The sequence below is a fragment of the Lontra canadensis genome, unplaced genomic scaffold (assembly GCF_010015895.1).
Source record: "Lontra canadensis isolate GAN:19392208 unplaced genomic scaffold, GSC_riverotter_1.0 scaffold75, whole genome shotgun sequence".
Taxonomy (NCBI): Eukaryota; Metazoa; Chordata; class Mammalia; order Carnivora; family Mustelidae; genus Lontra; species Lontra canadensis.
The window spans coordinates 8,329,710-8,401,798 of record NW_022631069.1 but is presented as its reverse complement, the minus strand read 5'-3'; the positions used below and the strand labels follow the sequence as shown (position 1 = coordinate 8,401,798).

At 36.3% G+C, this 72,089-nt stretch overlaps 2 protein-coding genes across 15 annotated transcripts; one reads left to right on the top strand and one right to left on the bottom strand.

The window, feature by feature from the left end:
* Nucleotides 1-13,790: 13,790 nt before the first annotated feature.
* DRAM2 (DNA damage regulated autophagy modulator 2) lies at nucleotides 13,791-34,832 on the bottom strand. Of its 12 annotated transcripts, none has more exons than XM_032881475.1 (11): nucleotides 34,785-34,832; nucleotides 33,545-33,669; nucleotides 32,395-32,464; nucleotides 29,487-29,581; nucleotides 28,068-28,212; nucleotides 23,838-23,905; nucleotides 22,415-22,554; nucleotides 16,656-16,833; nucleotides 16,057-16,139; nucleotides 14,618-14,710; nucleotides 13,791-14,101 (listed from the first exon to the last, which is right to left on the bottom strand). In XM_032881475.1, the coding sequence occupies exons 5-11, from the start codon at nucleotides 28,196-28,198 to the stop codon at nucleotides 13,994-13,996; spliced, it is 801 nt and encodes a 266-aa protein (XP_032737366.1). In that variant the 5' UTR covers nucleotides 28,199-28,212; nucleotides 29,487-29,581; nucleotides 32,395-32,464; nucleotides 33,545-33,669; nucleotides 34,785-34,832; the 3' UTR covers nucleotides 13,791-13,993. The 12 variants fall into 12 exon arrangements, 11 of the variants coding, with proteins under 11 accessions (XP_032737366.1, XP_032737368.1, XP_032737367.1 ...); XM_032881477.1 differs by having other exon boundaries at nucleotides 28,068-28,209; XM_032881476.1 differs by having other exon boundaries at nucleotides 33,545-33,666; nucleotides 34,785-34,811.
* A 178-nt stretch (nucleotides 34,833-35,010) lies between these two features.
* CEPT1 (choline/ethanolamine phosphotransferase 1) lies at nucleotides 35,011-71,448 on the top strand. Of its 3 annotated transcripts, none has more exons than XM_032881467.1 (9): nucleotides 35,011-35,064; nucleotides 41,136-41,544; nucleotides 47,265-47,412; nucleotides 48,766-48,907; nucleotides 61,744-61,828; nucleotides 68,461-68,592; nucleotides 69,274-69,432; nucleotides 69,949-70,074; nucleotides 70,674-71,448. In XM_032881467.1, the coding sequence occupies exons 2-9, from the start codon at nucleotides 41,206-41,208 to the stop codon at nucleotides 70,791-70,793; spliced, it is 1,251 nt and encodes a 416-aa protein (XP_032737358.1). In that variant the 5' UTR covers nucleotides 35,011-35,064; nucleotides 41,136-41,205; the 3' UTR covers nucleotides 70,794-71,448. The 3 variants fall into 3 exon arrangements, with proteins under 3 accessions (XP_032737358.1, XP_032737360.1, XP_032737359.1); XM_032881469.1 differs by lacking the exon at nucleotides 61,744-61,828 and adding an exon at nucleotides 54,758-54,842; XM_032881468.1 differs by lacking the exon at nucleotides 35,011-35,064 and adding an exon at nucleotides 35,074-35,185.
* The last annotated feature ends 641 nt before the right edge of the window (nucleotides 71,449-72,089 follow it).

The window sequence follows — 72,089 nt, the reverse complement described above, 5'->3', positions numbered from 1 at the left end:
ATATAAAACCAATGTACAGAAATCTGTTTCTTTTCTATACACTAATAATGAAGTAGCAAAAAGAGAAACCAAGGAATGATCCAATTTACAATTACACTAAAAACCATAAGATACCTATGAATAAACCTAACCAAATAGGTAAAGGATCTGTACTCTGAAAACTACAGAACACTTAGGAAAGAAATTGGGGAAGAAACAGAGAAATGCAAAAACATTCCATGCTCATGGATTGGAAGAAGAAATATTGTTAAAATGTCTTTAGTACCTAAAGCAAACTACACACTCAATGCAATCACTAACAAAACACCAGTACTTTGTACAGAGATGGAACAAACAGTTTTAAAATTTGCATGGAACCAGAAAAGACTCCAAATAGCCAAAGTAATGTTATAAAAGCAAAGCAAAGCTGAAGGGATCACAATTCTGGACTTTAAGCTGTATAACAAAGCTATAATCAATAAGACAGCATGATATTGATACAAAAATAGACATATAAATCAATGTACACAGAGTATAGAACCTTGAAAGGGTCCCTCAACTCATCTTCAACAAAGCAGGCAAGAATATCTAATGGAAAAAAGACAGTCTCTTCAACAATGGTGTTGGGAAAATTGGATGGCCACAGGCAGAAGAATGAAACTGGACCACTTTTTATACCATACACAAAACTAAATTCAAAATGGGTGAAAGACCTAACTGTGAGAGAGGAATCCACCAAAATCTGAGAGAACACATGCAGCACTCTCTATGACCTAGACCACAGCAACTTCTTACTAGACACGTCTTCAGAAGCAAGGAAATGAAAGCAAAAAACTACTGGGACTTCCTCAAGATAAAAAGTTGCACACAGCAAAAGAAACAATCAACAAAGCTAAAGGATGACCTACAAAATGGGAGAAGATATTTGTAAATGACATGCCAGATAAAGGGCTAGTATCCAAAGTCTGTAAAGAATTTACCAAATTCAACACCACACACACACACACACACACACACACACACACACACACGCACACACAAATCCAGTCAAGAAATGCAGACAACATGAATAAAATGACAATACAGACAAAGGGCTGATATCCAGGATCTATAAAGAACCCCTTAAACTCAACACACACAAAACAGATAATCATGTCAAAAAATGGGCAAAATACATGAACAGACACTTCTCCAAAGAAGACATACAAATGGCTAACAAACACATGAAAAAATGTCCATCATCACTAGCCATCAGGGAGATTCAGATCAAAACCACACTGAGATACCACCTTACACCAGTTAGAATGGCCAAAATTAACATGACAGTAAACAACAAGTGTTGGAGAGGATGTGGAGAAAGGGGAACCCTCTTACACTTTTGGTGGGAATGCAAGTTGGTGCACCCACTTTGAAAAACAGGGTGGAGATTCCTTTAGAAATTAAAAATAGAGCTACCCTATGACCTTGCAATTGCACTACTGGGTATTTACCCCAAATATACAGATGTAGTGAAAAGAAGGGCCATCTGAACCTCAATGATCATAGCAGCAATGGCCACAGTCACCAAACCGTGGAAAGAACCAAGATGCCCTTCAACAGACGAATGGATAAAGATGTGGTCCATATATACTATGGAGTATTATGCCTCCATCAGAAAGGATGAATACCCAACTTTTGTATCAACATGGACGAGACTGAAAGAGATTATGCTGAGTGAAATAAATCAAGCAGAGAGAGTCAATTATCATATGGTTTCGCTTATTTGTGGAGCATAAGAAATAACACGGAGGACATGGGGAGATGGAGAGGAGATGGGAGTTGGGGGAAATTGGAGGGGGAGATGAACCATGAGAGACTGTGGACTCTGAGGAACTAACTGAGGGTTTGGAGGCAGGGGGGTGGGAGGTTGGGTGAGCCTGGTGGTGGGTATTATGGAGGGCACGTATTGCATGGAGCACTGGGTGTGGTGCATAAACAATGAATTCTGGAACACTGAAAATAATTTTTTTTAATTGAAAAAAAAAAAAAAGAAATGCAGAAGACATGAGTGGACATTTCTCCAAACAAGACATACAAATGTCTAACAGACAAATGAAAAAATGCTCAACAGCACTCATCATCAGGGAAATACAAATGAAAACCACAATGAGATACCACCTCATACTGGTCAGAATCTCTAAAATTAACAGCTCGGGAAACAAGAGATGTTGATGAGGTTGCAAAGAAAGGGTAACCCTCTCACCCTGTTGGTAAGAATGTAAACTGGTGCAGACACTATGGAAAACAGTATGGAGGTTCCTCAAAAACTTAAAAATAGAGCTACCCAAAGACCCAGCAATTGCACTAGTAGATATTTACCCAAAGTGAACAAAAAATAGTGATTCAAAGGGGCACATGCACCCTGATGTTTATAGCAGCATTATCAACAATAGTGAAATTATGGAAAGAGGCCAGATGTCCATCAATAGATGGATAAAGAAGATGTGTTGTGGATACACACACACACATGCACACACACACACAGAGAGAGAGAGAGAGAGAGAATGGAATATTACTCAGCCATAAAAAGAATGAAATCTTGCTATTTGTGACAACGTGGATAGAGCAGGAGAATATTATGCCAAGTGAAATAAGTCAGTCAGAGAAAGACAAATACTGTATGATTTCACTCACATATGTATAATTTAAGAAACAAAACGGATGAACATTGATGGGGTGGGGGGGAAGAGAGAGAGAGAGGCATACCAGCAAACAGACTCTTGACTACAGAGAACAAACTGAGGGTTGCTGGAGGGGAGATTGGTGGGGAGACAGGTTAAGTAGGTGATGTGTACTGTGGAGGGCAGTTGTCATGATGAGCACCCAGTATTGTATGTGACTGATAAGTCACTAAATTGTACACCTGAAACTAATATTGCACTGTATTTAACCTAGCTGGAATTTAAATAAAACGCTGGGAAAAAAATCATTTGGCCATGTCTATCTTTATATAATAAAGATTTATTTCTGGATTCTCCATTCTATTTATAGATCTGTAATTCTGCATTTATGCCAACCCACACTATTTTGGTTCCTGTAGCTTTGTAGTAAGTTTTATAATCAGGAAGTATGATTCCTCCAGCTTTTTTATTTTTCAGAATTCTTTTGATTATGCAGGATCAAAAGATTCCACGTGAATTGTAAGATACGTTTTTCTGTTTCTGAAAAAAAGTCATTGCAGTTTTGATAAGGATCACATTAAATCTGTAGATAACGTTGTGTAGTACTGCTATTTTTACAATATCAAATCTTCCAATCCAGGAACATAGCACATGTTTCCGTTTATTCATGTTTCCTTTCAGCAGTGTTTTGTAGTTTTCATTGTACGAGTTGTCTACCACCTTGGTTAAGTTAATTCCCAATTTTTAAATTCTTTTTCATGCTATTTTAAATAAAATTGTTTTAATTTCCTTTTCAGATTGTTTACTGTTAGCATATTTTTTAAAGGGGTGGGGAGGATGGAGGGTGAGGGTGAGAGAGAGAGAGAGAGAGAGAGAGACAGAAAGAGAATCCCAGGCAGACTCCCACTGAGCATGGAGCCCGACCCCGGGCTTGATTTCATGACCCTGAGATCATGACCTGAGCTGAAATCAAGATCAGACACTTAACTGACTAAGCCACCCAGGTGCCCTGACATTGATCAATTTTGTATGTTGAACCATCTTTGCATTCCAAGAATAAATTTTAATATTCAGGTTGTCTAATCATTCAAATATGCTGCCAAATTCTGCTTCTTTGTATTTTGTTGAGAATTTTTGCATTGATGTTCATATAATGGATATTGGTTTATAGTTTTCTTTTAGTTTCTTTGGTGTTTAGGGTAATGCTGCCCTTTAGAATAAGTTAGGAAATGTACCCTTCACTTTTTGGAAAGGCTGGTATTAGATTTTCTTTAAGTGCTTGGCAGAATTCACTATGAATCCATCAGGTCCAGGGGTATTCTTTTTTGAAAATGTTTTTATTACTAGTACACTCTCCTTAGGAGTTTTGGTCCATTCAGATTTTCTATTTCTTCATGATTTAGTTTTGGTGAATTTTGAATTTCTAGGAACTTGTTCATTTTATATAGGTTATTTAATTTGTTGGCATTCAATTATTCATAGTACTCACAATCCTGTTTATTTCTTCCATCCAAGTTCTAGCTAAGCCTGACCCTGCTTAGCTTCGAGATTGAGTGCATTCAGGGTTGTATGGCTGTAGACTCAATCCTATTTTTTCTGTAGAATCAATTGGAATGTTCCCACTTCCATTTTTGATTTTAGTAATTTGAATCTTCTCCCCTTTTTCTTTGTCCATCTAGGTAATGGCTTATTAATTTTGCAGACTTTTTCAAAACACCAACTTTCTTTTTATTTTCTCTGTTATCTTCCTATTTTGCTAATCTCTAATCTCTATTATATCCTTTTTGCTACTTTTTTTTCTTTTTCTAGTTCATTAAATTATAAATTAGGTTGTTGAAGTACTTTGTAATAATGTACTTTATTACATTTTATAATGTAAGCATTTATGACTATAAATTTCCCCTTTAGCACTTCTTTTCCTGTGTCCCTCAAGTTTTGGTGTTTTTTTCATTTTCATTCATCCCTACATTTTTCAAATTGTCCTTGTGATTTCTTTTGACCCATTTTTTACAAAAATTATGCTGTTAAATTTCCAGAAATTTGTAAATTTTCTAGTTTTCCTTCTGTTATTAATTCCTAATGTCATCCCATTGTGGTCAAAGAAGATATTTTGCATGATGTCAGTCTGTGGTATTCTGTTAAGAAAGCCCTAACAAGATTATACAGGTTTTAATCCTAAAAAATGGGATGTTGCTATAACAAATATCTAAAGAAGTGACTTTGGAACTAATTAATGACTAGAGACTGGAAGACCTCTGAAGTGCATGTTAGAAAAACCCTACACTGTTTTGAAGACACAATTGGCAGTTATATGGATCTTAAAGGTGCTTCTAAGGAGGCCTTCAGTGGAAATGAGAAATGTGTTGTGCACTGGAGGAAAGGTGGTCATTGTTAAAAAGTGACAAAGAACTTGTCTAGATTGTTTTCTAGTGTTTTGTGGAAGGTAGAATTTGTAGGTGATGAAATTGAATATTTAACTAAGGGATCTCTCTCTCTCTCTCTTTTTTAAGTAGGCTGCATGCCCAGGGTAGCACCCAATGTGGAGCTCAAACTCACAACCCTGAGATCAAGACCTGAGCTGAGATCAAGAGTTGAATGTTTAACTAAGCCATCCAGGCACCCCTAAGTGAGATTTTTTTTAATATTTTATTTATTTATTTGACAGACAGAGATCACCAGTAGGCAGAGAGGCAGGCAAAGAGAGAGGAGGAAGCAGGCTCCCTGCTGAGCAGAGAGCCCGATGTGGGGCTCAATCCCAGGACCCCAAGATCATGACCTGAGCTGAAGGCAGAGGCTTAACCCACTGAGCCACCCAGGCACCCCCCTAAGTGAGATTTCTAAGCAAAGTGCTGCTAAAGTGGCCTGCTCCTACTTACTACTTATGGTAAAATATCAGGGAGAGATAATGGACGATGGAGTGGTCATATGTGGAATTTAAAGAAAACAAAAAGAAAAACAATGCAGAGGAGCATAGAGGAAGGGAGGGAAAAATAAAATGAAATCAGAGGGAGACAAACCATGAGACTCTTAACATTTGGAAACAAACAGGGCTGCCAGAGGGGAGGGAGGTGGGCTGATGGGGTAGGTAACTAGGTGACAGGCATTAATAAGTAAGGCACACATGATGTAATGAGCACTGGGTATTATATACAACTGATGAATCACTAAACTCTACCTCTGAAACTAATAATACATTATATGTTAATTCATTGAATTTATAAAATAAAATAGAGTAAAATAAAGTAATAAAATAAATAAATAAGTGGGAGAAAAAAGATGGAGTTGTCAGGCACCTGGGGGCTCAGTCAGTGAAGCTTCTGACTTGATTTCAGCTCGGATCATGATCTCAGTGTTTGTGACATCAAGCCCCACACAGGCTCTGTGCTGAGCATGGAGCCAGCTTGAAATTCTCTCTCTCCATTTCCTGCCCCTCCCCTAAACTTGATAATTTGGGTTATTTCCAGCCCAGTCATTTTACAAAAACCAAGAAACCATGTTTTGAGATAACACGAAGGGTATGGCTAAGTACTCATTTGATAAAGAGATTACAAGTGTTTGTATCCCTCAAAATTCAAATGTTGAACCTATTCTCCAATATGGTATTTAGTGGTAGGGCCTTTGAAAGGTGATTAGGTCATGAGGATAGAGCCCTCATAATGGGAGTAGTGCCCTTCTAAAAATGAAACCCAAGAGAGCTCCCTTTCTCCTTCCTCCACGTGAGAATACAGAAACAAAACAAAACCATTAACCAGGAAGAGGGCCCTCACCAGACACCAAAAACTGCTGGCACTTTGATTGATTGGGGCTGTCTGTAGAACTGTGAGATATAATGTGTTATTTATAAACCAAATTTATAGTATTGTTACAGCAGCCTGAATGGACTAAGATAGGATGTTACTCATAGATCCAATCAGCTGTCTCAGCAGTAGCTAGGAATAGAGGGATGGGGGTTATACTAGTAGAATATTGCTAGCTTGGACTGAAGGGGACAGAGATGGGAAAAATATAAATGCAGGCTATCAGACTTCTGGGATACTACAGAACTGGATCTCAGAACTATCCATCTGTGAACGTGTTTATACTTCAAGAAAAGGGAACAATGACCCTAAAGGTATTCATAGATCGGTAAGACTGTTAGCTACTATGGGATCATAAGGCACAGGTCCACAGGTCAAGGCTTTGTTTCCTTTGATTCCAGAGGTCAGAGCCATCTCCTGGTTTTCAGTAGGACAGACTGCTGCCCAGGGCTGTAAAGACTGTTCCAGGGCCTCAGGGAGAACACACTATTACCCTAGCAGGCTAAGAAGGTGGGATTACTCCTCAGTGGGTCTGGGAGATATAGCACTGAGCTAAAGAGGATTAGTCTCCAATCTTAAAATCTAGTCAAATGTTCCCTCCTAGGATTTGAACTTACATGGGACCATGACTCCTTTCTTCATTCTAATTTCTCCCTTTTGAAATGGAAATGTCTAACCTATGTCTCTTCCATCATTGTATTTTGGAAGTAGATAACTTATATGGCTTTCATAGTTTCACAACTGGAGAATTTTGCCTCAGGATGAATCATAACATACTTCAAGTCATTTGATTTAGATGATACTTAGTTGAGATTTGGGATTTAGAGTTGATGATGAAATTAGCAGGATGAAATTAGATGATGATGGGGTGTTTTGATGAGGATGAATGTATTTTGCATATAAGTACATGAATTTTGGTGGTCCAGAGGGCGGACTGTTAGGGATTATTGGGTTGTATATTCCCAAAATTCGTATGATGAAGTTTTAATCCCTAGTTCCTCAGAGTAAAACTGTCTCGGGAGACAGGGCTTTAAAGAGGTAACTGAGTTACAATGAAGCCATTAGGGTGGCCTCTAATCTAATCTGATTAGTATCCTTATAAGGAAATTTGGGCACATTAAGAGACACATGTGAATGCACACGAGGACATGTGTGAAGACACAGCAAGAAGGCAGTTATTTGGAAGCCAAACGGATGCCTCAGAGGAAACCAAAAATGCTGTCATTTTGATCATGGACCTGTAGCCTCCAAAACTGTAATAAAAATAAATTTGTTGTGTAAGTCACCAGTGGGTATGACATCTGATTCTGGCACTTATTTCTATTACTCCATGTTGTGTGTCTTTTCATATGCAGTTTGTCCATTCATATATCTTTTGTGAAGTATCTATTTAAGTCCTTTGCACATATGAAAAAATCTGGATGGTTCATTTTATTTTTTATATTCTGCAAAAACATTCTTTGTAAAATGTATATACTGTGAATATGTTCACCCAGTGCGTGGTTTGCCTGTTTAGATTCTTTTGAAAAACAGAAATCTTAAATTTGAAAAAGTCCTCTGTATCATTTTCTTTTATATTTCTAGGGAAATTTTGCCTTCCCCAGTGTCACAAATATATCCTCAAAGGTTTTCATCTAGAACCTTAATGGTTTGGGCTTTTTCTCTAAGTCCATGAAATACCTCAAAATGTCTATTTAGAACTAGGTAAAGGTTGAGGTCACTGTTTTCCATTTGGATGGTATAGTTTGTAAAATCACAAATCACTTGTTGAAGACTTTCCTTTGCTTTTTTTAAGATTTTATTTATTTGACAGAGATCACAAGTAGGCAGAGAGGCAGGTAGGGGGGTGTGTAGCAGGTAAGCAGGCTCCCTGCTGAGCAGAGAGCCCGATGCGATGGGGGCTCGGTCCCAGGACCCTGAGATCATGACCTGAGCCGAAGGCAGAGGCTTTAACCCACTGAACCACCCAGGCGCCCCGAAGACTTTCCTTTTCTTGTTTAATTTTCTTGACTCTGGTTGAAAACCAATTGATTATGTAATGTGTGGTCTATTTTAGGACTCCATTATGTTCCAAGGTATACTTACCTATCCATATGCCAATACTATATTGCCTTATTTTAATTAGAATACAATTTGAAGTTGGACAGTGTAATTAAGTCCTCCAATTTTTTTTTAAGATTGGTTTTGCTATTCTAGATGTTATAAATTTCCAAAATGTATAATCAGCTTGTCAATTTCCTCAAAATATCCTGCTGGGGTTTTTTAGGGGTTACACTGAATCCACAGATCAAGCAGAGATTAGCATCTTAACAATACTGAGTCTTCCAACATAGGAATGCGACATACCTTTCCATTTATTTAGGCATTTTTATATTCACAGCAACTTTTTTACCTTTCAGTATAAAGTTCTCATACATATGTAATTAGATTTGTTCCTAGATATGACTATTTTATGCTTAGATCATATTATTTCAGTTTTCAAGTTTCATTATTAATATAGAATTGCAGTTTATCATTAATGAACTTATACCCTGTAACTTTTCTAAATTCATTTATTCATCCAAAATTAGTAGTTTTGAAAATTTCATATAATTTTGTAAATACACAAATACTTTCCTTTTTTTTTCTTTTAATCTTTTTTATTTCTTTTTCTTACCTAGAAGGTAGGGTTTCTATTGCAATGTTGAATAGAAGGGGCAAGGAAAGATATTTTTGCCTCCTTTCCATTCCAGGGGGAAAGGATTTAATATAAAATCATTAAACATGATATTAGCTGTTAGATTTTCATTGATGTCCTTATCGAATGGTAAAAATTCTATTTTTGGTTTGCCAGGAGTTTTTGAACTTGAGTGTTTAATTTTGTCAAACTATTCTCATTACTGTCATTTCTCCTTTATGTTAAGTTGGTGAATTATATTGCTGGGATAAACCCACCTTGGTCATGCTATATCATTTTTTTTCATTGTTGTTTCCTACTATTTTGAATATTTTTGTATCTGTATTCATGAGGGATATTAATCTTTTCTCTTATATTTGTCAAGTTTTGTTACTAGACTTATGCTGGCCTCATAAAACAAGGTGAAAGTCTTCTTTATTTCTTTAAAGAGTTTATGTAGAATTCAGTTTGTTTTTTTAAAATTCAGTGTTATTTTTAACTGATATATTTAACAAAATTCACCAATGAATTAATCAGGGTTTGGAAGTTTTCTTATTGGAAAAATATGTAATTACAAATTCAATACTTTATTTTTAGATTTTTTTTCTTCTTGTATTTTTCACAAGCTATGGGTTAAAAGGCAATTTGTCCATTTCATCTGAGTAGTTGAACTTAATGGCATAAAGTTTTCCATAATATGCTCTTATCTTTAATGTCCAACAAGCTATGTAGTGATACCTTCCTTTTCGTTCTTTATATTAGTATTTGTATTTTCTCTTTTTCACTTGATCAGGTTTTTGTTTGTTTTGTTTCCTAGGCTGTCATAACAAATTACCATAAACTAAGTTGCTCGAAACCAGAGATTTCTCTCGGATTTCTGGAGGACTGAAATAGAAAATCAAGGCTCCTTTTAAAGGCTCTAGGAGAGGATAATTCCTTACCTCTTAATAGTTTCTGGTTGCTGGCATTCTTTGGTTTGAGGATGCATTATTCCAATCTCTGCCTTTGTTTTCACTTGGCCTTCTGTTTCTATGTCTCTATGGTCTTCTTATAGGGATACCAAATCACTGGATTTAATATGACCTCAGAACTAATTATTTCTGCAAATATCCTATTTCCAAATAAGGTCACATTCTAAAGTTTTGGATGGACACAACCTTTTGGGAAATATTACTCAAGCCAGTATATTAATCTTGATAGGTGTTTATCAATTTTTATCATTTTCAAAATCTCACTTTTGTTTTTCTGTGTTAATTTCCAACAACTTTGTGTAAGTTCTCAGTCAATACCATGCCTTCCAACATTTCTTCTGTATCATTCTTTATCTTCACCTTCAGAAACTCAGTTATGAGATTCAAGGCCATTTGATTTTGCCTACAAAACTCAAATACTCTATACATTTTATTTTCACTCCCTTTTTCATTTTCAATTGTCCTGTCTTCCAAGTTTAAAAAATCATTTCTTCTATGTGTAATCCTATCATATTCAATTCTAGAATTTTCTTTTTTTATTTCCCATAATTTACATGTCTCTGCTGAAATTCCCAATCTCTTCATGTTTACCACCCTTTTTACTACTTCCTTCAGCATTTTTATCATAATTAATCTACCTCTGATAACTGTAACATCTGGGCAATCTGAGTTTGCTTCTATCGACTGTTAGCTCTCTGGATCAAACTTTTTGCTCCTCTGCGGGTCTTATAATTTCTTGCTGTATGCTGGATATTTTCCATAAAAGAACAATAGAAAATAAAATGAAAATAAATAATAGTTACTGCCACAAAAGGGCATGGCTATTCCTTTGTCAGGCTCTTAGAGTGGGAAGCTGAGTTAATCTCATCTGTAGTTGACATAGAGATGAGCTCTGCAGCTGATTTAGTTTAACTTTAGCATTTGCTTCAAATATTTTAAATGAAAAGAGTTGCCTTTCAGTGGGGATTGGGATCTGAGCACTGATGAGATCCTAGTGGAATCTTTGTGCTTTTTAGCTAAACTGCCTGATATCCAAACACGGGGACTTCCTCTCTGCACTACATTTCAATAGCATATTTTAGATTTCCTGAAGTATTCTCTTTGTATTCTACTCAGGCTTCCTCAATAGGTGACTTCTCTCAAATTACCACGCGTTTTGGAGGACCCAGTTGCTTACACTTACAATGTCTCAGAAATATTTTTTTCTTTATTTTAGTTCTGTTCTATGTTCTTATTGTCCTAGTAAATGAATAGTTTACTAAAATTAGCAATCTGGCTGGTTGAAAAGAAGTAAGACATACATCATGGATTTACAAAGTTACTAGCAAGCCAATGTTTACTGAACTTCATTTCACAGTAAGTCTATACAGGACATTGAAGAGATGAGAAAAGTTCTCTTTCTCTTTCACAAATCCACTGAACACTTACAATATATGGCACTATTCTGGCAACATACAATATAATTTAAATAACTGGGATATGGATAAAAATGGAGCTCCTAAATTATAAAAGATCTCATTTGATTTCTAAAATCTAAAATTAGAAGTGGACTAGTTCAGGTTCATTTTATCATGTGATTTTTGCCATCTCCTAAAATCTTGTCATCAATATCCATTTAGTGTACGGAGAAAAAACTGGGTAAGAACATTACCATTTCTCAGAATCTTAATAAAATAATGAACATCCATTTAATTTACATTTCACCGCCTAAAATTCAGTCTCATGCTCATACTTAATTGAAAGGGAAGCCGGGAAATACAGTCTTGCTGTATATCCAGGTCAAAAAAGGAATAGATACACTCAGTTCATAGAACTTACTAATTTTGTCAGCTTAAGACCTTCTTTTTTTAAGGATAAACGTTCAATACAAAAGTGTTGATTGAATTGAAAAGGAATGTCTTATCTGTTTATCCAAGCTACTGTACTGATGGTGGAGGCAAGGCATATTTTGAGGGAGGGGGTAATTACCTTCCTGTTACTTCAGCCATAAGTGAAGGATAAACACACATTAAAAAATCTCTGCTTATAATCCCACTTTGAACTTTGTATTTTCAGCCTCTATTATGCCTAAGCGTTAAGGTTAAATGATGGGATTAAAATACTATCAAAGTAACATTTTGTTTTAAAATAATTTCTTTAATGTGTTAGTGCATATTTTTAAGCCCAATATTCTAGTATAGACCTGTAAATCCAAGTTTCTCCCTATGCCATCCTTCCCATATACAATTTGTAAACTTTGATTCTATCAATCCCTCTCTCACTACACTGTTGTCCTTCACAACTTGAATTTCAACTTCCTGATGTACAGGAGTCAGCACTGAATGCTGTTTCTCAGTTGAGGCTGCACCATAATTTTCAGAGGCATGACAGAAATTTTTCATGGTTTGTATCCACATTTTCTTCTAGTGATGCCAGATTTCAATGAATCACTATTTACTGAAATATCTCCCATGTTCACTGCTGCATGATATATGTAAACAGTATTTTATCCCATTTTGTCTTATTAGCCCAGAAGTCTTCAGAAATATTATTTACACAGTCCTATATCTAGCAACTTATTCCTAATTAAGATCTGGTTCCACCATATATCCATTTTTCCTTTAAAAGTGCTCCTTCTTTGTGCTTTAAACTTGTTCTCACCATTTTTTATTTTGGCTACAGAACCTTTTCTTCTAAAATGATAAACCTCGTTAATCTTCAAAGATCCTTTGAGAACCAGTCACTGAGCACCTCCTGGATGAATAATTTGAATATGAATTTTATATGGGATTTGTAAACCATCCTTTATCTGCCCAGATAGGGATCCAAGTAGAAGCTATATGATCATTTGCATAATGTACTGTTATTCACTAATTGCTCAGCCTTATGTATGAACACTAACCTTTGTTTTCTATAAAACAGAGAGAGAGGAAAAAAAAACAGCTTTGATGGATACAGGTATCCAAATTATTTTGTGCCTTGTTTTTTTTGGACTGATTTTGTCCTTTAGAATCTGGGTTCTACAGAGATCACACCCTGCTCAAAAGACTTAATATCTGCCCACTCAAGACTACTTTTATAAATAATTATAATTTGCTATAAATGAAAATCTAAGAAGCTCTTGACTACAGTTTGTGGTTACTTATATTAATCGTATGTACTGTTATTCACTAATTGCTCAGCCTTATGTATGAACACTAACCTTTGTTTTCTATAAAACACAATCGAAGTAAATCTGCCTACAGCTACTTCTCTCATGCAATAGTAATTAAAATCTCATTTCAGAGACTAAGCTTCATGAAACTGTGACAGACCACTTGGCATATATTTGGCCTTGTGGCAGGAATCAAGTCCATACATACAGAAGCACTTGTGCAAAACTTGAGCAATGAAAGCACTTACATGAATTCAGGTCTGCTCCCATTAATAAGTGGATTCCAAAAGAAAAAAAGTTTATAAAGACTGTAAGAAATCTATTTAGATAGTTAAACTATTACTTCAAAATCCAATTCTAAAGGAGCTGTTGAGTAATAATGATTATCCGGGGTCCTTGGAAAATGTCTCTTAGAAGAGCGTTCCAAGCAAAACATGGTTTACAATGATTTAGAAAATATGAAAGGCTGGATTTTGTAGACTGCTTGGTGCACATCTTGTTTCTCTTAAATAAATTAGAAAAAAATCTACAGTGTTGTTGTAGTCCTTTGGTTTTATTTTCTGGGATTAAAAAGAAAGTATAGGCATAAATGTATTTACATGGTCTTCTTGAAGACATCCTTGAAAATAACTTATCAAATGGCTTTATTCATGTCTCTTGATTATCAGTATTCATCAATATCACTGTCAGCCTTGATTAACTGGTTAAAATTTTCAGAGCAGAATAAGGAACTTTCATGAACATTTCCCCCAAATCCCTGAGAATCGCAATCATCACAGATATATTTTATCCCTTCATCATAAATCTCTGGAAAGTAGCCGTGTTCGTTCATTGTTAACAGGGCAAGGAGCAGTGTCATAGAGGGTTAATCCATGTAAATTGGCTTCCACTCGTAAAGAAATTTTCTGTAACAGAAAAGAAAATTATATATAGGCGTTTGTTCCTTAAAGACAACTTCAACGTCTTCAACTTTCCATCTTCAAAATGTTCTGAAGAATATTTTTGGGATTGGAGATGTAAATCAATTCTAATGAGTAAAAAGACTGAACAGATGTTGTACTGCCAAAGGTATCATCTGTAGTACCAACAGAGTTAGGAAAACCAAGCTTTTCTACTCAGAAGTTCTTCATTTTTCTTTGGTTTCTAAAAGGAATTGGTGAAACGAAATGTTGAGGTTGGCCTACATAAACATAGGCAGAGTTGATGAAATTGACTTGTTTTACAATCTGATTTTCAAGGCTGAACCCCTTCCTAACAACACACTGTTTTCCCAAACACAGAAATGACTTACCTGAGCAGCTCTTCTTATGGCATCGCTGCTTATGAAGTTAATTTTCAAAAATGTTGGAGACTTGACTATAGCATCTTCTTTTATTCCACCTGAGGGAAGTTTGCATAAATATAATGTTGTGTTTTCTTACCTGAAAATCACGGATGTAAGTCAGGAAAAAACCAAAGAAGGAGAAAGACATAGACCATTCTGCTGCAGTGGTGATCATGTGAAGCACATAACCCTTGAGTGACAATGGAAAAAAAGAATAATTCTTTGAAATTTCACTTGAATGATCTAGAATTTCTCTCAAATAAAAGAACCATAAAATCTGCAAACCAATCTGTCTTCTGAACTTCAAAGGACATGACATAAACACTAAGGACATATTAATATACTATGGCCTTTTGTCAAAAACTATATACATGTGAGTTTATTAATTGTAACCAACATGCCATACTAAAGATATTAATAAAAAGTGTGTGTACAGAATATATTGATAACACAGAACCCTCTGCACTGTTTCCACAATATTTCTGTAAATATAAACTGTCTAAAAAAACATTTGTTTAAAAACTTAATTCTATTTATCTTTTATAAATAATTCCATATCCAAACTTTCTAGGAAAAAACAAAAAACAAAACAAAACAATCCTAATTTATTGAACATATCTCAATGTGGTTTTGATTTGAATTTCCCTGATGGCTAATGATGATGAACATATCTCAAGGCATTAGGAAAGTCTTCCTAAATGATCTAGCTGTCGTACCTTCATCTAGATCAAATAAAATTTCCATTTGAAGAACTAAGAACAGGACTAAGAACAGGAGAACCTCTACTCTATAATTGGGAAGTTACTGCTTTTCCCGCAGCCATAAGATTCATTAAATGCCACTAAAAATGTTTCAGTAAAAAATACTCATGATAAACTTAGTGTTATTTTTACACTAAAAATAAAGCATTAAATAATATATAGATTATAACTGAGGAAAACTAGCAAACTATTTCATTCTTTCATTCTTACAAACATGTCCTATCCAGAGCTAATTCTTTAAAAATAATTCAAAATGAAATGCCACTGAGAGGTTTGTGAAAACAGATGAACTTAATTTTGTCATTTAGTTAGCATACATCCCTCCTCTTTTTTTCCTCAGGGTCAAAGATGTTATCTCCATTCAGATATCCATTATACTGGAACCTAAATAAAGAGTACGTAATAATAAACTTCTAGATGGTAATTCAGAAAACAAGTATTCCAATAATAAAAGAGTTCAGTTGGGTATGTTGTACATTACATCCATATTTGAAGGAGTCAATTTCTACATCCATATTTGAAGGAGTCAATTTCTGAGAAAACTCTTTGCCATCACAATTCTCCTTATGTCTTGAAAATGTTCATTGTTGAATTGAGACAGAAAATACTGGTAGTGCTACCTAAACTCAATCGGACATAGAAAATAATCCTAATTTAACAAAATGATTACTCTAGAAAATTATCATTTTTAGTGATGACATGAAAAATACATCAAAATCAACCAAAATAGTCATCTTTAATATAAAACTATGTTTTATAGATTCCAAGATCTTACTCTGTCCTCAGGGTTCCAATGGAGTTTCTGTACAATATCTGTGCCAAAATTCCCACTGTACAAAAGTGATGAGCAAGTCAGCACTATACAAAAAGTAAGTCAAGGAGAATCTCAGAGAAAACCTGTAAGTTTAAATTAGATTCAAAATAAAAATCACTTTAAAGTTCCACAAGGATTACTCATTCATTTGTTTCCAAGGTCCAAACCCATTTTCTTAAAGACTCGATATTATATAGTAGTAGTGAAAATTAAAATGTACCCAGAGGATTACTATGAAATGGTTTGCATAGTCAATCCCTCTTTGCTCAGTAAATCAGCAGTACTAGCCTAAGATTCTGCTACATAATTGTTTTCGGGAGGGCATTAACTCATCCTTCACATCTCTGAAGTGAGTATGATCAGGCTGAATTTTATCTTTGTTCCCAGCTCAATTACTGAGATCTTATGTCAAATTTGAATCTCGTCCTTTAATTTAGGGTTAGTAACCCAAGAATCTCCCCCACAAAATGCCTGCTCACAATATGCCAACAGTGTTCACTTATATTCTGTTATTTAATTCCAAGCTGCCAAGTACAGCTATGTTTTACAGCAAAGGATACTGCTAAATGCACTTACTCCACACCAGATAACCACCAGTAGTCTGATCCAGAAGACTTGTTTGCCATGAATTTTGGGCTGCATTTGGTAGGAAAGGATGGTCTGAACGAACATGTATAACGAGCCCATGCCAAAGGTGAGCACAGCTCCACATACATGTACAATAAAAAAGGCTGTTTTCTGAGAGGTAGAAAGAAGAAATAAATAAGAGAAACTCAAAACATATTGCCAACACAATATTTAAAAGCACAGGCTAGTGACCTCAAAAAAACAGTCGCTGAATGGAAAAGGACTATGAATTCCAGAGATTACGTCCTGAAGCAATTCTCTCCCAGAGTACTCAACAAAAGCCAGAAGATTGCAGTAAACCAGTAGTCACGACTGAAAACATGGCAAGAATTATTCATTTACTCACTGAATAATAGGTTTATTTGGGTACCTCTTCTATGTCAAGCACTGTTCTAAGTACTCAGATACATTAGTGGACAAAACAGACAAAAATCTGGCCCTCAGAATTTACATTCAAGTGAAGAAGCACAAACAGTAAGTGGCAAACTTTAGAAATAAGTAAAGTCCATCGTTTGTTAGATGGTAATAAGGGTTATAGAAAAAGGGTAGCGCATGGCAAAGGAAGATCAGGATGGTTGGGAAGCTGGAGGGAGGGTTTCAACTTAAATCTAATTTAAATCTGGGTGCAATTTAAAGGCTCAAAAAATTAAAGCATTCCCTCTTGGCTCTCATCGATTAGTTTTGGATAAATTATACACGAGATTACCGTAAATTCCAATATTTTCCTCCTTTTTATCAGTATCCATTTACATTTTACTTTTTACTACATGTACCCTCTGCTTAAAAGTGACAATGGTAGCTCTCCAAAAATTCTACAAATGTTTTTGGTTGAACTGCTCTAGTTTTCGAAGCTGATGCAGTCTGTATTTCGCTTGGTTGAGAAGGCACTGCAGAGCACCTGGCAGAGTGTAGGACGGGGTAACAAGAGGGGAGAGGTTAGGACTTGGGTCCCTTCTTTCACAACTGACTGTGCTAATTCACAAACATAGCACCCAGTTTTCTTAGTTGAAGATATAGTAAGTAAAAGGTAATAATGTTTTTGCCAAAGCCATTGGTTTTCTTTTGGACAGGAAGGGCTATTTTGATTCGGTTTGTGGTATTCTAACTGGCAATGAGTTACAAGTACTGGGAAGAGAAAAGAATGCATTGCTATTACAACTTTGGGTAACAATGAAGAAAAACTTCAGTACCATAAAACATAATACAAAATGGTATTATCTTCTTCGAGAATTTATCTATACATACAATTAAAGGCTAGAAAAATATAGGCAAAAACGAAATTAACGATTTTAGGGCTACAAGCAGGAATATGGATAAATTTTCGCCTTAAAAATATTCTCATATAGGGCACCTGGATGGTTCAGTGGGTTAAGCCTCTGCCTTCTGCTCAGGTCATGATCTCAGGGTCCTAGGATCAAGCCCCGAATCAGGCTCTCTGCTCAGCAGGGAGACTGCTTCTCCCTCTCTCTCTGCCTGACTCTCTGCTTACTTGTGATATCTCTCTCTCTGTCAAATAAATAAAATCTTTAAAAAAATTTTTTTCATATAAATTGATGAAGCTAAATACTGATATAGCCTGATTGATGCCCACCTGTGATCAGTACATAGTTCCAACAACAAAATCCTGTGAATTAAAAAGTAAAAACAGGGGCACCTAGGTGGCTCAGTGGGTTAAGCCTCTGTCTTCAGCTCAGGTCATGATCTCAGGGTCCTGGGATGGAGCCCCACGTCAGGCTCTCTGCTCAGCAGGGAGCCTGTTTCCTCCTCTCTCTCTGCCTGCCTCTCTGCCTACTTGTGATCTCTTGTCTGTCAAACAAATAAATAAAATCTTTTAAAACTAAAAAAAAAGTAAAAACAAAGAATGGAGGGCACTCATTACCGTATTTTTATAATTAAAAATAAAGGCATTTAAAACTGGTTTTAACTGGCAGTACTTCTGCTTGGACATTCAATTTTGTTAGACACCAGGGAAACAGCAAAAGATCTTGAAATAGGCCAGAGAGTACTCCAGTGGAATGTTAAAGCCTCTGGCACTGGTTCTACATGAATGTCAGTTTTACTTGGCTCTGAAAACTTCCGTAATGATAGAAGTTATGTGTAGAGACAGAAGTTAATTTGTAGAAAACTGACAGAAATGCAAATAATCCATATCTATACAAATGCAATTGTGTCTTTTTGAATGTTATTAATTATCACTCTGTGAATAATGACCAGTTTTACATCATAAATTTGTTTTAGCATTCCTTATTTGACTACAAACCTGTGGTACCTTGACTTCTCTTTTCAGTTGATTTGTACTACCTACTATTTCCCTCATTAATTAGTAAGTTAAATAACATGTACAAAAGTCATTATTTTATTCTCTTTAAAAATATATCTTTTCACAAAGCAAAGACAAAAACTTATCCTTTGACAAAGACAAAAAAAATTATAGTGATATGTGTGGTCAGGAGCAAATGTCTGATAAAGAACTTAAGAAGTATACAATGAATAGTCTGTAATCTTTACCTACAAGCAGTTAATGAAACTTAGGAACTGATCTTCTGCTTATTTAGCCTTATCCTCTCTCTGAAGTCTCCCTGAAGATAAATTTTATAGGAAGAAAGAATGGCATGTGACAACAGAGGCACACATTATGGAGTTTTCTTGCCACAAGCCACGCAATACCAAGGATGGCTGGTAACTATTGGAAACTAGAGAAGAGGCATGTGTCCCCAAAAGGGAACTATCCCTTCTAACACCTTAGTTTCAGACTTCTGGCCTCCTGAACTTTAAAAGAATAAATTTCTGTTACTGTAAGTCACTCAATTTATGGTATTTTGTTATGGCAGCCCTACAAAATTAATACAGATTTCTGCTTACTTATCCTTTCCAAGTTTCCTCAAAGATAAATGTCCTTCGAAGGGAAAAATACTCTAAGTATGCACTGAGGATGCTTAGCATGTGTTTGTGTTTGCTGAATATTATTATACAGCGTTGTTTTCAAAGAAATTAAATCTGCATTTTTCAAGTCAGAGTTTTCCAAATCACATTAGGTCTCTTTAAGCACCAACAACCACAGCAGTAGCAAAAGAATTTTTATCCATCCTGCTTAGTCCCTTTAGCCTCTTTAATAAGTCACTAAACAATGAGAACATCTTTGAAGTACTATGTTAGGTGATGAATATACAGCGATGAACACAACCATTGTGCTTGTAATTAATGGAGAAATAGATCAACTAGAAAATTTTAAAAACCACAGATAAAAAAGTAGACTATAGTAAGTCCTGTGAAGAATTTGTTTCCAGAGGCTAAGAGAACACAAAGAATACAAATAAAGAAAACTCTATATGGGAACAAGTCTATTCACAGAGATCTCCCTGAGGAAGAGGTTTGCATGGAAAACCTGAAGACACCGAGATCTATTTAGGTTTGGGGTAGTGAAATGTCCAACAAAAGAAACATGTGAAATGGAGTGAAATAAACTTGTCTTATTTAAGGAATAAGAAAGTCCAGTGTTATGTACAAGGGAGGATATTAAGAAGGGGAATGATGTAGAACGAGGCTGGAGAAGTAGATCATGCAAGACCTTTGAATTAATTAAGCAGCTTGGCAGTTCATCAAATTCCTTTTTCTCTCTTGATTACATCTCTTTTCATGGAAGCTTGGAGCTGTACAGCTTTAAACAGGGTACAGGGAAACAGAGTGTGATGTACATATAATAACAAAAGATTACACTGGCTACAATATTAGATGAAAGGGAGGTAAGAGTGAAGGCAGAGAAAGCATTTAGGCGGCTATGGTACTAGGCCAGGCTATGAAAGATATGAAATCTGAACTGGTTGAAGAGATGGTAGGGAGAGCAAGCAGAGATGGAAATGAAGAGAAGCAGATGTTTTCAAGAAATATTTAAGGGGTAAAACCAACAAGTCCCTACTTTAAAACACAGTGCTAGAGTCTCTTCCAAGTCAAACTCTGCAACACAGAAGTAGGAAGAGGGAGGGGCAATGCACTCACCACTTAAGCACTGAAAGTTTATACAAGGAAGGATATTGGGGTACTGTTACAGAATCTGCTTATAAATAGGGCCCAGCCATGAAGCCATCAGTGAAGGATGTGAAGGAAATTCAACAGGTCCAAAGCTGCATGAAAAGGGATGTGATCAAGAGAGAAAAAAGGAATTTGATTCAAAATTAAAAAGCCCAGGGACCCCTGTGGTGAAGGTTAATTAGAATTAAAGCTAAAAGGAACATAGCAATAAAAGTATATAAACCGTTTTTATACGTAAATGAGAAAAAGGCAGAAAGGCAGCATGCACAGGCCACAATTAGGAATTCCCTTGGAATTTACTGGATTGCATAAACAAGTATTAATTATTAACACAGGTAGCATCTTACGTGTGGAGGTCACTTTGGGATCCATTCTTACCACACAGGGATGAGAGATACTGTTAAATTGGTAAAGGGACAACTGGAACAAAGAATCACTATCCATATACTAAAATATCCCCAAAACATATTTTTAACACTGAGCTTCAGAAATTGGTTAGTGAAGGCAGAATCCTATTTGTGGCAAAGACAGCTAGCCACCAAAAGTCCTGTGTCCCTTCCACAGTATGGAGTTGTCCCAGGAACTGATGCTCAGCATGACTTCATTTCCCAGTCCCTCTTGTTGTGTCTAGCAAATGTTAGGATGATGTGAGTCACTGTCAGGTCAAGGTAGTTAAGAAGCAGGTGTGATTTCTGCATATTCTCTTTGACTGTTCCAGTTGGCTGGATGCAGGAGACAGTAAGGACTTAGGGAATGCGAGAGCTCAAAGATGGATAGTGTCTGTGCCTTAAATCACTGTGGGAGGAAAGCCATCTGTCAGGCAAAAATACCTGCAGTGGATGCATGAATATGCCTCTATCTGTGTATTTGTATGAGGGTGTATAAATAGTTATTAGATGTCTAAACTGAAACTCTGAAGACTGCAGAGCCATTAAGCAAAAAACACCCATATGCCCAGGACATAGCTGGTATTACCAAAGATTCATCTGAAAGAATGTCAGTTGAAAGGAATGTGAAGAGTTTGCAAATATTTGTGAAAATTAACCTGCTACTTTAACAATTCCCTGAGAAAAAGGTGAAAAGCTCCATATCCTCCCTTTACTTCCTCGTATGAGAGGCTGAGCATCTCTAGAAATAGAGGTGATCAATGGGAACATCTAAACAAGAATATAAAATAGGTAAATGAGTGTAGATTGTTAGCATATTTTTTTTCCCCAAAGAGCTTTACTTTTAAGTAATCTCTACACCACAACCCCGAGATCAAGAGTTGCACGCTCTACCAGATAAGCCAACCAGGTGCCCCTAAGCCATATATATTTTTTCAAAGTTCAAATCTCTAATTGTGTCACTTATAATTTATATCAATTCTCTCTGGTCTTGGAGTAATCGCCAACTAAGTAGTAATGAAGAGTCTAATAGAGCCCTGTGAATGATTAAAAGGTCAGAATAATTTATAGGTCTTCAGGAGTTTACTGAGAATGAATTTTTCCAATTGTGTATGTAGTGAACCCTAAGAAGGTCAAATGATTTAAAGGCAGGGGATTCTACTTTGTTAAGGCAAAGAAACAATAACAGTGTGTAACTGAATGTTTCAGGTTTCCTTTTGAACATGTATTAATTTATGTACCTCAGGAAAATACTTATGCTGGGCTAAAATACAAACCTGGAAGTTTGCCACAACAGAAAGTCCAAAACAACTCAGTAATCCAAGTACAAGGCCAGCCTTGTTTAATTTGATGATACGACTCTCTTCAGGATTCAAGGCATGAACTTGCTTGTAACGAACATAAATGGTTGCAATGCCTGGGAAGAGATAACCCAAAAGGCAGCAAAGTAATAAGTAACCAGGGAATAAAGTTGCCAACAAAGAGTTAACAAAAGTCACCTAACATAAATTAAAAGGTTAATTTGAGAGAAGAGAAAAACCAAAAAACAGAAACAGCTGTTGGTTTTAAGGTTGGGAACTAGTAATTTCTCTGTGGGACTGAAGGGCACTCTCATGGGCCTCACATTTACAAATATTTAGGACAAAATTTAAGAGATAAGTTTGACGTTTTCTGAAAATCTCTAATGATAAGTGTTATATAAAACAAAATATTCTAGATGATTAGCATTAAAATTTAAAGTAATTATTGCTAAAATATGGATAAAACGGGTACTGGCAAAAAACAAAACAAAACAAAAACCAACCAACCAAAAAAAGAAAAAAAAAAGAAAAAAGAAACACCAAAAGGTGATTTGCCTCACTCCCATTTCATTTTATTTCAAATTATTATAACTTGGTTCAATCAGATATAGCAGTCAATTACACAGAAAACAAAAACACTAATTTTACGATAGTTGTTATCAAGAAAGGGTCAAATCAAGTCAAATTTCCCATTGCAAAAGTATTGCCAAAGAACTTGGAAGTATAGAAAATGAAACAGAGATATGCTTTTGTAGATGTGTTTTTGAAAACTTTAGTCATAAGATGAACCTCTATGCACTGAATCATTCATTTCCTTGACTTCAATTTTTGATCCAAGGAGATAGTAAATACTATTTGGAAAAGTGCAAATATTTAAAACAATGACAATTGATGAAAAAAAATTTTAATCATTAATACAAGTTTGATTCGAAAAATAATGAACAGGAATGTAAGTTACAGTAGAATTCCATTCCTTTGGCATTAGAACATCATTCAAAAATCAAAACACAGTTCTACCACTACTCTTAAACTTCTAAATTGTTTATCCTAAATGAATTTAGTTGGTGTTAGTTGCAGTCAGTGTGTTTATAAGCTTTCTGTCCTCTACTGGTCACTTAAGAAATCCACTTAAGGTCTCAAAAACTATTTGGTTATACTTTACAACTTCTATTTGGATGAGTAGTCAAATAGCCTTATAGATATTTTTTAAGGTTTATTTCTATAATTTAGCATTTTTAGAAACTGCCTTTCTTTGAAAAGGAACATATCTGGGATCAATAATTCAGTGGTAACATTCCCTCAGGTATAACCAGAAAGTAAAACAAGTAACAAGTGTTTAAAGAAGGAAAGGGCAATTTTGGTATTAATTTTGATTTTTAAAACAATTCCCATTACTTACACAAAACTGCAGCAATATTTAACATTGCCCCAAACAAGCATTTTTCTGGAGCTACTGTACCAGTGTCACTGAAAGAAAAAAAAGAAGGTATATGGATTTCTCACACTAAATATATATGTGTATTTTTTTCTAAAGAGTAAGAAATAATGGATTACTTCAAATCCTGTATCTTTTTACACATTCCTAAGTTCAACTCATATAATTTTATGAGAACATGACAGTTTGAGCTCACAGTATTTATCTAGTTCACTTTTCTTTTTTTAAAAGATTTTATTTATTTGACAGAAAGCACAAGCAGGGGGAATGGCAGAGGGAGAAGGAGAAGCAGGCTCCCCGCTGAGCAGGAAGCCCGATGTGGGTCTCCATTCCAGGACCCTGAGATCATGACCTGAGCCAAAGGCAGACACTTAGCCAACTGAGCCACCCAGTGGCCCTAATTCACTTCTTTCTCATACCACTTGAAATTACTTTTTTTTTTTTTTAAGATTTTATTTATTTATTTGACAGAGAGGGAGAGAGAGATCACGAGTAGGCAGAGTGGCAGGCAGAGAGAGTGGGGGGAACAGGCTCTCCACTGAGCAGGGAGCCAGATTCGGGGCTTGATCTCAAGACCCTGCGATCATGACCTGAGCCAAAGGCAGCCGGTTAACTGACTAAGCCACCAAGGCACCCCAAGATTACTTCTTTTTCAGGTAACAGAAATCAACAGAAATTAATTAAAAACAAACAAACCTGGGCACCTGGTGGTTCAGGCAGTTAGGCAGCTGCTTTTGGCTCAGGTATGATTGCAGGGTCTAGGAATTGAGACCCACATCAGGCTCCTTGCTCAGTAGGGAGCCTGCTTCTCTCTCCCTCTGCTCCACCTCTCTGCTTGTTCTCTCTCTCTCAAATGAATTAATAAAAATCTTTTTAAAAAATAACAAAAAATACCTACCCTGGGTACATTAGGGCTGTGTTACTGATTTCCATCAATTGGTCTCAGGTGTGTTCCTTTGTCCCACCTGGATGTTCCCGAAACACTACAGATCCTTTCACAACTCTGCTTTTGTCATCTGTTGTTGACCCTGTCTATAACTCAATTAATACCTAATCATGTCCTGTTAATTTCAAAAACATTTATCAAGCACCTACCATGTGCCCGACAGTATTTTAGGGACAGGAGTACAGTGGTTAGTAAAAGAGACAAAGCCCTTCCCCTCTTGTAGCTTCCACATGAGACCAATTTTTCCCTGCCCTCCAGAGCCTTGGCCAACTCCTCTAGCAGAATGAGGAATCACAGAGCACCCTGTCCAGACTTCTGTTAAAATTGCTGATCACAATGTATTACAATGTATCAGCTTACATGCTTGTGTTTCAGGGCAAACACAGATCCAGATCAACACCTATCATTTACTGTGCAAATTTGGGTATGCTCTTTTATCTTTCTATGACTGTTCCTTGTCTGCAAAATGGGCTATTAATTTCCTCCAGCCTCATCAGCTCAACATGAGGAAATGAAAGTGACAATACATGTGAAGATCTAGCACAGCAGCAGACACAGGAGACACCCATTAAATGTTAGTTCCTTTCCCTTCTCTCAAACTACAGTAAAGATGAAAAAGATAAAGTCTTTGGCCACAAACTGAAGTACTAAAGGAAAGAGATAATAAGGATCTCAGCTAACACAATCTAATTGGAATCAAAAAGAGAGGGAAAGTCACATCTGGTAAGGAATCAATAGTGTTTGGTGAAATTTGGGTTAGGTTTATGAAAAGTAAAGTAACACATATAAATTCTAAGGATTGCTCCTTCCAACTCTAAGATGTATCTTTAGAAACAAAACATTCTGTTACTCTGATCATCTTCAGGAAGTGAGAATTATGGTTTAGCTGCTTGTTTTTTCTACCTTTCAATTTTTCAAAAATAATGTATATACATTCCTATAATCAAAAAATTTCTGATTTCCTAAAATTTTAATAGTTGTATTTCAAGAGATGCTACAGTTTAGAAACACCCTGTGAGGAAACAAAAGCATGCATTTCCAAGATGGCTGGCTAAGTGTGCTCCTGCTTCGGCTCTGAAACAGTCTGATACAAACTGTACTACAAGTAAAATCAGCCAAGTCCATCACCTCATCAACACAGCACTCCAACCCAGTGGTCATCAAACTATTTTGATCACACACCATCAAAAAGAAAAAAAAAATTAAAAAGTCTGATTGTGTAACTTCAAAATATATGTATTTATTAGATAAGTTCAAATATCGAGATTTTAAAATATACATAGAGATTCTAATTTGTTCTCTTCCCCCAGTACTCATCTCCTGCATTCTATGCAGGCATCCACTACTTGAACGAACTAAGAGAACACCTGAAACATACTTGCTGTGAAATTGTCTTTGGTGTGGAAATTTACATTTGGTTATATCTTTTGGGACTGTTAACAATTAAACCTTTTAGATGGTGTCTGTGAACTGAGAGGAACTTTGCAGAGCATCTAGTCTAATTTAATCATTCTTCAGATGAAGGCAATGAGCCCGAGAAGTAAAATTAAGTACTGAGTTTAAATGTATTAGAACATTGGAGAAAGGTCCCAGGGTAATAATACTAAGGTCAGTAGCAGAAAAATAAAAGGGCAGAACAGGGACAGAAAAGGAAGTGTCTAGGGTACTGTCAGAAAATCACATGCAGTACCATCAGAGAACTGAAACTCTGAAAAAGAACCCAAAGGCCTCTTAAATGATTAAAAGCTTTTTAAAGTGAAAGCAGACAAGTTCTTAAAGGGGAAATAAAAATGCTGAAAGGCACTCAGGAATAACTGATGTATGTTCTCTAAAAAGTTACTAAAGAATGAACTGTCTCCTTAAGCTACATGTTCCTGTAGCAGCGTGCTATGATCAGTGGTGATTATTCATCAAATTATTCCTAGAATCGGAACTTTCAATTCTAAAATATCTTTGGTTTTTGTACATCTTCCAAAAGCGTACCCAATTTGTTGCTATCTTTTGCTCCATACCATCCCACTGTGGGAACAAATGTAGATAGTAACATTCTGATCTCTTCTTGATACTTTTTTTTTTAAGATTTTATTTATTTATTTGACAGAGATCACAAGTAGGCAGAGAGGCAGGCAGAGAGAGAGGGGGAAGCAGGATCCCTGCTGAGCAGAGAGCCCCATGTGGGGCTCGATCCCAGGACCCTGAGATCATTACCCGAGCCGAAGGTGAGGCCCAACCCACTGAGCCACCCAGGCACCCCTCTTCTTGATACTTTTAAAAAGATAAATTTAGCCTTCTGGTTCATCACCCTTTAAAAATTCACTATTTTCTACATTGGAGAGGTCATTTTTTCAGAATGTAAACAAATAAATAAATGAAACAACTATAACAGCAAAACAAACTCTGGAAGGAAACCAACCAAACCATTAATTACCTCTGGACAGGCAGAAGCAGGAGAGGGGCTGAAACAGACTTTCACTTTTTACTTTTATAATCAGTCTAGTATTATTTAAAATGTTAGGATAAGTATATATTGTCTTTATAACTGGGAAAAGAGAGTTACAAACATAGCACAAGCAACTGAGTACCCATACTTATATCATTATTAGTTTTGAAATTTCAAAAATACTACTGATAAATTTTGATACTTAATGTGTCAGAAAGACCTAGACAATATGTCACAAAGATTAAAAGCAGGGTCTCTAGAGTCAAACTGCCCAAACTGCATTTTGGTTCCACCTCTTACTGAGTCATGAATCCTTGAACAAATAACTTATTTCCTTCTCTCTTAAATAGGGGTAACAATTTTTACTTCATAGGGTAGTTGTAAGGATTCAATTATTTATCATCTGAAGAATGTTTAGAACATTACCTTGTATATAGCAAGTAGATCAATAAATAGTTGTCATTACTATTATCTTTTAATACTACTACTGTTGTTTGCAGCATTTTTGAATTTTAAAGGGAGAGTTTTTCCACTTCTATCTTCTGAGACAACCTCAAATATTTATTTGGAAGACAAGACACTTAAAGTGTCTTAATTCACTAACTAATTTACTAAGTGAGTCATATCCCTGTCTCCACCTTTCTCTATCACATGGAAAGAACCAAATACAACTTCCTTTTTATACTCTGTGTTGTTATAATGTTGAACATAACCTGAATTTTAAAATGTTAACATGGAATGTTGGCTTCACTGTTAAAATGTGAATGATACATAAATGGCCTCCTATAAAAAAATACATTTCACTGACCTGATATAAGGCAGAGCAGGGTCAACATGGTGAAGCGTTATGGCCGTAATGTATGAAAATATAAAAGCAGCAGCTGTCCAAATTACTAGGGCAGATGGGAGGAAACTGAGACCTTGTTGAAACCACCACATCTCAAACAGGTCTTCTGAGGTAGAAAAAGCAAATTAGAGAAAATTATTCACAAGTATTTCATCTCTTCTACTTTAGCCATCCATTCCCACTATCTTATACTTATCAACCTGAGCTTTCCATTTCTGATATCACCCCCCACACCATCTACTAACACCTGCTTGCTTTCAGTTTCTCTGTAAATGGAACCAAACTTCACCCACTTGCCATATCCAGAAACGTTCTTCCTCCCTCAGGTTTCCACACATAATCAAGTAGTAAGCACTGTTTATTCAACCTTCTAAGTTTCTTTCAAATCTACCCTTTCTTTCCATCTTCACTGCCACTACTCTACCGAAAATACCATTATTTCTTGCCCAGATTATTATTATAATCTCCCAAATGGTTCTTCTGTAGTATGGACCATGACCAATCTAGACTCCACCCTAAAGCCAGAGCGATCATTCTAAAATTCTGAAATATCAATCTGACTACCTATTCTCCTATAAAGAATATTTCAGGGCCTCCCTGTGCCCTTATAAATTGTCTTTCCTCCTTAACTCTGTCTACAGAGTCTTTGCATTGTCTGATCTCTACTTAACTTTTGGTAATTCATCTCTGGCTACTTCTTTGTTCCCAATTCCTTGCTCTAGCTTTCATCATCAATACAAATGCAAACACAGTGTCTACTCTGTGTTAGCACATTACTAATCACCTTAAATAAATGATCTCATTTACTTCTCACAATAGAATTACAGAGATTAAGAGCATTGTCCAAGGTCACAGGGCTGGGACTTAGAATTAGAACTAAAGCAGTTCTGTTCCAGCACCAATCACTGTGCTACATGGCTATAGGAAATTTCTTTCCGATGTTCAAATCTGTTATGCTGTCTTGTACACTCGCAGACCTTCATGTACACTGTTCTGACTGGGTAACAGACCACCATGCTATCACCCTTCAGCCTCACTACCACCTGCTAACTCCTATATACTTTCTTTTTTTTCTAATTTATTTTATTTTATTTTATTTATTTGTCAGAAAGAGAGAGAAAGAGACAGCACAAGCAGAGGGCGCAGCAGACAGAGAGAAGCAGACTCCCTGCTGAGCAGGGAGCCTGATGTGGGACCTTATCACAGAACCGTGGGACCATGACTCCAGCCGAAGGCAGATGCCCAACTGACTGAGCCATCCAGACATCCCTACTCCTATATATTTTCAAGTACTAACTCTTACAGCTTTAGCTGAGTGTCCCTGCTTTGTTTCCAAGAACACCTTTGACTTCCCCGACCAAGACTTTCATCTCACTTAACTGTTGCTTGTTTGCTTGGTTTTATCTTCCTCACTAAACCTTAGCTTCTGACAGAGCAGGAACCAACCATTTTGTTCACCATTATATTTCCAGCTCCTGCATGAGGGGGAAAAGAAAAAGAGTACCTAAATACACACATATCACACATCACCACTTTCTCTTAAATTCCAGACTGAGGATGTTGTTTCCGAATTCACTAATGATTACTTGATATTAATGTATCTGAATGTATTTAATTTTTAAAAATAAATACAGAAATACCCTCAAGTTATAAGAAATTACTGCTATGCATATGAAATAATGTCATGTTTAGAGGAGTATCTTCTCATAGTTTGATGGACAGAAATTGAATATTTCCCATGAACTTTGTAAGAACAACTTTTTTTTTTAAGAGCTTATTTATTTATTTGACAGAGATCACAAGTGGGCAGAGAGGCAGGCAGAGAGAGAAGAGGAAGCAAGCTCTCTGCTGAGCAGAGAGCCTGATGTGGGACTGGATCCTAGGACCCTGGGATCATGACCTGAGCCGAAGGCAGAGGCTTAACCCACTGAGCCACCCAGGCGCTCCTGTAAGAACAACTCTTACCTGCATAATCCTCCAATGTGCTCAGCTTCTTCCAAATAATGAAATCTCAGCCACTTTTGACTTGTACTCGTCATTTACTCTGATCATCTGACTTGTTGCTAAATATATACATTTAAGTCTTGCTAAGTTTCTTTTCCTTTTTCCCTAAAGTCACCATTATAGACTCGATCTGAGTAATTTCCTGCTTGAATTATCAAAATCTCCTCCTTTCTGTTTATTTTTTCTTTTTAGTCTTTAACATTCTATCAATTTTCTTCATCAATCTAGTTAAACATGATAATTCCTTGCCACATTCCTATAGTGCTTTCCCCAGCATAAGTTTCTGGGACAATAATTCTCAATTTCTACAAATTTTGAATTATTTCTAAAATCTTTAATTCTTCTCCTTTATTCTCTTTGAAATAATTTTACTTTGGATAATTCTTACATAACATCCTTAGAAGAGTCTAGTTTCATATTTGTTGGTTCCACCAACGCTTGTACCTGTTTTACAGTTTTTGATATGAACTTATATTTGGATGATTTTAATTGGGAGTATTCTATAAAGCTTAGGTTAATGGTGAATCATTCCAGGGTGGGTCTATATCTATTTTTGCCAGACAGTCTGGCGCATTACCAACCTGGGCCAACTTTTTTCCAGGTTTTTTAGACCATGTAGATAAGTAAATTTGAACCTTGAATCTGAGTGTTGGCAAACCCCGTAGTTTCAAAAGTTCTCAAGAAGTAGCTTTACTCACCCACCTGGACCTGGGTGAAAATGAACAAATTTCTTTGTGATCCCCCTTGCCAGGAAGGAGATATTTTTCCTAGCCCACCTTTCACTGAGTAGTTTTTTGAGGATCCTGGCTGAATCTGGGGAAAGGTGGTTCTCCAAGGCCATGGGTTGTACAATTTCAAGTAGAAATATTTGCATTTTAACTTTTATGAATAAAATCATCCCCTGAAACACATTTATACAAACTACCATGTGAATGGTGCCTCTTGGAATTGTATACCTGAGAGGTCAAAGGGCTTTGAATTCTCTCTACCTTGGTGGGGAGCAAGAGGAGCCTATCACTAGTCCTTAATTGTGCTTTATTTCTGCTATCACCCAAACCAAAAGACACACTGCTAGTTTACTACTCTGGTTTCTATTCTCTCTTTGACCTTTTAGCCCTGGGGATTTCCCTTTCTGTTCTACAGGCCTACAATGTATTTAAAAGGCTAATATAATTTATTCAGCATTTAGGTGTTCTAGCAAAAGGGATTTCCAAAACATTGTGTCCATCCCTTTGCTAGAAGCATAACCCCCTTCCTTTAACCATTTTTGTATGCACATGTCCTTCTTATTCTTTAAAATCAACCTCAAATATGATCTTCCACAGCAACCTTCCCTAATCTCTCTGCATACAGAAATAAGCACTCCTTCTTCTGAGAACACTCTATTTGCACATCTCTTGTGGCTATTGTCTTCTACAGTATGACAAATAAGTAAAGGGTCTTAAGTGGATAAAATCCTTGAGGAGAGACTCCACTTCCCTAACCATAGCAGAGGGCCTTCCCCATGTTAATCACAAAATATTTTCTGAATGAACAAATAGCCAAAACCAAATTGATTCTTAAACCCCAAAAAGATTCATGATTTTTCTATTTCAGTCAAGAGTATTGTCATTTTTCCAGGTTATCCAGATTCTGAGATCTCATGAGTAACCCAAGGTTCCAAGACAATATCCTCTTGCCACATGTGGCTATTTAAATTAAAATGTCAGGGGTGCCTGGGTGGCTCAGTGGGTTAAGCCTCTTCCTTTGGCTTGGGTCATGATCCCAGGGTCCTAGGATCCAGCCCCGCTTCAGGCTCTCTGCTCAGCAGGGAGCCTGCTTCCTCCTCTCTCTGCCTGTCTCTCCACCTACTTGTTCTCTCTGTCTGTCAAATAAATAAATAAAATCTTTTTTAAAAAATTAAAATTTCAATGAACTAAAATAAAACTTAAAAACTCAGTCTTTCAGTCATACTAGGCACATGTCAAGTGCTCAAAAGCCCCATGTGTCTAGTGGCTACCCCAAAGGATAGTGAACATAGAGCACATTTCCATTATCATGGGAAAGTTCTATTGGACGATGCTGAGCAGCTCTTACAGGGACTGCACTGACATAGCACAAGTAAAGAAACACACTACTGATACATAATAAGTGGTAGCTTTTAGTACTAACTGTTAAATGGTCTAAAATAATACCCGCTTCACAGAGGTTCATGCAAGAACTAAATGAGTTAATATATATAAAACATTGTCACAGATGATCAATAAATGGCTGTTTCTCTTTTAGACTGTAAAAGATAAATTACCTGTTTTACAAGCTCGTAAGATATTGGTCTTCAAATCTGCACAAACCTGCACCCTTGTAAATCCTGAAATCTACATACAAAGAAAATAAGAAAATGTTTCAAACCACATTCTTTTAAACATGTACAATTTCAGTTCAATGCACCAATATTTGTCCATGGGTAGGACACTATGTTATAGTATTATTAATAAGTTATTTTTCTTTAAAGAGTCAATACATGTGTTTAAGTTTTTATTTTAAATTTAGTTTGGTGAACATACAGGGTTATATTAGTTTCAGGTGTGTAAACAGTGATTCAAAACTTCCATACAGTACCTGGTGCTGTTCGGGTTAAGTGTACTAGTGTGTTTTATAATGATATTGTACCATCTGAAATTAAATAATATTTCAAATCTAGGATATCAATTTTCCTATCCTTTCTCACATTAGACACCTTTCACTGACATCAAAAAAGATAAAGTAAAAGGAGAAACACTGAATTTCCTCCTATGGAGGGAAAGACAAAAATGAGGAAAGGATAGTTTATTATTAAGCAAAATAAAACATTAACTAGTCCGTGTGATGCAAAGGGAAGAATAGAGTTGTGAGATCGGCTTTATCCAAGTACAAATCCTAGCTTTATCAAGTCCCAGCTGTATGATTTTAGGAAAGTTACTAAGCTTCTCTTAGTTACAGTATTCTGATTTGTAAAGTAGCTATCTCAAAGGGTTGTTCCTTGGAGTAGAACAGAGAAAGCATACAATATAACAATGATAGCTGATTTGTCAATTCTGTGCAAGTGTAACTAGCCACAAGGATGGGAACAACACTTTTTAATTCTTTACAAGTGTGAATCATCTTGGATTCATATCTCCTCAGGCTTTGAGGGTTCTTGGTTAAACTAACAGTTTAGAAGACAAGCAAGGCTTGAAATGATTTACCAGTCTCCTAAGGACAACTGAAAAACTTAAGTGCCCTGACTTAGTGAGGAAGACTACTTTTGCCCATGCATTTTCACAGTGGAAAGCTAGAAGTGTGGCTGGTTAACTGCCAAGCAAGCAAAGTTAAAATTTTAATGGTTAAATGATTTAAGAAGCCTTTGAAAATATGAAAGAATAACCTCCATCTAGTAGTAAGAGTGCTTAATGAATTATTTCTGCTCTCTCACCTACCTTCTCTGCTTTCTTTGAAGATCCATGAATCAGAACTGCAGTCACAATTCTTAAATTTTTCAAATATTTGAAAGCCACTGGTAATAAGATTAATTCCTTTTACTGTCTCCTCTAAGCGGTGACTGCTAAGAAACAATAAGAAAGTAAATTCTGGATATTCCAAGTAAAGTTAAGATAGTCTTAAGCTCTTTTTAAAAGTCCACAAAACCACCAGGCCCAAAGCAAAGCGTAAGAGAAAACAGTTATTTTTCTAAACTCTAACCTGGCCTTCTGACAAATGTGATATTCTCGTAACTGTTAAATCCCAAAGAGTGTACAAGATTAAGTAACTTTTTTTTTTTAATAAGTTGGATCAAAAATTACAAGGGAAGCAGAGGGGGTGGGGAGAGAATCTGATAATGCCACAATAATTACAAAACTGCATTTGAGTACTGATTTATAAATTAAAATTTGGGAGAACTGGAAAAATTATTTCCCCGATGTGTTTACTGGTTTTCAAATGTATGTAATGTAAAGAACGAACAGTGTGAAGATACAAGGGACCAGCTATTTACCTTTTGCCTTGGGCCCACACACCCCTCAGGTGCGCCCAGCGACAGAACTGCGTGTGGTAGACCAGAACTCCGCGTGGTAGACGCGCTTCAGATAAACACAAGGTCACCACAGATCTCAAATTCAAACCTACCCCCAAGCCCCCTACCAAGGAATCTGAGCCTAGGAGTGAAAACTGGAACGGTACCCAACCGCAGTTTTTGTGGCACTGGGGTGAGGGTTCTCCGTAGCCGCTTAAAACAAAACCAAGGCATTATTTACACGGCTGCCTTCTTCCAGAGGCGCAAAGCCCGGGGACTCTGATCTCAGCCGGGTTGTGCCAGCGGCCAGGAAAAGATGCGGGAGGCGGAGCCTGGCTCGGCCCGCGCGGGGGTAAGAGGGGAGAGGAACCCGGAGACACCGAGGATGGGGAGGCAAAGGTGAAGCACGGGCACCTGAGCCCAGCCCGCCCCCGCCCCCGTCCCCCAGGTCCCCAGGAGCCCGCCTGCGCTCCGGCCACCAGGGGGTCCCTCTCCCGCGTTTTGCAGTGTGGTCCCGGGGGGGCAGAGCCAGTCCGCACGCGACTCGCGCGCGGGCCACTGGGGTGAAGCTCCGGGCGGCTTCCACTTGCCAAACCCGCCCGATCCTATTCTCTGAACCACACCCCTACAGGGGGCTAGGGCCCGCCCTCATGCCCTTTTCGGCCTACCTTATGTGGATGACCCCGTCAGGGACAGCCGCCGCGTCCGAACCCGGCCGGCCGGCAGGACCGAGACAGGGCGGGACCCTAGGGCGCGCTCCCGAGCAGCCAGGCCAGGCCTGGGGCGCGCTTACCGCCCCGAGGAGCGCGCCCGCGCCGCCGCTCGTTCCGACCCTGTATCCCTTTACGGCAACGCGAAAGTGTCGCGAACGGGCTGCCGCCGATCAGAGTCACTCAGTCGTCTGGAGGCGGAAGGTTTATTTCTAGCGGTGTGTTTTCGGGGGTCGGGGTAAGGCTGCGGGGCTCGGCCTTGGGAAGATGGCCGGGTGTGACGGACGTGTTGGGGGGCACGACTCTCGAGAGGCGTGGAGAGAGAGCTGCATGCTCTGGGGTGGGGCATTGGAATATAGGTGTGTATGGACTCGGCGAGGCGAACGCAGCGCTTCCTTGCGCCGGCTGGCCTTGCGCGCGGGGTTGTGGGGAGGGCGAGGGGCGCTTGCCCCTCTGGCCCCGGGTGGAGAGACTGAGGTGACGAAGTGCTAGCGCGGGAGTCCGGGGACTGCTGAGTGTGGGAGTTGGGAGTCGTGGCGCGGAGAACCTCGGCCGGCCCGGGCTGGGCGGGCGGGGACGCTGCCCGCGTGGAACCGACCGTGCCATGTCGGGTCCACACCCTCCTGCTCAGGTGCTTCCAGGTCCCCAAACCGTGTTGCATTCGGTGACGGGGTGGCCTGCCTTTTGGAATGTGGTGGTCGTGTGGCTGGGCCATGCTTCTTGGTCAGCAACTTTTCTAGAAATATCAGCATATATTTATTTATAAATAGCTGGGGTTTGTTTCAGCAGTATTCTTGGAAGGAGAAAGGACAGGAGGGTTGCTAGTGTTTGCAGGTGTTCCCAGGAACGCTGGATGGATGGGATCTTTACAATTAGCTGTGCGTAACATGTCTTCTCCAATTTGGTGCTTGGCGTTATGTCACTTGGCTGTTTTGGATCATTGGTATCGAATATATAATTTTGTTTGAGGTCTCTTAGTTTATTAATGAATCCGTATTATGATAGGCAAATTCATAGTTATTCTTCAGCAAATATTAATGTCTTATCTTGTATGTGGGCAGAAATAAAGATTCAGTTTCTGCACTCGAACTAGTAGGATAGGAATGTGTTCAATGTGTGTATTTAATTGACTAACACCACAAGTTAGACTGTCGTAAGGATATTTAGCTTTACTACTTTGGAACATTGGCAGTCACATAAAGTTCCAGCGATTGAAGTTCTAAAAGCATTTATTTTGCTGCATATCTGTTCTGTGGTGAGAAAAACTAGTCAGAGCCCCTTGTACAACTTGTCTGCGCAATGCTTCCATTAGAGAAATAATTGTGTGATAAATCTGCCTCTTGTATTAACCTGTTCCACCAGAGGCGTCTTTATTTCTTGTCCAGTTAATAGATTGTTCTGAATATTTACAACTATTATTTCATAAATTTATTCTCCTTCCTTTCCCACACCCAATCTCTTCAAATTTACATTATAAACACTTAAATGTTTGATATCTGTAACTCTAAACTTTGCCATAAGCCAAATTACATTTTATTGCATAGTCAGTTTGTTTTCTAGTAAGCAGTAGAGTTGTTCTTTAAGCTGGCTAAAAGTGCTGGTGATGTTCTTTTGAGGGTCATGCTGTGCTGTCTTTTTTAGGGGAAGTATTCCCCTATAAAATACCAGGCTTTTGCTTTTCTTCTTTTTTTTTTCCTGGGGGAAGTTGTTTCCTTTTTTTTTTTTTTAAAGGAATGCAAGATTTCACTTCAAAACAGTAGATCTAAATTGTATTACACAGTACTGTTTTTGCTTCCAAGACTGCTGAAAAGGCTTTTGTTTTTGCTAACTTGTTCTATGTACCACTTGTTAAATAATGCTGAATGTAATCCTGTGATCCTATTAGTTTTCCTTTCTTAAAAAAACATTTTGTAATTTGCTCTGCCTTCCAAATAGTGTTGGCCATTAGTAATTTTCTTTATTAGTGCCATAAATGTTGGAAAGAACTGTGTAATCACTAATTCCCGTGAAAGGACTGTAAACACACTGCTGAATCAGTGGAGTTTAAAACTTGGTACCCTTAGACGTGGGGGATGGGAATTCTGGAATTTCACACTACAGGTTGGATATTGTGTAAGTTTACCTTATGCTCTGCTGAGCAGTTGGAGATGCCTTTTTTAGTGAGATACTTGTCAGATGTTCCCCAAAGCTGAACACATGAACACAGGAATAATGTAGGCAGCATGCCATTTTCCTCAGCTGCTATAAGCACAGATGTTCTATGTCATAGATTTAGCTTCACAATTTGTGTGTAATTTTAGTAAAGGTATTCACTAAATAGCTCTGATTATATTTTTGTACCTTTGTTGGGCTTTTCACATAAATATTCATGCCTGCACAAAGAAAATTTTTTTGTTAGACCATATGTACCCCCCTTCCCTGGACTCCCACAATAGTTTGTTTACAGCACATTATAACTTAGCTGTTTATAAGACTCTCCTCCCCACCCCCTTTAAGTTTCTTGGGATCATGGATTGCCATACTTCAGTCTATCTGTTTCTTCAGGGTCTAGAACAACTAGGTGCTCATTAAATAATAATGAGCCATTTTTGTTCCTTGTTCCACAAATAAGTCCTGATTACCTACTTAATGTTAGGTATGGTGTGAGAGTGTGGGAAAAGAATGTTAGACAGGCATGGCCTCTGCATTCCTGGAGCTTATAGACCAATATGGGGAGAAGACCAGAAACAGTACAACAAACAGAAAAACTCAGTGTATTAAGTGCTATGAAATGAATATTGCAATAGAGCCAGGTTATAACAGAGAAGGGGAATTTGCTGATTATAAGTGGAAAGGTTACAATAGCTATAGGCCTATGAACAATATTATATTAAAATACATTCCAGGTGATGGGAAGTTTTTCAGCTAAAATACTCACTTTTACTGTTATGATTTATGAAAAACACATCCTCAGTTAAAAAGTAGGTTGTGCTACAAAATTACAAAAATTTTTATAAGCTCATTGATGACTTTTCAAAACATCAAAATAAAATCTCAGTTCTTTACCATGGTCTGTAAACCTCTGCATTGTCTGGCTTTTCAAACTTTATTTATGTCACTCTTCCATCTGATTTATTGCTGTCCACCCGTAGTGATCTCAAATGTACCTGAACAAGACAAGCTCCTTCTTGCTTCAGGGCCTGTTACCTTTACCTGGACTAGGTCCTTTTCATCCTCTGAATTTGATATAAATGTTACTTTTTCATAGATTCCTACCACCTTATCTAAAATGTGCACCCCTAACTATTTTCTGGCTCCACACTTTGTTTTCCTCATAGCACCCATCACAGCGTGTAATGCTATTTACTTGTTTACCTGTTTTTAGTTATTTACCAGCTGGACATGGGAACCAGGAGGATGTCTAGCTTGCTTACTGCACTCAATGTTGGCTGAATGCATTTGGAACTTAGAATTCATTTTCTCATAAAAACTTATGACTGGTGGTTTCTAGGCTAGCCAGCAATAAATTTTAACTCCTTACATTAATTGTTTTAGTTCCTTGTAGTATGGCAAAAAAAGGACATTTTCTCTTCACGCTTTTTGGCATAGGCCTGACTAGGTAAAAAATCTCAAGTGGCTAGAATAATTTTTATACTGTTTGCTTCTCCATTCCATATTCCCATCCCACATCGCGTTTCCCTTTTCTCCATAAAGTTCACTCTTCCTATAATAGTCACCTACCCTGTTGTACTCCCTTGAGATATTCTTGCTTTTCCTTTGCTGAAATTCAAAAGCTCCTGTTTTTTCCTGAGATGGTTTGAATTGCAATAGCCTCTGGGTCTCAGATGTAATCAGATGAAGAAGAGTGGAGATGGGCCTATAGCAGTGACAACACCCTCTGTGTCTATGTCTATAGGCATGTATTGAAAGCAAAGTGGGCATCTGTAGGTTGTGCTACATGTACCTGAATTTACATTTGCAATCTTGTTGCTAGTAGCTTCACAGAGACAATGTTGCCAAATTGAAATAGTTAAATACTCACTGGCTTTTTTTCATGTATGAATTAAGTAATGGCTGGATCTATTAAGGTTTGTCAAACTGTAGACTTTTCTAAGAGAGAATTAAAAGGTAAAAAAAAAAAAAAATCTAGGTCAGAGGGGGAAAACACTCAGAAGGAAGGTATCAGTTTATCATATAATCCTGCCAAATGCTCAAACTTAAAACCATTAGGATCAGTTGCTTGTAGTTGTTTAGTGCCAAAAGGAGGCCAATACCCTCAATATGTCACTTCATTTTTACAGTAGGATAAGTGAATACTACAAAAGTAAAGTATAAATTGATATGAATAAACTTTTTATTCCCACGTTTAAGTTGAATTCTGTAAAAGCTGATTTATTATAGCTCACCAAATGCGAAGCAGTGTCATTTAATTTAACTACAGAAAATTTGACTACTATAAAATTAAGTTTTGGGTGGTTATGTCTGTCACTTTCTCTAAAATGCATTTGTAACCAGTTGTTTGACATTAATCAGTTGTTTTGTGATATAGTTGAGTGTGTGGCAGAATTCTTTGAAATAATTTGCCTTGGTTTGAAAATTATTTCAGTATTTTTATCTCACACTTTAGGTAAATTGTGGCACTAGTGATTCTTTTAAGATTTTTGAAAATTTATTTAAGGCAGTTGATAATTAAAAAACTATTTTCTGAACCAATTATTGAGACACATGATCGAGATTTTGGTTGTCACTCTAGATCCTTGGTGACACTGAAATTTTGGAACTTGATGTGTATGGGAATAGAGAGAAGTAGTCATAGGCATGTTTAATACCGGGTCCATTGTTGAAATGTCCTACTTCCTGTATCACATCTGTATTCCCATAGTGGAACATTTCTGGGAATTTCATATTGCGTGCTGGATAGCTTTTTACTAGAATATCGAAGTACACCTCTCTTGGTTTGATGCCACTACCCTTTCTGTTCTATTGAGATGATTCCTTCCCCCTCCCCTTAATCCTCTTATGGCTTCCCTTTCTTCTGCTCTATAACCGAGTTTCCCACAAGTTCTTATTATTTTCCTTTTTTCTTTCTACTTAATCCCTTTAAGAACTTTTCTTTCAAAAACAAACAAAAAAAAAAACACTAGACTTTAGCATCCAGAATTGATAACTTGAAATTTTCATCTCTTGCTTAAACTCCAGGTGTTTGATCTTGTCTAAAACATACCTACTTTTATAAAAGCTACTTTTATGTTTTTCTAACCTCTATCCCCAGATCCCCTTCCATCACCCTCCAAGCCAAAATAACTGTTTTTTTTTCCTAACTTCTCTTTTTTAGTCTCTTGATTTGTGTTTTCTTCTCCTTCACCTTTCATATCTAATTCCTAAGTGCTTTCCCTTGATTCTCGTCTACACAGAAATTACTTATAGATTTGACTATCTTACACATTTCCATTTTTACCACCCTCTTCTAGGCACTCACCACTTCAAACATTTGAAGTCACCATACTAATTTTTGAGTATTAATACTACATTTTGCATGCAGTCTGATGAATATATATAACTACCCTTTAATCTTGAAAATATTCTTGTCATTTTCTTATGTTGCTTAGTAACTTATAATGATGTTATCGGGTGCCTGGGTGTCTCAGTCGTTAAGTGGCTGCCTTCCACTCGGGTCATGATCCCAGGATCCTGGGATCAAGGTCCACATCGGGCTCCCTACTAGGTGGGAAGCCAGCTTCTCCCTCTCCTGCACCCTTGGCTTGTGTTCCCTCTCTCTCTGTGTCTCTCTCTGTCAAATAAATAAATAAATAAAATCTTTTTAAAAAAATGTGAAATGCTTGAAGCGTTAGTGTGTAGTAAGTGCCCAATGTTAGCTATTAACATTAAATTAAAATCTGATTTAAGACCCGTATTATTCAAGTCATTCCTCTGATATTAATACTAATTTGCTAGCTGTCTTTGGGGATGTCTGTGGACCTCAGTGTCCATATATGTGAAATGACTAGGTTATTTCTAAGATTTGTTCCATTATATTACTGAAATCACTGTGAGATAGGAAAAAAAAGGCAAGAGCTTTGAAGTCAGACAAGCTATAAGGTATCAAGAAGCATATTACTGTTAAAATCCCTTAATATTTTTCACCTGAAGGTGAAGTTATAGGACTTCTTTTGGCTTATATCATTAATAAGAACAAGAACTAAAAGCAGATCCCTGGTGTTCTGATCTGTTTGATACGTATTACTGTTACCCGTTTTTTTTTCTTTTTAATTTACTACTGACATTGATATAAATAGTGGCTGACAGATGTGTCTTTTTCTCTTTTTTCAGGTAAAGACCAGCCGCAAAAAAGTCGAGAAACAAGATAAATTATTCTCTTCAAATAAGACAGCCAAGATCCATGAGTGGGCATCGATCAACAAGGAAACGATGTGGAGATTCTCACCCGGAGTCCCCTGTGGGCTTCGGGCATATGAGTACTCCAGGGTGTGTATTAAATAAATTGTTTCAGTTGCCTACTCCACCATTATCAAGACACCAACTAAAGCGGCTAGAAGAACACAGATATCAGAGTGCTGGACGGTCCCTGCTGGAGCCCTTAATGCAGGGGTATTGGGAATGGCTAGTTGGAAGAGTTCCCTCCTGGATTGCCCCAAATCTCATCACCATCATTGGATTGTCAATAAACATCTGTACAACCGTTTTGTTAGTCTTCTACTGTCCCACAGCTACAGAGCAGGTAAGATGGATTTCTTAACAGTTAGGAGCATTTGTTATATACACAAAACTCTGTACTTGGGATTTTTAGGTCATTTTAGCTAAAGATAAGATGATTCGACAATTGTTTATCACCTGTTTTAAAATTTTTTAATTATTGTATTATTGTATCACGCATACTATTAATAAAGGTTATAACTACAGTCTGCTTTATACCCTCTGTTTATGAAAACCAGAAGCAAAAGGTACAGTCTGATTCTAGTAGGTAAATTAATGTTATCAGGGATTAACATGTTAAGATAGTCCTTTTAAAATCAGTAAATCTCAATACAAAAAAACGTTTTTAAAAATGACTGAATTTTTAAAAAATTTTTTAATAGCTGAGTGAAATCTTAGAAAAGTTTAAAATGACCAGAGAGAAAAAGTAGTGAGATGGCACAGCTGTAAATCAGTTTTATCAAAAGTGGTTTCCTCTCCATTCCTGTAAGAATTGCTTGAATATCCCTTTTCTCTTCCTATAAATATTTGTGACTGATAGACCTCAGGTATATTTCTGTTATACTAACAAAGCAAAAGACATACAAGAAAAAGTCAATAGAATGCTTTTCCTGTTCTGTATTATGCAACAGCTGCTGTTAAGAAGGGGAGTAGTTATTGCTGACAAAGACTTTCTTCCTGGGCCTTCTTAAGTAAGAGTCTCTACTGCTGGTCCCTCTTTTACCCTCTGTACCTGGTACTTAAAACCAAAACTGAAACTAGAGCTGTTCATCAGAAAAAGTAAATTGATGTTTATCTCTTTGGTTTTAAAATTTCCTTGATAAAAGGGAGCTAAACAGTAAGGTGAATGGAAGAGAATCAGAAACATTTATTGTGCCTTTATTGATTCAAGTGATCAGTCCCAGGTAACCAAGAGGATAGAAGGTGATCCTCAACTCAAGGGGTCAGAGGTGACTCTGAATCATAAGAAATCGTAATGGTCACAATAGTCCTTATCTTGTTTTAAGCTGGAAGTAATCATTTAAGTAGTCTTTTCAGATGATTTGTTCTTTGTGATAAAATTATCGCCGTCCAACTATTCCTTTTGGTTATCATCAATTCATTTGTTTCCATGTAGCTCTCTTAAAGTAAATAGCTATTGAACATCACAGTTACCTATAAAACACGTTGGCTTTTTTGTTGTTGTTTTCTTCCAGATGTTCATTCTTCCTCACCCTTGAATACTTTTATTTTAATTCCTCTTTTACTATACAAATCCTGTCCATACAAATTGTATGAATATATTTCTAATTTTTATCATTTTCTTAACTATCTTCCTTTATATCAATCAGGAAACTTAAAAACCAGTGTAATTGTTTAAATGTGTCCTGGGATTCTTTATCACATGTCCTTTGGACTATTTTATCTGTGGCTTACTTGAGGACCTGATAGCCACTTCAGAGGAACTTGGTCTAGATCCCACACATCCTTAGAGATACAGCAGAACAACAGGAAGGTGTGTTGATTCCAAAGGAAGTTTTTCCCACAATCCTAAGCTATTTCTATGATAGGGATCAGGGACTGAGAACAAGTTCAAAGGTAGCTCAGCCACTAATAGTTATTTATTGAATACCCCAGAGTGTACCAGATACCATGTTCCCTATAATACTTTTCTTTAGCCTCTGTGCTTAAGTGATTTGGAATTTTTAGAGTAATCCTCGAATTAGTTTAAATCTTTGAAGAAACTTCCAGAATGGGAACTATTCTAATCACAGAGAACTTTTTAGAATTGCTGCTAGGAGGAATCAAGGTAGAACATGACTGAGCCACTGTTTCATGCTCTGGTAGGGAAGGTAGTGTCCCACAAAGGCTATGCCTGGATGCTTTATAGCTGCACAGTAGAAATCCTAGTTAGGCTTTAGATCACAGTGCATTAAAATAGGTCATAGCTGTCTTCCATGATATGTTCTTATTATCTCTGTGATCTTCAGTAAATTATGTGAATTTTCTTTCTTTTTTTTTTTTTTTTAAGATTTTATTTATTTATTTGACAGACAGAGATCACAGGTAGGCAGAGAGAGAGGAGGAACCAGGCTCCCTGCAGAGCACAGAGCCGGATGCACGGCTCGATCCCATCACGGCCTGAGCCAAAGGCAGAGGCTTTAACCCACCGAGCCACCCAGGCGCCCTATTATGTGAATTTTCTAAGGCACAGTTTATTTATCCTTTGAAATTTTGTTTTGTAGTATTAAGAGAAATAACATTATCCATTTAGAGTGCCTAACATACAAAGGTCAATAAATGGTTGTTATTTCATTGGTCAAAAACATTAATTATGTAACATGTTCTTCCCTACAACCTTCCTCTTATTCCTGATTTCCTCTAAAAATACATATATATGGAATCACAAATTATTTAAGTCCTTATTGATTTCTTATTTTTTTAAAAAATTACTGTTTTGGAGTCAAAAGAGTTCTATAAGTTTATTACCCAAGGACATTCTCATTCATTTTAGGTCTAATTTCTTTGGGCCTTGTCCCAGTGGGTGAATATTAAATTTTATGTCTCCAGGTATTGTGAAGTTTCCATATTTTTTTTATGTAACTGATATTTTCTTAATAGTTTCAGATACCAGTCTTTCTCCTAGAAAAGAATGTCATCGTAACGGTTTCAGCGGAGTTTGCCATTCTTCTTAGAAAATAACTTTACAGTAGCTAAGATAGGAAAATCGGCCCATATTTTTCATATTTCTAAGATAAAAATGTAGACTTAGCCCTTTTTTTATGGATATACCAAAATATCCTTATGATCTGATTCTTAGACTAAGTATTTAAATCTCATCAGCTAGTAGCTTTGGTCTTAGTTTCATAAGTTAATTTGGAATTTATCTTGTAGCTTGTTAATGTTACATATGTTTGACTTAACCTTTGCCATGTCAGATAGTTGAAAGAAATTGGTGTTAACTATCTTATACATAGGAAAACCAGAATTGAGCTATGTGCTGTTATCAATAGGAGCTCCCATCAAATTTAAATAAAACTTTTTGGAATATGATCATATGGAGTTTTTTGTATTAACATTCATTTGTTAATATTGCTATATTATATTGTTTTATATTGCTATATTTAATGTTTTTGATCTAACTTGCTAAGAAATTTCTTAGATTTTTTCCTTTTAATATACAAGATTGGAAAGAAAATTAAAGTGGCACATTGTGCATAATCTTACTGCCCAGTTAACTCCTACTGACATTGAAAAAGGGGAGACATTACATAGTTGGAAAAATTCAAACAGAATGGTATAAAAAAAAGTAAAATCTTTTTTACCTGACTTTTCTTTACACTCTTACCTCTAATTCCTCTTTTTGTACATAATGTAAACAAGTTTTTGATATGTCCTCCCAGGAAAAAAAAAAGAAAAAAACATTCTTGCTCAGTATATGTACACATTTGTATGTATGTAAACCCCACAGTTCTGTTTCAAAAGCTCCCTAAAACCATGTTTCTTAGAATTTTTTCACCTGAGTTGACTCATATGAGAACATCTCTGCAAGATTTTGCAAGTCAGTTTATTGCCTGATTGTGATAAGATTATTTTCCTATGCTAATTGTTCTCTTCCTGCCTATCAGGGTGTGACGGTTTTCTGAATGATGAATGTGTCCTTTATAGATTCAGTGTATCTCTCAGGCTCTTAAACCAGCTGAGACCACTGCTTATTCCTGAATGAGAAAGCTTTCTTCTTCTTCTTCTTCTTCTTCTTCTTCTTCTTCTTCTTCTTCCTCTTCCTCTTCCTCTTCCTCTTCCTCTTCTTCTTCTTCTTTTTTAAGATTTTGCTTATTTATCTGAAAGAGAGACAGGGAGTGCCTGTGCACAAGTAGGCAGAGAGCAGTATGCAGAGGGAGAGGGAGAAGTAGGCTCCCACTGAGCAGAGGAGCCCAATGCGGGACTGGATCCCAGAACCCTGGGATCATGACCTAAGCCAAAGACAGACACTTAACCGACTGAGCCACCCAGGCTCCACGAGAAAGCTTGCTTCCTAAAACAATTCTGAGTTGTAAAAGAATGGGAACAATGAAGAAATATATAAATATTAGTTATAGTATTCTGCAGATTCACAGGAGGAAAGAGTGATCCGAAGACACAAGACTTTGCTTTCTCTTAAATTTATGTAATTCCTTTTTTACCATTTCCTAGGATTGTGTGTATACTGATGGTTGAAGTTGTCTCTGTTTCAGACTAACACTTTGCCCCCATTAAAATCCAGAGTTTAGACCCAAAGAAGTCCCTAGCTTTCTAGTCCTATTAAGCAATACTGTCCAATAGAAATTTCGGTGGTGCTGGTTATGTTCTGTCTGAGTCTTTGTGGTCTGGTGTGATACGCAGAGCCACATCTGGCTGTTGAGCACTTGAAATGTGCCTAGTGTAGCTGAGGAACGGAGTCTTTAGTTTTATTTAATTTCAGTGAATCTACACTAAAATAACTAATCCAAATATATCTAATAATCTAAACTGAAAGTAAAATAATAAGAAATATATCTAATAATCTAAACTAAAATGACTAATGGCTACTGTGTAGGACAGAGCAGCTCTAGAGGGTTACTAGATTCCTTTAGGAGCAAGAAGTAGGAGACTCAAAGTCTAGAAGGTGGGGTTCTCAGTCAGTTGAGATTTATCAGTACAGTGAGCTTGCACATAAATTATGATTACACAATCACAGTGATTGCTTTCAGGGTTTGTAACTCTGGTTTATGCTATGGTCCTTTTGATAGCTTCAGTGTTCTAAAACATGAGACTTTAAGAAAATGTTTAAGAGAAGATCCTTACCTTTAATACTGAGAACTAAATAGGATTTTGAGGGAAACTTCTTTGCAATGCAGAATATAAATATTATTTGCAGCTCTGAGTAGTTTTAATATGCTGCTGTGAGCATTTAACACTCAGCTTAACTTGATAACCAATATCTGAGAAAATACCTTGTGATTATAGAAATTTTGTCCTGGCTTGGGCATCGGAAAATAGTGAAAAGTGATATAAAACACTCTTCTACATTCTTAAAAAGATATCAGATAGAAGTTCTCCTTTTTTAACGCAACATTTAAATCCAGTATTAGTGGTTCAATTTCTGTCTGGGAAAAGAGAAATTGTTCCTTGAAAATGTGTCCAAAAATGTTTGAAAAATAATGTTCTAAGCACTCTGTGTACTAGATCATCATTTTCCCAGTGTTATTACGGGAAGAGGTTGAAGAGGTGTGTTGAAAAATAGGTTACATGCTCAAATAAATTTGGAAAATGGCAGCATCTTGTGTCCCCCTTCTTGAATATTCACAGTGTGTATTAGCAAAATTAAGGACTGGAAGAAGTCTTGCAGTAGAGGTCTGTTTAACATTGTTTGATCCAGTGTTTCTCCCATGTGAGCTTAGCATGGAATTCATATTCTTCACATAAGACCTGTAAACATCTTGAAAGATACGATTTGGAAATCATGATCTCTTATATAATCTCGTGATCTCTTATATAACCTACATGGTAGTAGTTATCCAGCATCTGCTTGAGCACCCCTACAAAGCAAAGAATTTGATTCTCTTACAGTTCCGATTGTCCCAAAAAGTTTTCCATTACATAGCCCTGGGATTCTCTCCTATAGCTTCCAACCAGCAGTTCTTCTCTGGAGAGTAAAGATAAAATATCTGTGAGTAAAAATGTATCAGCGAAACATAGTAACGAATGTCTTTATAACTCTTGTGTTTCTGACTTTTTGTTTCACAGGCTCCTCTGTGGGCATATATTGCTTGTGCATGTGGCCTTTTCATTTACCAGTCTTTGGACGCTATAGATGGGAAACAGGCAAGAAGAACCAATAGCAGTTCTCCTTTGGGAGAACTTTTTGATCATGGTTGTGATTCACTATCAACAGGTATTGTTGATTTTTTTAAATGTTAATGATTAATAGTGATAAAGTTAATGTGAAAAAAATATTGGAATAAATAAGAGGTTTATGATGTTTTGATAGTTATCAGAATAAGTGATTTATATCTACTTTTAATGTTTAAAGACGATAAATACAGTTAATATTCATTATTGGCTGTAAGGGAAAATTTAGAAATTATGTTAATTTCTACTGAAGTCATTTTTATTTTATTTTTTTTAAAGATTTTGTTTATTTATTTGACAGAGACAGAGAGAAAGACCACAAGTAGGCAGAGAGGCAGGCAGAGAGAGAGTGGGGGAAGCAGGCTCCCTGCCGGGCAGAGAGCCGGATGCGGGACTCGATCCCAGGACCCTGAGATCATGACCTGAGCCGAAGGCAGAGGCTTAACCCACTGAGCCACCCAGGCGCCCCAGAAGTCATTTTTAAACCTAAGTAGTATTCTTTTGGCACCTCTTGTTTTTAAAATCTTAGGTCATAATTGTCATCATCAAAAGTCTCAAATTATAGATGAGTACAATAGTGGGAGACTAGGAAATTCGTGGTCTTTATATTTAAATGGATATTCCATGGATGTTTAAGATTATGTTGTAGACTTGGAGTAGCTATGAATCTAAAAAAAGTCAGTCCTGGGGCACCTGGGTGGCTCAGTGGGTTAACGTCTCTGCCTTCGGCTCAGATCATGATCTCAGGGTCCTGGGATCGAGCCTCACATCAGGCTCTCTGCACAGCGGAGAGCCTGCTTACTTCTCTCTGCCTGCCTCTCTGTCTACTTGTGATCTTTCTCTCTGTCAAATAAACAAATAAAATCTTTTTTAAAAAGTCCTTTTGTGAATTATGTAGGCCTTTAGGTTTTTTCGTTTTTTTGTTTTCAACAGTTATATAGTGTTTGCTCTGTTTCAGGCACTATTTGAAATCCCTTTTAATACTGATATATTTTATCTGGTTATTACCATCGTGTTACAAATGAGGAAACTAAGGCACAGGGGGTGGTTTTCTTTTTCTCTTTTTTTTTTTTTTTTTTTTTGTTTTTTAAACTCTGGTCTGTAAATTTTTACTGTTCATTAGTATCACTATTACTGAGTTGGGAGAATACTTCAAAAATGCTCGAGTGTTTTAGTTGCTCTTGAGACCTTTGGTTCCAATATGTGGTGTAGTGAAAGGAGAAATTGAAATTATGGGGTAAAAGATTACATCTTGCTTTTCTGGTACCTTGGATAACTGAGAGAAAATTGTACATTCATAGCATGTCTTCTTTTTGCCTCATCTAACATCATTCCCGGCTCAGTTAATGTTGATTTTTCAGATTATTCAGTTTTTATTGTGATCTTTCTCTTGCAGTTTTCGTGGTTCTTGGAACTTGTATCGCAGTGCAGCTGGGGACAAATCCTGACTGGATGTTTTTTTGTTGTTTTGCTGGGACATTCATGTTCTATTGTGCACACTGGCAGACATATGTTTCTGGAACATTGCGATTTGGAATGTAAGTAACACTTAACGGTAATTTTTTGTTTGTTTCCTCTTTCAGATATGGTGAATGTTGCTTTTAGGTATTTCAATATTAAGAATGATCAAAGCACAATTTTAGCTTAACAAATAAAAGAAATTTAAAATTCATTATTATAGCTGCCTAATGGTCTGTTGTTCTGTCATACTGCCTAAAAGGAACTATTAGAACTTCCCAACCAAATTTTTTTTTAATAACATGAAAAGCAGGAGTCCCTCCTCACTCATACCCACTTATTTTTCCCTCAGATAAATTCACTGTATTTTTCCTATTATTCACCATAACTCAGTGTTTTATTTTGACACATGAAAATGTGTTTTCAGGAAAAATATGATAGTTTATGAGAGCAAAGAGCAACTCTCATCTCTAAATATCATAGTTTAATTAACTTTTATTCTTGCTATATTCTTTATGACTCTATAAAAATCTAAGCTCTTGCTAATTCAGCTGACATGACATACCATGTAGATTACTACCACCAACAAAATGCCCAAGAATTTAAAAAATGAAATAGCAAACTGCTTTCAAACTCCAAAATGAATGGTTCCTACCTGGTGATCAGTACTTTTCTATAAATATTAATGAGTAAACTAGTCTTGGAATGAGGTGAAGGATGGAATTCATCAACCGGTGTTTAATTAAGTATCACAGATCCTGTTTACACTGCTCAAGTTAGTCTTATTTTTTTCTTGGTGTAGGATTAAAAGACAAAGAACTTGAGAAAAGACTAAATACTTCATGAAATATCCAAATAAAAATCTCTGATTGCAAATGATGGAACATCTTAACCTAGTCTCTTTAAGATGAATCATTAATGGATATTTCAATTTTAGATCCCACATAAATTTAGTTTTCTAGGTCTTGTAAGAGCTAGAATGCACAGAAATTCAGCTGTTCTTACAAGTTTAGTTCAAATGATTTTTGTTAAACTTATTTAAATAGAACTTAAGATATTCTTAACTTACAACAGTAACAATACTTATTAATATTTTGGATATTAACTAAAAGGTATGTCCTGGAGGCTTGGAAAACATTTTTAAGGCCCATTTTAAGGTAATAACCTTCATGACAATAGCAGATATGTGTGTCCATTTGAAAATTATATGCCTCTGTGTTCTTTAGCAGTTTATAAAATGATCAGTGCTCAGAAAATACTATGGATTTCTGATAGAAAAAAAGCAGTAATTGAAAATATTATGTACAGATGTTTTTTCTCAATGTTTTTATAGCCTTTATCTCAATAATGTTTTCATAGCATTTCTCTGCATTGGTGAAACCACAAAATATTAGACTTCTAAGAACATGTGGTTCACCCTTTAGTTTTTAGTAATGTTACTGTTTTTAAAAATAGCAGAATTTATAGTACCTAGATATGATATAGTTTGTTTCAGTGCTTCTTATCTCAGAGTTAACTTTCAAGCCCTTATTTTGAAAGCTTATTGATCATCAGCTTAGAAATTCTGATTAATTATCAGAAAGATAATGATCTTTCCCTTTCAAGTAAAGCAGCGCCAACTGTGTGGTACAGGAACTGAAGGAAGGAGGACGAAGGAACCATGGAAGTAGGGGGAGAATAGTGTTTTTTAGGAGCAATTTGATATCACATCTTTCTATTTGCCAGTCCTGGAATGTCCCTTGTGGTGTATTCCTTTAATTAAATATGTATTTAGAGAACTATGAGCAGTTCTGTCTTAACAGCAGTTAAATCATAAGATCCTTGTAGGGCAGTGGCAGGAGATAACGCTGGAGAAGATCCAAAGAATCAAGGACTTCTGTGTCCTGCCAAGAAATATGGGCTTTTGTTCTGAATCTGTGGGAGCCTTAGTAGGACCTAACCCAGGGAAATGACAAAACGACAGTTTGGAAAGAGCAGGCTGGCAGTAATCGGAGGGTGAATTAGAGTGAGCTGTGACAAAGGTAAGGAGACCCTTAGGAGTCATCAGCATCATTAATGTGAGGAATGCTGATGCCTGAGCTAGTGCAATGACAGCACAATCAGAGAGAAAGTCACAGGTTGGAGAGAGGCTTAAGAGGTAGAAACTGTAGGACCTCATCTCTATCTGCATATGGGGAATGAATGAGGGAGCAGGGACTGAAGTAACTCCAGTTCCCCTCCATGGGTGGTTGGGTGGAAGGCGGAGAAAGGACCTATCAGCAGAAGAACCAATTTGAAAGGGAGAGTTCCACCTAGAATGTGTATCTGAGGGATTTTAGACATCCAAATAGAATGAAAATAGCTTAGAAAACTTAGAAAGCAAGCCTAGAAAGAAGCCTATGAAAATTATTGAACAGTCAGAGGAGGAGGCATACCAGAATAAAAAGCCAGAGATTTCAAAAGAGAACAATGCTAAATGTTGCCAAGACTCAGAATGAGGACAGAAAATTGTACACTGAATTTGGCAGTGTGAGGCCATCCAGAGGCGTTTCTCTGTAGCAGATAGGGTAAAAGCCAGATTGTAGGGGATGACAAGTGCAGAGAATAAATAAGCACATGTTAATACAGGTGCCTTACAAAATGTATGGCTGTGGTGATGGGAACGAGCAAGGCATCTGTTAGAAGATAAAACATAGGCTCAAAGGAAGGAGGGTTTTGTATTTACACAGAAGAAATTGACTAGAGAAGAGATTGAAGATATTTGGGGAAAAAAGAGAGATGGATACATGGAGCTAGATTGTTGAAAACGCAGGACCAGAGTTTAGGGTAACAGGCAGAGGGGCTAGATGGGAGGACACTCTCCCCCTGAGACTCTCATTCTTCCTTGTGATGAAAATATATGTAGAAATATTGGGGACAGTTTAAATTTAATATCTCAATTTAAATTACATAGTACTATTACAAGGAATTGATTTTCATTTGGAAAATTTGAATATAATTTTCTGAAATCCTATATTCATATTTAAGCTGCACTATTTCTTTTTTAAAGTAAAAGCAGTTCTCAACAGTCATAGAAATGTGCTGTGAGTGCTTATTTAAGGAGATAGTTATCAAAATAGCAGTGTAATGGCATATGGAATAATAGCAATATTCCTGAAGAATTTTTTTTAATGCCATTTTAGATTTCATGTTCTTTTCAAGAACAAAGAGAATAGGCAGATGTATAGTAGGCTAAATATTGAAGTGAAGTTTATATGTGTGGAGGAGAAAGTCCAAATTTTATTTTGTTTAATTAGAAAATAATAAGATAAACTCTGAAATGGAATTTGACTAAAAAAGTTTTTTTTAATTCCTTGCTTTTTCTTACTCCTTTTTTGGAGAAAAGTGAAAGCAGCTTTAGGTACCTTAGGAGTTTTATTTTAAAGTATTTTTATTTTAATCGTTTTATTTTGATGTTTACACACAACTGAAAAAGATCACAAGGTTTTCTTTTTTATATATAACCAATATAGGTTGTTGTGTGTTTAATAACCACATACTGTATTTGCCAAATAAGAGATTGTTGTTTTTCTTAGTCTCCTAATATCACAATTTTTAGTTACTATTAAGTTTGCTTATAGTATCTTGACTAGAAATAGGCTCCATAGTTTAATTCATCTATAAGTAATTTCCTTTCAAAGTCAGATATTATGAGAAAGCCAATGTGATTTGGATACATTATCCCTGAAATTATGAGCTAAATCTTTCAGCACTTTGCTCTGATCATAGCTGAAAACTGCCTTTTACAGAGAATATTATTACCTTTCACATCTAGACAGACCCCTGTCCTCACAGTCCTTCTGGACTGAGCTAGTACAGATCTGACTTAGATGAGAATTGCTCATTGGGACCTTTCTAGGTCCAGCTGAGTCCATTAGGATTTTTTAGCCTGAATTTGAAAGACTGGGGAGGATCTAGAACTTCACAGAAGCAACAAGGGGGTGGAAGAAAATAAGAATTATGAGTTGAAGCTCATTTGTAAATATTTGTAAAATATTTCTTAAAATGTTTATGGATTATATTAAATGGAAGAGAACATGTTTCCTCTCTTAAGGCTTAAACCATGTATATCTAGATATTTTAAAGTCCATAATTTCTACATATATATATGGAATCATTTTTATAAATTAAATTTTTAGAAACTCTAAATCTCTAATAAAACTATTTATGCAAAGTACTGGACTTAAAAAAATCCTCCACCCTGAAAAGAAGAATTCTTACTTAAATTATCATTGTGTGGGGAGCTTGGGGTAGTGGGGAGGATACTCTTTTCACAAGACAAAAAAATTATAATGAATTGAATTAGATCGGTATATCTTGCCTCAAGTGTTAATCTCCAAATTATTGTCTGTATATCAGCTTGGACAAGGCCTATAACTTTAATTTCCTAATTTGTAAATCAGAGTTTTATTTTTGATGGTATCTAAGGTTCCTTCTGGAGTCTATTAATTTCACAGATGTTATTTCCAATGTACTTATTACTTAGAACCGGCAGAGTATTTATTACATTTTTCAGTTTATGCTTCTAATGTTTCACATTTACATTAGCTAATAACTCTGCTACCACATTTATTTCTATGTAAGTAGGTAACTTCTGAATTTTTGTTTTCTAGTTGAATGAGAAAAGTCAATAGGCTATGCTCTATTGGTAGTCTGACAAATCCAGTTCATTTCTTTCCCAAGAAACCTCTAAAGAATAAATATTTGCAGATATCCTATTAATTAAAAACTGTTCATGTTATAATCCAAACTGTCTGTTATTGTATGATCCACTTTTTATGGATTAAGAATTAGGAAACTTCCTATTGAATGCCTGTATAGGGTATTTTTATCTTTAAAAGTTAAAGATCTATCACATAAACTGAGAAATATCAGAGATTTTCCTTGCAGATTTTAGTTTCCCTATGTATTTTTTTGTTGCTGTTGGTAATGAGTCAGTCTTCAGGACTGTGCTTGTTTTAATTTTATTAAGTTATTAAAGAACATATCTTAAAACACCTACTTATATTAACCTAAAACCTAGAATGCAGTTTAGACTCTTGGATCATCAGGTAAAATCATAGACCAGTTTCTGTCTTTTTTAGCATTCCTCAGATCTTAATTTTGATGATATGATTTTGATTTGAAGCCTGTTTCATACCACTAGTCTTTTTCTGTCACCATGTATGTTCCAAAACTTCATTCGTGTTGAATTGGATGTTTTACTTATTTTTACCACTAATAAACTAATCCAATATAGTAGAGAGTTATAATGCTGGTTGGAATTAAGGGAAGAGAAAGAGGGAAAAGGATAAAATTCTGGACTAGAGATTATTAGGAAACAGGACAAGGAGTTGACCAGTTTGATTGGGTTCTAATTGTATCCGAAGTAGTCACAGTTTCTCCTTGCCTTTTCCATATATATGGGCTAATTCTACTGAGATTAGCCCAGGTAGGAGTATGATGAGATGTGGGGCAGTGGAGGGAATAGATTAGTGGTTCTTCAAACACATAGATGACAGTGCACTGGAGCTTCTGGAAAACATTCCTCTCCAGAGAAGTCTGGGTAGGCTCTGCCACGGACGGGACCTATGTTAAAGATAGTGTGATTATTTGGCAAGTAGTGTTCACTACTTAGGTAATTAAGAGTTGACTCTGTTTTTAGCTCTGGTGTTACCAGCTCCCTATTAACAAGTCATTTATTCATTTTGTTACAGTTAGAATTTTTAAACTTTTCTACTATTTTGGTTTGGGTAAGAAATATACATGTTTGCATAAGGATAGTAATAGTACTGTATAAATTGTATCATTGAATCTTTACATGTTGTTATATGGGTAATGCTACCTTCTAAATCTGTTTTTGCTACCTGTAAGGCTCTTTGGCAAAAGCTCTGAGTAAAGTTATTTTGAAATGTTTGTTTCCTTATGCATAGATTCGATGTTACAGAGTCCCAGATCATAATTATAATATGCCAGCTTCTCACAGGAACCCTGGGACCTTGGTTCTGGAACTTCACGGTAACTGCTAGAATATTCATGCTGTCCAGTGAACAGTGGCGTGAACTCAATAAAGACAGCACCTTTGTCATGCACAGAGTAATTGAAATGTAAAAAATAAAAAGCCTTCTGGTGGTATTTCACAGACAAACAGGTTAATAGAAAATAATTTTAATATATATAGGGCAATAAAAATCCACCCTATTAAAATTTTTTGAAAATAATATTTCTGGTGATTTGATGCTAAAAAAGTTCTCTCTCATCTACTATACCTAATACAATTTTTGCTCTATGTAATATTTTTTTTTAAACAGATACCTTTCCACCATTAAATAGATTTTATTTTTGATATTTATATTTTGAAAACAGAATAAAGCAAGCAGAGTTTCCCTTTAGGTAAATAAGTTGAGGGGACTCTTAACAGTAGTAGGAGAGATTCTGTCTATTCTCTTAAATCCTTTAGAATATGTTCTTTAAGCAATCTAATACCACTTCTGCTTCTGTTTTCAATGATCTTCATTTTTTAGAAAATTAATGCTTGAAGCTATTCTCATTTCTATTTGTATCGTTTATTGTTTTCTTCTCTTAGTTGTGCTTTAAAACTAGTGTCCTTTGCTTTTCATGTTACTTTAGCCATCTTTTGAATACCCTCCTTTTTCAGGTTTGGTTTGTTTTTAATAAACACATATTTCCTTAGTTAATGCTGAGGGAATAACCTCTCCTTTTTCTCTCATATTAGAATTGTAATTTTGACCTTAAGAATTCTAAAAGTTCAGAAAGACTTATTAGAAAATGGTTTTCCAGTAGAATAGCCAAGAATCCTTCACACTTCAGTATGAAAGGTTTACTCACAAGAAAAATAGAGCTTAAATTCCATTTATTTTGCATTCACGGAGCATTGGGGAACTGTTCATGTGGACACCTACAGATCATTCTAGCAATACAAGGCTGCATTAGGTTTCCTGTATTGAATCCCCTTGCCCAAAAATGTTTCATAATGTGGTAGAAATAGTTAAAAGTCTAGTAGCAGAGTTCTTTTCTAAAAAGCATCTTGTAGCATTGTAAATCCATTTAATCAGTAGTGGTAGTGACATCTTTGGGGACAGGTTAATAATGAGGAGTAGTCTAAATCTTCCCCCACACATAAAATAAGCTTAGAATTTGGAAAATACTGAGAAGTACTCTAGGCATGATTTAGAAGCAAAACAAAAAGCCATTTTTATTTGAATTCACAATGTATTTGCATAATTATTTGTGGGAGTCCTTCCTAGGGTGGAATAATGTGCATAGTTCAGAATGTGTCACTGTTTAGCACCCCTCTACCCATAACCTGTCTTCTGGTACTTTCTTCAAAGACCTGAAACTTTACACTCACTGCAGTTGTCTAGATTTCTAATTTTTGATGGCTCATTTATGATTATTATTAGTTACACTCACCAAAGGTCTTTTTTCCCAGTTTTCTTAGTGAAAATACTCAGAGTATTGACCATATTACTTTCACCTTGTTTGTTACTGATAACAAAGTACCTGTATTTATAAAGCCTTCCTATTAAAATGTTTATAGAAACTAATGCATTTAAATTTTAACATCCTGAAAAATGTTTTGGAAATACATTCTTTTATCAATTGCTAACTTGCACAGATTTGCTTTTAATATTTGTTGCTTTGATTTGATCATTGAAATGAGACTGTCATATGTTTCTTTGTGGGTTCTTTTCTTTTCTTTCTTTTTTTTTTTTTTTAACAAAGTTCAGGGGGAAATAAGCCTAAGAAAGAGTTAGTTGTTCATTATGTTTTGTTTCCAGTTAATTTATTAGCATTTAAACTTCCTATTCTGTTGCTTTTGTTTTCTACCAATTTAAGGAAAGTTGTGTTAGTGTGTAAGAAGCATCATCCTATGTCGGCTCCTTAGTGATAAAAAGTTAAAAACTTAGGACAGATTTTACCCCAATTGATCAGGAAACTAAAGAGTTTTAGCACTATTGTAGGTACAACACTTCCAATTTCTTGGAAAAGTCAGTTAACCTCATCTGTAAAATGGTGGCAGTAGTTCTGCCTCCTCATCTGTAAAATGGTGGCAGTAGTTCTGCCTCCTGGGATAGTTGTGAAGATTAAGAGTCAAAATGTAATGTGTTATCTATCATGTCTGGTGTATAGTGTTTGTTACCACTATTATTATATTAATTTTAAGACCTGTATTAGTAATTCCCTACAGTTTCCAGATTTCTTCCAGAATTCATTGTGCTAGGAAGAGTAGGTCCATGATCCCTTCCTTTAACTCCATCAACATTATTACTAAAGAGGTGAGAGGACTCTCCTAATTCTTCCATTTCCAAGGATGTAAGGGTCTGCTGTCCCCTTAAATGTGAGACCTGAATTTTAGTTCCTCTTAGAGGACTATGTTTTAGCCTTTGGATGTTTTTGTCTTCCTATTCAAAAACCACTGGATGGGTTACTGTTGTTTGTGGTTTTTAGTCTTCTCAAATAATCAAAAGATCCATGTAATAATTTATGTGGTAGATAATACGGTTTTAAATAATTCAGCTTATCTCAAAAATAGATGCTTAGACTTTCTCTGTATGTACCACTTGATTTTAAAATATAGTTATCATTCACTTGTCTGGTTAATGTTACTTAACATTTAGCTTGCCATGCCCAGTTTGTCCATTATCAAGGGTAGGAAGCAAAATACTGGAAGGGAGTATGATCAATTTCTAGACCACTCTTCATTGCAGTCTACCAAGATTTCACTCCACCCATGCTGTTTCTAGTATATAAGTATTCTGGTTATGTATAAGCTCCCTAGAACTTCAGATCCATTTATAGATACTTGCAAATCTGTAGTTAATAACAATCTAATTCTTGAATTGGATTCCAGACACCCTCAGTGAATGTCTTTTCAAACAAAAAAGTCTTCTTTTTAAATAATAAATAGCTCACAAGTCAAGTCATACAAATCTGGGGTTGTTTGATGTTATGATTTTTTTTTTTTTTTTTTTAGATTTTGTTTATTTGTCAGAGAGAGTACACACAAGCAGGCAGAGAGGCAGGCAGAGAGAGAGGAGGAAGCAGGCTCCCCGGTGAGCAGAGAGCCTGATGTGGGACTCGATCCCAGGACTCCAGGATCATGACCTGAGCCAAAGGCAGCGGCTTAACCAACTGAGCCACCCAGGCATCCCTGATGTTATGAATTTAACCCTAGTGCAAATTCTGTGTTAACCAAGGTAATAGCCAACCCAAATTATAACACAATTATATTTACTTACTATGTGTGGTTTAACAAACAAATTATGTTTGCAAATTAGCTGCAAATATATCTTTGAATGCATATGTACAAGAAAAATAAACTTGTCTTATTTCTGATATTAGAGTGGAAATACATAAAACATTCTGGGAAAAGATGGTTAACATGCTTACCGACTTGCACAGAATGTCAGTTAAATCCCTTTACATACCTCAGTTATTCCAGAATCTTGTTGGGATTCAAACCAAATGCATTTGTTAGGTATCTCACTAAACACTGAAAAATAAAAAACTCAAAATAGGAATTTTCTTCATAATTAGTTAACTTAGGTAGTTTGGGGTTGTTACACCCCTGAGTCACATTTTAAACCTGTAATTCTGATGTAATAACTGATCTAGGCTGCCTTTCTTTTGGGATGAAGGCCCCATGAGTTCTTCTGTCCAACTAGAGAGTTTCTGTTCACTGGTTAGAAGTTAAAATTATTCATATTCATTTAAGATACCTTGATCTCTTTACCTCTTCATTCAATAGACCATTGAGATGTTGTTCGGAGTGTTGAGCCCAGGGGTTTTATTATGAATAGTCAAAGTTATTTTGAGTGCCACATGAGAGCCTCCCCACCAGAAGAATGAGGGAGCTCAGTCTCCACAACTGACTTGCTTCTTTCCCTTTGTCTTCTGTGGCAGCTGTCGGTAATCAGAATGTTGTTTATTGCTGGCTTGTGGTAGCAATTTAGTTGGATTTTACACAGCAATTGGGGAAGTTCCTTTTATACTTTGATAACCTGTGCTACAATAAAGTGGAAATAAGAAATTTAAAGCAGTACCATTCAGGATATTCAAATACCTTCATGGTTACAGAAAATTAAGTATATTATCAGCAGATTATCCCCCTCAGAAACTTTTAGGTTGTGGAAATCTAATGCTGTAGAGACCTGTTTTCCCATAGGTCTTGTAAAAGAAATCACTCTGGTGTTTTGGATGCTGTTGTACCATATATTCTTTGTATCTTGAAGGGCTTATTTTTGGTATAGTTATGGAGGATGATTTTTTTGTTTGTTTTTTGAGTAGTCCCAACATTTGGGAATTTTATCACCTATGTTATTATTCTGAAAATAATAATAAGGAAGTGACTACAGAAATGCCAGATTCCTGCCTTTCCTTAACAGTCTTCCTTTGGTATAACTGTCTTTCTTCCCCAGCGGAGAGGAGTGAAATGAGCCCTGTCCAAATATATGTTATAATAAGTTCAGCCCACACACACTAAGACTTCTTAGTGGAAAGGTGGGAAGGTGAACTGCCACATAACCAGCTCTTTCCTTAATAGAATCATTGACTTTTTTGTTCATTGTTAATAGCTTCTGCCTCCTGTCCCCTAAGCTTGCTCAGTTCCTGCCTCTGGGGATGGCCTCTTGCTGCACCTTTTAGATTGACAGTCAAGATTAGAGCCACACCTCCAGGAGTGGTGATAGGCAGTTCTCCTGATTCAGAGCAGGAGGGGCTCATCCAGGAGTACTGAGTATTCCTCTAAATCAGATAAGCAAACAGGAAAAAATATTCTTAACTACCTACAACTGGTAAGTAAGCTTTCCTGAAGTCTCCCTCCTAACATTAAGGCATTGTTGATCTAAATACAATGACAGTATCTGGATGGGTTTAAAAATTCTCTCTTCCAAAATTTCCAAACAAGCTAATCCATAAAATTTTACCTAGGAATCCCATTTGGGGCTTTGTAAAGGTCTTTCATGTTTCCTATTCCCTTTTACATTCATCAGAGGTACAAAGATTAATTGCATGAGGTTCCCTCCATTTTTATTTTGTAATTCTATACTTCTGGCCCTTCCCCTCCCAAAAGGCTACTTCATATATCCAGCAAAATGTTGTAAGATGTCTGCCCTCCTCCACCCAAGACAGAGTCGATCATCTTTGACACCTGCTTAGTCTCCTGAATCTGCTACTGAGTGTAATTCCCCTTATTGGCAACACCACTCATCAGGTCAGCTCTACAGATTCTTTTTAGCCTAATTCAGTCCATTTTTTCCCCCAATAAATGTGTATTTAAAGAGAACTACATCACTATTTGTTTGCAATTTAATAAGCTTCTGTTCAAAAAACATTCTTGAGCAAAGAAAGCTCAATTTTTTTAGTTGTGAGAGACTGGTTTCAGGTTAGTATTTATTATGGGCATGAAAGCTTACATATCTAGCTCTTGTTATATGTTTTAAGTGTCAATTTTAGAAATGGGGGTTTCATTCTACTCTGGGAATTGAATCCCCTTACTGTTGATATCTATTTTTCTTAGACTAATTTTTTAAAAATTTATCTTCTTAATAGATTATTCACTTCATTTAAAACTAACATAAAAAAGGTATGCAGTGTATGGTCTCCTTCCCATCCTCATCTCCCAGCTGTCCATTCCCACACTATCCTCTTGAATAGGTAACCACTGTTCTTAGTTTGTAATGTATCCTTCCAGAAATTTGTTACGTAATTGCTAGCAAAAATATATATATATATATATATTATTTTCCTTTTTTACACAAAAAAGATACCATTTGTACACTCTGCAGCATTCCTTTTCACCTAATATATCTTTGATATTTTTCAATATCACTATGTAGGGAGCTTCCCACTCCTTTTTTAAGAACTACCAAATATTCCATTGTATGGAAGTATCAGAGTTTCTGTAACTATTCCCTCACTGAGGGCTATTTTAAAAATTTTTCCTATTATAAATAATGCTGTAATAAATAACCTTGTATAAACAGTTTGTGCAATCATATCTCTAAGATGAGTTCTGAAAATTTTAGTTTGGGATCCAATAATCTGAGAATGATGATTTCAAGATTATACAAAGTACTAGTCTACAGAAGGAAAGGAATACCAGTTTGTGCTTTGCTCCTCAGTCTTTTTGTCCATATTCTTTTTTTTTTTTTCAGACTTTCAGACTTCTAATTTCTACTGCCCTGTTTTTGTACCAGGTTTGTCTTTTCTTGACTCTAAGATCATTTTCAGCAACCTCAAAACTAATTCTTGGCTGCTTTCAGTTCTTCTTTCCCAAAATCTTAGGGTAGTTGACCTAAGGATAAGAATTTGATTAAAAATTGAGTGAAAAAAAATTTTTTTTCAAACCCCCTACCATGGAAGGCATTAACTGAATGTAACTAAAGGGCAGTAAATTTTGTAAGATATCAGTGATAATGTTATTTTTGTAAAAACTCACCATTTCCTTCACTTGGTATTACAAAGCACTTGTTTCAAGATTTCATATTATATAGCAGTACAATGCAGTCCTCTCTGCTTGAGACTCGAAATTTAATACACACATATCCTGTCCAACCCCTTTTTTCTTGTTTCTTGGTTTTTTTGTTTGTTTGTTTTTATATTTTTGGTGGGAAAGGTGAAGCTATAGTTTCAGCCCAGCTTCAATGAGTCAGAAATTTCCTATGGAAAGGAGGGGTTTTTATTGCTCTGTGAAATTCATCAAATTAAATTAAAAGCCTCTGGATTTTATTTGATTTTACTCATAACAAATTTTTGACACCTCCTTTTCCCCTCTCCTCAATATTTGAGATTTTTTTCTATTGTGCATGATAGAGGAATGCTGCTAAGCTTGCAAGTAATTAACTTAAAATTGTTTTGAGTAATTCTGCTTTTTTGGCTTTTTGTACCTAATCAGAATTGATGTGACTGAAGTGCAAATCTTCATAATAATCATGCATTTGCTGGCAGTGATTGGAGGACCACCTTTTTGGCAATCTATGGTAACTTTGTTCACATTGTGTATCCCATGTAATGCATGTTGTCTTTCGCTTGTGTTTTCCAGTATAGGATAATCCAGTTAAAGGGTGATATGTAAAATTATTTTATTCTTTATGAAAATGAAAAACCACAGCAATGGTAGGACACAAACTTCTCTTTAGGGCATGGTGAATTTTATTACTTGGAGTTAGGTGGTACATTAGGTCCATTCCAGGGCTATTGTTTTTGAAGGGTATTTCAATTATTATTTGTTGTCCCGTTTTACATCTGAGGAAATAGCAGGTGGTATAACAACTTAACCAAAGACAAGGTGAGAGTTTTTTCTCTCTTTCTGAGCAATATGAGTCTACTTGTTTTTCTGTCATATGCTTAAAGCTGAATAACAAATTTGGGGTAGTAGATAAACTAGCCCCAAAACAGAACAAATGCTTACTGAAATTATGCCATAGAATTGTTTCAATAAGCCAGGACTTTGATTTTCAACCTGACCTATATACACAAATTTTTTTTCCACAAATTTCTGAAAGAGGGAACATAATATATATAATATGTGGGCCAAGACTTAGGAACCAGACTGCCTGAGTTCGATCAGGCCCTGCTGCCTGTTATGTGAATACCATCTGTTATTCAACTCTCTGTGGCTGAGTTTCCTCCTCTGTAAAATGAGGACAATCACAGTACTTATTTCAAAGTGTTATTCTTTTTTGTTAAATGAGTAATGCATGTAAAGCCTTTAGAACAGTGTGTATCTAGAATCAGTGAAAGCCGTTCTTACGGTTGCAACTTTTCCTTCCAGATTTGAGTCACAGTCGTTTGTAAGCCCTGGTCTAGGTAATTGCTGATTAGTACCAACACCACTTCAGAATTTACAGTTCATTTGGTGTCATCTCACCAAAAGATGTACTACTCCCAAACAATTCTTAAAAAAAAAAAAAAAAAAATCAGATTGATTTTAGGGTATAAGGGAATTGACTGAACAAGATCTTTCCCACACTTGATTCACTTTATGATGGTAAATTAGCTACCTGAGGAGGTGTAGTTGACATACTTCCCTGTATATTCATCACCAGAAATTGTTTAATGCCTTTTGTTGGTAGGATAGGGTTGTGAGGAGGGAGGAGATAAAGGAATAAAAATAATCCATAGTTAACCAGGAAAATTCTGAAACTATCCAGTTATGTATATAATATCATTCAAATTCACATCTTTCCTACACATTAGTCTCAAAAGTCAGTAGGGTCTTCAGTGAAATCTAAGATATATTCTAGTGAAATCTGAGGTCTGTGGATAGAATATGGACATAGATACATAGAGATAAATAGATACAGAGAATTTTATTACTTTTACTCTCTACAGTTGACCCTGAACAACACAGGTTTGAACTATGAGGGTCCATTTATAAGGGAAAAAAAAAATTTTTTTTTTAAGGTTTTATTTATTTGTCAGAGAGAGAGAGCGAGCAAAGGCAGGCAGAGTGGCAGGCAGAGGCAGAAGGAGAAGCAGGCTCCCTGTCAAGCAAAGAGCCAGCTGTGGGACTTCATCCCAGGACACTGGGATCATGACCGGAGCCGAAGGCAGCCACTTAATCAACTGAGCCACCCAGGCATCCCACAAAAAAAAAAAAAAAAAAAAAAAATTTTTATACAGTACAGTAAATGTATTTTCCTTATGATTTTCTTAATATCATTTTCTTTTCTCTAACACCCTTTACTGTAAGAATATAGTATATAATACATATACAAAATACATGTTAATTTATTATGTTATCAGTAAGGCTTCTGGTCGGTAGTATGCTATTAGTAGTTCAGTTTTGAGGGGAGTCAAAAGTTATATGCAGATTTTCAACTGCATGGAGCTGGGGTGGGGTTTGAGCACTCCTAACCCTCGTGTTATTTGAGGATCAGTTGTATGTTGACTTAAATTTTTTGTATCTCTTGACCATGTTGATTATTATGTTCATAGGCTTTGTGCTTTATACCAAAATCTCCCCTCTTCCAAAAATTTTTAAATATCTTATCTTAAACATGTATAAATTACCTGTAGAGTTTTGTCATACCAGTAACCAAAAAACTGATTTCTTGCTTGATCATTGGAAAACACGTCAGTGTTGGTTATATACACCTGATTATCCTTATCAGTATGGAAATACATAAAGCATTGCAAATGAAGTTACAGGCTATACACACATCCTTTTTTTTTTTTAAGACAGAAAAGGTGTAAGATGGGGGAGGGGCAGAGGGAGAGAGGATCTTTTTTTTTTTAGAGTGTGTGAGGAGAAAGAGAGAGAGTGCACTATTGTTGTGGGGGGACAGATGGACAGAGAGAATCCCAAGCAGGCTCTACGCCCAGCAGCCAGCTCAACTCAGGGCTTGATCTCACTACCCTGATATTATGACCTGAGCCAAAATTAAGAATCAGACACTTAACTGACTGAGGCCCTATATATCCCTATTTCTTTAGGTGGTGTCTGGCAGTGAATTTGCTTCAAGTGCACTTGTTACCTTTTTTACTAGGATTTATATCAATGTACTTAACAGAATGATTTTTTTTCTTTCAAAAGGATCAAATATTTTGTCCTATCTTTACTGATAATTAAATAATATAATCATCCTTTTTTATTATATATTTTAAAAAGTAACCTTAGTTACTGTCAGATCCAAGACTGAAAATCCCCAGGCCCAGCAACCCAGTTCCAGTAGTAGTGAGGTTAGGTTGCAGTAGGGAGACAGATTCCCTTTGTCTTAGTGTAACTGGCCCTACTTTTACCATCATTAAGCTGGAAGGGAAGGGCCTGATTTCTCTGGTGATGTTTGGAGGCTCAGAGAAATATTGTGTACTTTGAGCTGTTACCAGTACAGATTCCCATAATTGGCCTCAGACCACTGTATTTTTTTCTTTTTACGTAGCCCATAATTCATCATTGAATGTGGTGTTTCAAATGGCATTATGTTAGTTTAGGAAGGATTACATGTAATACTCTGACTTATTTGTGTTCCAGAATGGAGGAAAGATACCAGTTTAGGGCCCAGATGTGAAATCTTCATCTCCTTTGAAGTTGAAGGCATAAAATGGAAATTGGTTTCCAAATCATCATTAAAAGTCTTCTACTGATAGTTAGGAAGCAGATTTTTGGTAACAAACAAAAACAGTACAAATGTTTCATATAGCTGATTCCAAAAGGTCAGCTGTTTTGCAAAGATAAGTGATTTATATCTGCTGTTTATGAATTACCCATTTTTTGCTGCTGCTTTTTTTTTTTTTTTTCCCAGAGAAGGTGCGTTTTTACCAAAGTCTGTAATTAGTTCTGTTGGTTTTGGTTGGTTATTTTTTGTGGGTTTTTTTTTTTTTGAAGGAAAAATTATTTTCATGCACAAAAGTCAGTGCACAGGTTAACACATTGCAAGACACAGAACAACAGTCCATAATATGTGGATTTTCTGTATTGCTTTCCTGAAAGAGTATATATTCTTTTGGAATGTCTTGAAACTATCTTTTATCATATCACTCTTTTTTTTTTTTTTTTTTAAAGGAGAATCTCATCACTTTGAAAGGGACCCACATGTAATCCCCTCATGGTTACTTTCACTGAGTTTGATTCTTTTAAATGTAGTAGTTTATTAAATGTTTACTAAACCGTGAGATACCTTCTGGAATCCAGTTAAGGCAAGTCATGAAAGACTTCAGGTGAAGTTTCAGAATTCTTTAGGTAGAACTAAAGACTTACTATGTAGTGTAATTTATTTGTGTCTCATTCTTAAATTAAAAGACTGACAAAGTGCCCTTACACTTAAATAATTCAGACATGGTGATTTCTCTTAAACACTTGGTAGACACTGTAATCATTGTTCTATTAAATTTTGATGGAAATCACTTATATTAAAAGTATTTACAGTCATTGCCACATTGTTTTGAAGACAGCTAATAGTATCTAATCTCAAAGTGATACATTATATTTCTGCTGAAATTTGCAAAGCTTATAAGAACATTTTATTATGCCCCTAAGAAAACTTGTCTTAACAAATTAATAATTGATATTCTGTATTAATCCTGCTTTTCCATCTCTAACCTTGTTTAAGATGAATTAGATTGGATGATACTATTTAAACGCATAATGTGGTAGCATGAATCCAGAGGCTTTTCCCCTGGCTATAGAGCAGACACCATGACTCAAGGTCCCAGAGCTCTGATAAAGGTGTTTTCAATGTAGCTTTCTTGCTATTTCTGTAGAGTAAATGCCCATGGGTTGCTTTAGATGAGTTTCAAGAGGAGGAAGACAGAAAAGGAAAGATTGAGATAGAATGTGCCCACCCTCCTCGATCTTGGGTGGGAGGTGAAAATGGCAACAATTTTAGAGCTTTTTATAAATGGTTCAGTTGGTGCTGAGTTTTAAGGGATTGCCTGGTGAGCCTTGGGATTCCTCGCATTCTAGCTTTCCCTTCACTTTGCCTTAGATTTTCTCGTAGCTAACATCCTTTTTCTTCTTAATATGAGGGTAAGATCTGTCTTCATATTCTCCCATAACAGTAAGACTGCATAGAGAGTAAGAGAAAGGGAGATCTTAATCTTCATTCAACAGGTGTATATTGAGCACTTATAATAAGCATGGCTGTAGAGAGAATATAAAAATCAGTACAAACAAAATCCTATACTCAGGAGCTTATGGTTTGGTATATATAGCTATCCTATATGAAGGAAGTGGAGAGGGTCCTAAGAATGCTTATGATACCTTCCTCCTAAATCTGTAGCTTGCTTATGTTGTGGCTCAAGCCATTTAGTAATTTGCCTGGCTTCTTTAATATTTCTATGTATTCTTTCTTCTTTCAACAGGCAAGAGTTTCCATTTACCTAAAAGCATTTTCACCAAATTTTAATTATAGTTGTAGTAGTATTATGGCACAGATTACTGCTACACCAGGGTTGGCACTCATGTGATATCCTGGCCCTAACACAGGCATACCTCTGTAATGGATTAATGCTTTGCTTCTTTTGAAATCTGAGGGAGTATAGTATTTCCCCCTTTGCCATACAGGTCCTTTGACTCTGGAGGGAAAAGGAAACTAGCCAGGGTATTAAATTTAAGCCAGGTGCATCAGATTAAGATTGCAGTATCCCTAGTTTTCTGAACTAGAGCAGAAAAATCTCTTGGAGCTCAAAGGATCCCTGGTGTTGATTTTCTCCTTTACTGTAAACAAGTTTTGTTTTGGGCTGTTGGGTTTAGAAATGAATTAGGGAAGGAAGAAGACCATTTAGGATACTCCTTAAAGTTCTGGGCTTAATTTTTAATTTGACCTACTTCATTTTAGAAAACTAAACACTGCCATAGTACAGCTTGAAATTTGAACAGTTGATTACAGTTTTTTTTTAAGAGCTGCAGTTTTGCAAGAGGTCATAGAGCTGTGTAAACAAACTGAGTTCTTCAGAGTTTTGAAGAAATGGAGCATCTAAAGATAAAGATTTATGTCTACCAATTTTACTTGGGTTTTATATGTACCAAAACAAGTAGGAAATGTGACATTTCCTATTTGGTTTTGAAATGGTATCCATAAAAAGTATAAATAGCCCTAATTAAAATGTTTTCATTATAAGAACCCATTGCCTATTAAACCCTGTGGGCTTTTGGAATTTTATACCTGTGCTCATTTGTTTCTGTTAATAGAATATATCACTTTATGTTGCTTTATTTTCAACCCATATTGGACAAAATGTGAGCCTTCTTAAAAGCGGAATGAGAGGTGCAAAAAAGAAGAAAATCTTAAATGATTTTCAAAAATTAGTACAAATGTATTTCATTTGAAATGGTGGATATTGTGTTTGCAAGATTGAATACATTATCCCAATGCCCCCAGCAACCCGCCCCCCCCCTTACTTTAGGTAAATCAATCCTTGTTTTCAGTATACTACAAAGATACATTATTTGCCTATTCTGAAAAGGAAACTTAACACGTTAAAATTTTGGATACACAATTGTACCTGCTTTGATGTGCTTGACGTCTTTTTTGCCCTGTATATGAATGTCTCTTGGCTGCCCTCTGCATTTTCAAGCTGCTTGTATCCTAACAGTTGGGAGTTGGGAACTCTTCCGAGTACAACCTTCGTCTTCCATTCCCTAGTTTGCAGATTTTTTATGAGACTGAGCACTACCTACTGTGCTAATGAGGCACCTAAGTTTGCAGATTTTTTTAAAATCTAGTTGCAATTATTACTAGTCTTTTATGCTCCACACTTTCTCTCCCATAACAATTTATAACAAACTTCAGATTTGAATTCAGAGTTCCAAAAATGTACAGAGAGAAAGGCAAAGTACACTTCATTTATACAAAGTCCAGAAGACAGCCTGTTCCACTGTTGCCAGACTTCTGGGATTTAGTTGAGCTCTGCTTAGCTTGTGGCACAGATTAATGAAGTTGAATCAGTAATTTTTAAAAGTTGGTATCAGAAGTGAGATTAATTTCTATATAACCTCTTCTCTTGGTTATATCGTTTATAATGGAAAGAGGGAAATGTTCGTTAATTTAAATATTTGCTAAACTGGAGGGAATGGAGGATATTTGGCATTACGAATCAAACATCTGTTGTATTTTTCTTATTTTTACTTGTATAGATTTTAATTGTTCTCTCTCTCTACCCATTAAAGATTCCAGTGCTGAATATTCAAATGAAAATTTTTCCTGCACTTTGTACTGTAGCAGGGACAATATTTTCCTGTACAAATTACTTCCGTGTAATCTTCACAGGTGGTGTTGGAAAAAATGGATCAACAATAGCAGTGAGTACATCTTAAGATTTCCAGCAATTGTTTATACCAGGACTTGGTTTTGTAATTGCTTTTTCATTTGAATTGTATGAAATACTAGTTAATTTAGAGTTTCTGCTTAGTTTTAAATAAAAGTGATATCCAGAACTTCTCAGTTTTATCTGTACATGCGTATGTTTATACACTTACATGCATTTCTTTGTGCATGCATACACAGACACATGTGCATTTATACACATACATATGTTTAAAAGTATGATTGGGGGCACCTGGGTGGCTCAGTCGATTGAGCCCCTGGCTCTTAGTTTCAGCTCAGGTCATGATCTGGGGGTCCTGGGGTCGAGTCCTGTATCAGGTTCCACACTCGGCATGGAGTCTGCTTGATATTTCTCTCTCTGTCTCCCTCTGCCGCTTCCCCACTTGTGCTCTCTCAAAATAAATTTAAAAGTAAAGAGAACTATGATTTGCTTTGTAAAATAAACCTGGTTGTGTAAGTAAAATCCTCAGTTTGGGCCTTACCAGCCCTGCTGCTGCTTTCTTCATTAGCTGGTCTGGTACTCAGTTACAGATACTGCTGGCTGGCAGGCACCGTGAGGTTCTTAAAAATTTGAGCTGATCTGCCTTAAGCAGATCCAAGTAGTATCTGACAGTATTGCGTGTTGTTAATCCCTCTCCTCTCTTTACTCTGCACAGGGAACAAGCGTCCTCTCTCCTTTTCTCCATATTGGATCAGTGATTACGCTAGCTGCAATGATCTATAAGAAATCGGCAGTTCAGCTTTTTGAAAAGCATCCCTGTCTTTATATACTTACATTCGGTTTTGTATCTGCTAAAATCACTAATAAGCTTGTGGTAAGCACCAGAGTTTTTATTTGTTTTGTTTTTAACATTCATCTTGGTTTGGTTTTATGGCCCTAGTTTTTATTCCATAGCTTTCCAGTCAGTTCTAGAGTTTGCACTCCTCCATCAACATGGGAGCCATTTTTCTCTTTGAAGCTACAGCTTGACATTACCAGAAGCTCCGTGGACCTCCGCCTGGACCTCTGCATGGACCTCTGCAGCACTTCTTTCTACTGCAGCTTAATTTGGTGCTTTAGTTTATGTGCCTTCTCCAGTCTTAGTCTGTACACTCAAGGCTCTTTATGAAACGCATCTTTTAGGGGGCTTTGCTACATGGGCTGTCCCTTAGATGTATAGCTCTTACCCATGCTTCTTGTCAGTTTTATAGTTTTGGAAATGCAACTTTTTATTAAGTATTGCTAAATAATCCTTGAAACTTGCGATTTGAGCACAAACCTGATTTACTGTGTAGCACACAGTAGCTCTAGCATGAAAGCACCTGCATCATGGTTTCTCTTTCATTTGCAGGTGGCTCACATGACTAAAAGTGAAATGCATTTGCTCGACACAGCTTTCATAGGCCCAGCACTTTTGTTTCTGGACCAGTATTTCAACAGCTTTATTGATGAATATATTGTACTTTGGATTGCCCTGGTAAGTATTGTACTGTGTCCTATTTCATGATTTGGAAGCCACTTGTTTTCTTGTTTCTGTCGGCCAGTCCTCAAAGATAGATCATATAATTATCATGATTTGGTATGCCAGAAAGAACACAATTAGGGGACTTGGCAAGAGTGCCTTGTGGCTTCGTCTTTGAGCCATTTTTTTCATTATTCTTATTAGTCCTGCCTTTGTCAGGGCTCAGAAACTCCAGATTTCTGACTAAAGTAGGAACTGACAAATTACGTCTTGTGGGCCAGTGACCTGTTTCTGTAAATAAAGTTTTATTGGAACACAGCCATGGCCATTCATTTCTGTATTGTCTGTGGCTGCTTTCGTGCTAGCATGGCAAAGTTGAGCAGTTGAAATGAAGACAGAGCCTAAAATATTTACTGTCTCTCTGAAAAAGAGTTTAATGATCCTTAGTGTAAAGGAAAAACCCTTGAGGAAATGAAGTTATTAAATCATATGGAGTTGAAGTCAAATCTGAAAAGAAGGGAAGAAAGTCAGAGAAGCCCATCCTTTTTACTTTCAGGAAGCTTAGGGATGGCCTAAGAAGGTCCTGAGAATCTAACAGTGTCTCTTCTTTCCAGGTCTTCTCTTTCTTTGATTTGATCCGCTACTGTGTCAGTGTTTGCAATCAGATTGCATCTCACCTGCACATACATGTCTTCAGAATCAAGGTCTCTGCAGCTCATTCTAATCATCATTAATGATGTTAACTCGGTGTTATATAGGAACCTTGTGTTTTCTGCAGGAAAGAATCCAAACATATTGAGGAGAATGGGGTGGATAAGAACAAATATAATTTATAATAATCAATGTTGTATAACTTTTCGTTATCAGTAACACTCCTTAACTATCCTGTGTGAGAATGGGAATTTCAAGTTCCATCCTGTAATTGTACATGTTGTCATACAGGGTTTGGCCCAAGGAAGCATGCAGGAAAATTTGCCATGTGTTTGTAATTATCCTGGATTCAGAATAAAATTGTCCTGGGGAGCAGATCCCCAGTGGTGGAGATTTCTAATGTAGAATATTTGCAGGCCAAAAGATGGTTGCTTTATAATTTTAACAAATCATCATCTTTTAGTGACGTCCTTGTTTCGTGTCTTCTCAGGCTTTCTTTAACTAAGGAGCTCAGCTTATGGCACATATCCCACGAGATTGTGAGATGGAATTAGTGATAAAGACCTTGAATTTGGATTGAAAGGTTTCCTATCTTTACATTGTTGAGGAAGTCATTATTTTATTGCTCAAGAAATGGTATCTCTCATGGGCTTGGGAAATCCTGTTAGCATGCAGAATAATGTGGTAACTTTGTTGATCCATTTTATTTTTTTAAATAAATATATGACCTGAAAGCCAGCCTTTTTCTCAATTTTATTCAGTGGAAAGATAACTAAGTTTTGATGTCATTTTTTAAAATTCAAGCAAAATTTATTTCTCTTCTTTAATAAATAAGGAAATTCGGTCAGCTGCTTTGTCATTATGTGTCCTGCGATCTTTCTATTCTGTTGAAGTTGTTTAACTCAAAACCTAGGAGAACTAAAAAACAGAAAACAAAAAAATGAAACATAGGAGAACTGTGTTCATTTTCCCTCTCAATAAGTTTTGTTGTTGTACTTGTCACCCTTTAGATTATGGCTTTTTTTTTAAAGGCTGTATCATTAATTTTTATGTATTTATTTTTAAAGATTTATTTATTTGTTTGTTTGTTTGTTTAAAAGAGAGAGCACAAGCAAGGGGAACAGAAGAGGGAGAGGCAGAAGCAGGCTTCCTGCTGAGCAGGGAGCCCAACTCGAGACTTGATCCCAGGACCCAAGGATCATGACCTGAGCTGAAGGCAGATGCTTAACCAACTGAGCCACCTAGGCACCCTAAGATTATGTCTTTTAGGAATCTCAGGCCTTTCTCCCAAATTTTCAAGAAGAGAGGCTTAGGCCTCTCTGGGCAGTTATTGAAAAGTTGTACTCCTGTTCTGGCTCCTCAGTATACTATAGTTTGAA

What these genes read in the sequence shown, in the direction of transcription:
- CEPT1 (XM_032881467.1), top strand. Translation starts at nt 41,206, where the DNA reads ATGAGTGGGCATCGATCAACAAGGAAACGATGTGGAGATTCTCACCCG. An exon ending in GTCCCACAGCTACAGAGCAG is followed by an intron (nt 41,545 to 47,264) that starts GTAAGATGGATT and finishes TTTGTTTCACAG; the next exon opens with GCTCCTCTGTGGGCATATAT. An exon ending in TTGTACTTTGGATTGCCCTG is followed by an intron (nt 70,075 to 70,673) that starts GTAAGTATTGTA and finishes TCTTCTTTCCAG; the next exon opens with GTCTTCTCTTTCTTTGATTT.
- DRAM2 (XM_032881471.1), bottom strand. Translation starts at nt 30,145, where the DNA reads ATGACGAGTACAAGTCAAAAGTGGCTGAGATTTCATTATTTGGAAGAA. An exon ending in CACATTGGAGGATTATGCAG is followed by an intron (nt 29,582 to 30,071) that starts GTAAGAGTTGTT and finishes CCCCTCATGCAG; the next exon opens with GAGCTGGAAATATAATGGTG. An exon ending in ATTGGAACCCTGAGGACAGA is followed by an intron (nt 14,711 to 16,056) that starts GTAAGATCTTGG and finishes TTGTCACTCAAG; the next exon opens with GGTTATGTGCTTCACATGAT.